This window comes from Ictalurus punctatus, chromosome 12 (assembly GCF_001660625.3).
Source record: "Ictalurus punctatus breed USDA103 chromosome 12, Coco_2.0, whole genome shotgun sequence".
Lineage (NCBI taxonomy): Eukaryota > Metazoa > Chordata > Actinopteri > Siluriformes > Ictaluridae > Ictalurus > Ictalurus punctatus.
In genome coordinates this window covers 22,858,687-22,930,775 of record NC_030427.2, presented here as the reverse complement: position 1 = coordinate 22,930,775, position 72,089 = coordinate 22,858,687, and the positions used below count along the sequence as shown (strand labels likewise).

Here is a 72,089-nt window from a genome sequence, read left to right as displayed (position 1 = left end):
AATGACTGCATTAATAAAAATCTTTCATATGAATTACAGTCAGTGCTTTTGTTACAGCCATGCTCTTATGGTAAATGAATCCACACCTTCTGACAGATCAGATTCAAGAATTCTACAGCTCTGTAATATAAGCCGCATTAAAACCTACAACAGGTCTGTGGAAGATACATTAATTCTCTGTGACCACAGCATTTCTGAATTGGCAAGACAGGATTGCTTTGCTTATTGCACAACCTCTCAGAGCCATCTTAACTGTCTTTGTGTCTGCAAACCTCTTACAAATGCCCATAATCCAGTTTCCCTGAAAGACGCAATTTGGCCCTTCACAGTAACAGCATTAATGGAGATGAATAGGACATCAATGGTGCGCTCAGTGCTCATTCAGTGGAAATTGCTTTGCAGACTCAATTGGGTAAACTTAGATTTGTGTTTTCTTTCTCTTCCCCACTGCAACTCTGCTTTAAAAGGGCTGGGTGACTGGTAAGTAGAAATAGATGCATCATGACTGAAACAAATTCAGCAAACGTTTCCTGTGAAGCCGGTGCGTTTTCAGTGAAATTGCAGCTGTCGGAGCTGAATGAGGCTGGAGGCTGGTTCAGTGGGGCATTCAGCGTCACTACAGGAGAGCTCTCATACGAAGCTGTGATGATGAGACCGTAGTGATTGTCTCTCAATGACAGATATATTTAACTGCGTCTAAGCAAATATACTCAAAAATCAACACTTCTCAATGCTACTTTGAAAGAGTACTAGTGATATTCATTATCTGTTGTGGCTCCGTGATTAAGGCTCCTGGCTAGTGACGGAAAGGTTTTGACATCAAATCCCAAGACTGCCCGAGAGCCTCTTTTGATTTTCTGATCAAGGCCCTTAACCCAGAGCTGCACGGCTGTGTGCTTTCATTAAATTCTGCCTTGCATAAAAGCCACTTGGGATAAAAGCATCTGTCAAATGAATAACTGTAAACTGACCGTGACAGTGAATATCAAATTAGCTTCAAATACACATCTATTTGCATTCTCTCAAACCACTATTTACTACGTTTGCTTGCATTTAACAGCATTTTGCATTAATACAGTTGCTAAAGTACATCATCACACCTCTCGGTTTCATCCCACATGAACAAGGATTTTACAGAAGACAACATGATAAGAAGATAACACAAACTAATTGCTTTTGTGGACATTCCAAAACATTAAATGCAACTGAGTTGGACCATTTCAAGTGGTCTGATAATTGTAAAGTTGGTTGCTTGACCATTTAAAAATTTTTGTTTTATTTTACTTGGTTTAACCATGATGGCCATCTTTGTGTCATGGCACACAACAAATTTTGGTTATACAGTAGCTTTTTACGGAAACCTCGAAATCTTTGCTCAGGATCATCCTAGCTCCTTGGAACAAAAACTGATCTCAAAAACACTCATACCATCATTGATTATTTTCCTATAACAACATGCCACAACATTATGTTTTATTCCTTACCAAAGTGCTATCAAATACTCAATTCTGATTGGTCAGAAGGCATTTGTCCATTTTCTCTAGCAGCATGGCTGGGACAGAGGTTCCAGCTTCAAGGTTTATATAAATGCCTTCCTTCTAAAATGTTGATGTTTCTATAGTAGCTACAGAAACTAGGACTTACTGTATATGATATAAGCTCTTTTAGCATTCACAGTCTACATGCGTCAAATTAACCAAAATTTTTTTAAAAAATAAATAAATAAATAAATAAATAAATAAATAATAATAATAATAATAATAATAATAATAATAATAATAATAATAATAATAATTCTGAATGTGGAATTATACTTAACATGACACTTAATGTACTCTAAGTGTTTGTAGATGTATTTCCATTAAAACTACTTATATGATCAACAACTTCACAATAATTACATAAAATATTTTCCAATACATTTTATTGTAAACATAAGAATTGTATAACAATAGCCAGACCTGCAATGAGTTAAAGTATTAAGTCACACATAAAGAGTGAAGTGGATGAAGCTCAACCTTATAGCCCTTATGTGTGTGACTCATTGAGTAAGAATGCAGAGGGATGGTTGTCTGTACCAGTGTGTGACCAGACCTGAGGTCTTTCTCCCCTACACTCAGACTGTCTCAGGGGGCCAACACAAGGCATGAGGTGCAACCTCAGCTTCTCTGGTCTAACCACAAGCTTCTGTTCTCATGTATCACAGGTGGGAAGACGAGGGGGGTTGGTTGGAAGCAGGCGTTTATCTCTCCCACACCTCACACTCCTATCCACAGAGATAAGCCCTCTCATTGTAATGATTTAAAGCACTATTATTCATCTTCTGCACATTGACACATGTGGGAAGGCTACAGATGCAACTTGGCCAACCCTTTTTTATGTCAGTTCTGTTCACAGCTTAGAAATAGCTGTCTCATATAACCAGGTAACATGTATTGCAAAATGCCCAATAATCATGTCTTATTATGTCAGATGTTACTATGATTGTATGATTTCCGTATAATTAAAATATAATATAATTTACATTCAATATATAATTTGGGTAACATGTTTGTATGTTAAAAGTGACTTTTTCAGTCAAAATCACACTAATAAAAATGGGAAGAAAAAAAAAGGAAAGAGCTTTTCTTCTTCCCATGATCTTCAGGAAATTTATATAATGCAACTTCCTGTTGACACTGACTTCTGAAATATTCCTTATATTTCATAGGGATGAATGAATATTGATGGTATTGATGAATATTGATGAATATCATGGTGTTGAGTGAATATCACGGGACACTAAATGTATTTTTTTTTTTCATGACCTATACTTAACTCATAGAAAATAATGAACATGATATTCACACATTAGTGATTTTTTAAGTGTTTTAATAATTATATCTCAAGGTAAAGTATTGCTTTAACGAGAAATGCGTGTTTTCTAAATGTTGTATCTAGAAAATAGGTTTTATTTTTATTTATTTGTTTGTTGTGAAGGACAGTTTACTGTTTTAAATGTGTCTACCTTTACATACATATTTATAAATGTAAGTGGGACATGGAATCATGATTAATGATAACAGAGAGCAAATAAAAGACAGACGTCATGTGACAGAGAAATTACCTTGTAGTTTCATATTTTAAAAAGTGAGTTATTTTTATGCTTAAACTGCTCCACTCAATTCAAAACACCTTAACTGTATTTTCCCAAATTTTCAAAAACAAATTACATTTTAAACAGAGCCTAAAGGGGTTATATTTATCATTGTGGGACAGCAAACTTGTTGATGCCACCTCAGCTAAAGAGAAAATCCAAAAATGGAGATAATAATCATAACGAAGCCACATATGATGATCACTCTGTTCATACAGCTATTAGAGAGGCTCGTTTGAATCCAAATGCAGGAGGCTGAATGGGCCCGTGAGGAGTGGAGCATGTGCCAGCGCTACACCAGTGCCAAGTGTAGCATGTGATTGGGGGGCCACAGGTGTTCTGTTCACATTCCCATCATTAAGCAGGAGCCGAGCATCAATAGCCAATCAGGGCCCAGCTGTCAAAACACATTACGTGTGTGACTGCCCCACCGGCTCCGCTTTCCATAAAGCGTACAGTAATTACTCAGGTGGACAATAGACACTGCCCATTGCTCAGATAAAAAAAAAAGAGCTCATCTCTACTCTTTGACCTTTGAGTCCATATAAGCCTGTGGTGTGTAAATATATATCCCCCTGCTGTGTTTTCTCAAACTTACAGTCTACCCAACCTATAACCTCTGATTCCAACCTTCTGCTTCTGCTCAAGTGTGTCATATGCAATATATGTACTCATTGTACATGCCTCTGAATTACTGATATGTACTGAATAAATAAAATGTATTATTATTATAATTAAAGTGCCTAATCTTATATTGTCGTTTCACATTTTACCATATTATTGCTCCATCTTTTACTGCATATTGTGCTATGTACTGTATATACTTTTATAGTAGTTACTAGCATTATTGTATATTGTGCTTCTACACAATTTATAACACATCAGTGAATTTTATTTTTCTTTAACCCTAAAAGGTCTATGAATATTTCTACCTCTCTTTGATACATAGGTATAACAGTCAATAACAATTTCAAATAGATACTGTATGTGGTGTTTTATATAATTTATTATTTCAGCATAGATCTTTCAACGCTTAATAACCAGACTTATGATTGGTGTATGGACTGAATAATTAAGCATGTGCTTGTTTGTGGGACTGTGAGTTATAGTACAACTAACATCCAGCTTGATAAACAGCTAAATAAATAAATAAATAATACAAAAAATCTGTGTGTGTTTATAATATGATTATACAGTATTGTGCAAAAGTTTTAAGCACCCTACTTTTTTAGTACAAAATTTGTTATAGATTTTTATTTTATGACTTCTACATGAGCAAGTCAGTATTAAGTCAACATTAAGTCAACATTTTCTAGCACAAAATTAAATGTTACATAAAACTGTTTGTAAGTCAGTAAAGAAAGCAGCATATTACATAAAAGACACTTTCCAGACAAAAAACACAATGAAGGCTGCTGGGTTTTGCTGCAAAAATAAGAAGCGAGTGTAACACTCAAAGTCTCCAGAAGAACCGTGTCTGCTTCTGTAAGATGTTCAATAAAACTTACAACTCATTTGCACTAATTGTACCTGAGACTACTATTTTTAGTTTTAGTTTTTTGACACACCAAATATTGACTTTATTGAATATTGACTACTGTTTACTGCTCTTTACGGTATTTTTAATTAAAAAAAATGTAATGTAGAAAAAAATTTTATTTAATTATTTTTGAAGGCATCTTTCCTCTTCAGCATTTCTCTGCATGGGGCTAAAACTTTTACCCAGTACTGTATATGATATATGAATATTTAATATGCTGGTTTATAATATGAATAAAATTATTTTCTTATTCCTATGAGGATATAAGGATGTTTTTTTTTCCTGTTAGTAAGTAAGTATATGCCAAATAATTCCTAAATTATGAAACAATATGTAAAACATAATCTTTCAGCGTGGATGCCATCACACCCACTTTTAGAATTAACAAAGGTTTTGCTTTTACAGTAGACTTAATTTGAACTTATTGTACAGTTCTTTGGTTTTTAAATCAGCTCTGCGAACAACCTTGACTTGTTTCTTTCATGTTACAGTATAATTCAATATCTGCAAATGCTGGAATTCAAGCTTTGGCAGATAATGGAGCCAAGCACCTACGCGTTCATACTGGAAAAATCATTTGTAGTCTTGTTCCAATTTTACAATAGGACATTTTGACATTTTTCATATGGCTTTATGCTGTACTCCTTCTTACATTGTTGGGGTGTGAACTTGTTAATGGCATCTCAGAATAACAACAGAACAGAGTAATGGAGATAACAGGATCATGTACTATATGATGATCTCTCAGTAAAAAAGCAAGCCAGATATGGGGGTAGATTTGGGAATGGATGACTTTAAGTTAGCATGAATTGTCCTGAACAATATTTTGAGCAATATACAAGCTCATTCTAATCAGTTTAAATCATGTTAAATGGTTACATTGTTTGTGTCTCTTAATAATTAACTCATTTAATTAGCTTGTAGAACAACTCTCGTAAACAACGCCATTTGACATTTGTTTACATAATCATGCTGCAATGTATAGTGCAGAAGCTAAGTCCATTCTATTTATATAAAACAAAGTAAAGTAACATTAGCTAGAATGGACAGTTATACCCAGTTAAGCTTATTATGAGTTAAATAGTGCTACATTATCTCCACTGCCAAAAACATAATGATTTTGTTAACTCTTCCAAAAACCTATTTCCAAAGGCCAAAAGATGGACAATCAGAATGTTTTCACCAATCAGCCGAGGTTTCCAAAAAACTGCTAGCTGAGACAAATAGCTACATAGCTAACACTAGTTACACTGGTAGGCTAGTAAGTTAGTTAACATTAGCAAACATATATTTCCTGTCATTTAATATTAACAGTAGCTTCCCAGCAGTGAATTAATAAATCCTTGGACTGAAAGAAACAAAAAAGGACCAATGTCCCAGGTGAGGTTTTACTCATTTTATTGATTAGTCAAATGTAGCTAACTATTGTATTAACTGTAAAATACTGTTGAAAATAAATAATTAATTAAAAATAATAATTTTTAAAAAACCGTGGAAGGTAATATCTCAATATATCAGTATTTGGTAGTTATTATACACAAAGTTGCAATTGTTAATTTTATTAACATTTTGTGTTAATATTAGCTGAGAAAGTTTCATGCTATTTTATCCCGCTCCCATCTCCACCTAAAGGAATTCTGATCATTTCTGCCCACTCCCACAGAAAGTTTCAACCCCATCTGTTCCCACAGTTATTATTTCCATTTGTTCCTGCCAGCAATTGATTAACTGACAAATTGACAAATTAACAAATTGCTCATTTAAATCACTCTGACCCTGACCAAGATAAATCAGTTTCCAAAGATGTACGAATAAATGCAATAAACACGTCACTCAATGTTGCATGAGCACCCAATGCACTCCCATGTCAATGTGGCCTTTCTTTGTCCTGTGAGGTTCATATCTGACTGTCTGCTCTCACCCACATGATAGTGAAAACCAATCACTCCCCCTGATGCACACCTGTGATACAGATTATTCCCTATATCTTGGTCATAATGTGTAGTAATGCTCGATAGTTTTCATAGGAAGACCTATATACATGCATAATTATACACTTACTGTATATACTGTATATCAAATATATTTAATTAAATGTTGAAATATATTACTTTACTACACTGAGAGGAGGCACGAGGGAGTGGTCTTGTTTTACAGCATTTGTGCGTGTATGTGTAGTTTTTAAAGGGTTGTTTGGGAGTCAAATGCAAATATAAGAGAGGCTGCTTTCTCTGATGGTGGGATGAAACACCTGTACAAACTGTCATGTCACTGATGCAGACTGTTGAATGGACACACACACACACACACACACACACACACACACACACACACACACACACACACACACACACACACACACACACACAGAACAAAAACCCAACAACAACCACACATGCATAAAGACAGAGCAGTACTCATGCAACATTCTACTATTAATGTACGATTATACACAAAACATGAACTCATTGAAAAAAAACTAAACAACTAGAAATGTTAAGGGTTCTTCATTTGTCTCTCTGTGGGAATGCTTAAAGTTTCTATGTATTACCCTGAATAACAACCCCTTACCTATCAGAAATGGTACCAGATGGAACCGATTTATAAAGCTAAGAACCCTCAAGAATACTGCCTTGCATAACTATTCACCCCCATGAACTTTTCTACAATTTGTAGTGCTACAATCTGGAACTGAACTGGATTTGGGATTATATGGTATGGATCTACAAATAATACCCCTATAATATTGAAGTCCAGAGGAAAAATATGGTTTGCAAATAACAGTATTAAAAGTTGTGTCTACATAAGTATTCACCTCCATTCCTGTGCAAAGAAATTAGAAGTCAAATGATAAGTTGAATGGACTTTAGTCTCTTGGTTGCTTCTCTAAGTAATGACCTCTTTACCCAATCACTGACTTTTGTAGGTATGTTGGTTGGCAGGTTTTAGGTATAGTCTGTTTTTTCTTCTTCTCCCCATTTTAATATTGTGGACTTCGGTGTAGATTCATGACATATAATCAAAATTTAATCCATTTCAGTTCCAGGATATAACACTAAAAAATGACGAAAAATTCAAGGGTGGTGAATATGTATGCAAGGGACTGTATCTAAAGCATTTCTTGAAGAACACTTTTCCTTGTAAAGTGTAAAGACTTTTTCTTAGAGTGTATAATTGGTTGTGGAGTTTGATGTCCTGATGTTTGAGCTGATTGACACCTGGTATTTGACATTTCAGCTCAACAAATTACAGAGTTTATATGTTTTAAAAAATCATCAAAAGAATAGTTCTCATTCTAAACGACAAAGAGCAAATGTTGTACTACCCAAGGTCACAGCAATATGACTAAAGCTGAAATGCTAACTGTTTTATCCATTCAAACCTGTGGCCTTCTTTACACAATCTCAATGAAAGGGCCCTCTCATACAGCCAGCCTCTCGGCATTACTACCATGACCCACATCTAGAATGACCACCGAGAAGAAAAGAATGGCAGAAATTGGAGGATGAAAAATGGCCCTTTCATTCTTTGAATGTCCTTGAGAGAATATCTCTCCCTTCTGACCCCTGGTGACCCTCCAGACTCACTGGACTTTGGCAAGGACAGTGGCGTCTATGTGAAAGCAGCGGTTGCTCCCTCTCTGTCGATCGCCCCAAGGGGATGGCTGTGGAGCTCATAGAATCTGAGGAGTGGCAGCAGACGTGTTTACCGCCATCAATTACATCCTCGGGCCTTCGTCATGGGGTAGCAGCCCACTTTCATGATGGAGGTCGTTCTCATGCCCCTCGCCCTTTTTTTTCCTCTGTTTTTCCCCCGGGACCACACAGAGATGTGGCTGTAAATGGGAAAGAGACAGCCACCCCCATTCTCCAGGTGGAATAAGGACCTGTGACTTGAGGGAAACAAATGGAAAGAGACAGGAAGTACGTACAGCTGTGTGTTGTGTTCCCAGAATTTTTTCTATAATTACGTACTCTGTGAGCTTGTTCGGTAGGTGTGAGTGAGACAAAAAGAGCTAGAGAGATATAAAAAGACAGATAGAGGGAGGAGGTGATGGGATGCCAGGCTTACAGTCTTGATACCTTTATCCTCTTGGTCATCCATCTCTGTCCCTCAGCACAGTTGCCAAAATGAAGAAGGTATGATGTGTCAGGTCTGAAAGGTCAAAATGGTAGAAACCCATAGAATGATACGAGACATTCAGTGAACTGCTGCTCTTATTGCATGATCCAGATCAATGACTGCGATCACAAAAAAGCAATTCTGTGATACAGAAGCCCTGAACTGCAAAAATGTCAAAATGCTATGGCATTATTTAGACTCATTATTTCAAGATAGTGTGTCATTATTTTAATTTATTATCTCATTGTTTCAACTTATAATTTCAAGATATTAAGTAGTTATTTCATGTTATCTCATAATTTCAAGATATTAAGTAGTTATGTTGAATTATTCATTCAAGATAGTATGTCATTATTTTGGGCTATGTCATAATTTTTAAAGATAGAATCTGATTATTTCAATATAGCATTTAATTCTCTCAAGTTATCTAATTATTTCAAGATAGTATGTTGTTATTATTTTGAATTACCTCATTATTCAAGCTAGTATGAGTTCATTTCAAGTTATCTCATTACTTCGACAGTAAGTCATTATTTTGAGTTGTCTTGTTATTCAATCTAGTGTAACATTATTTCAAGTTATCTCATCATTTCAAGATAGTATGTCATTACTTTGAGTTATCTCATCTGAGTCAGTCACAAACAGTGAACATTCTCCCTCCAGACCTGCCTGATTCATCCCGATGCTCTACTTCTGCTACGAGCTCCTGCACTTGTGACTCACCTTCTGCTAGATGATCCTGCATGGATACCTTAAAGATCTGCACTTCTCAAAACAGTTTATGCCCAAATCTCAGCCCTGCTTTAGTGGATAGTCTCACCTGGATACTGTAGACTTGTACCTAAGAACTGCTGCTGTAATCATAAATACTGTCCTGTGCTCATCCTATGACTCTTATTTACAATATGCTCAAACTAAGCATCATTTCAACACACTTTTGTTTAAATGAAAGTTTGTTTGTCTTTACTTTTCCACATTTGTACACTGTAATGATTTATAATCCTGTTATCCGGTATGAACATGCTGAGTCTGGTTCCTCTCCAGGTCTCTGTAATGATTTCTGTAACACTTCTTTGTGACAACGTCAATTGCTAAACAAAAAAAAACAAAAAAAAGTAATTGCATTGAATGTAATATGGAAAACTTGGACTAGTCTAGTAAATACAAGAACAAAAGTATAGCTGCATATGGTTTAACCTGTAGCTGTTTAAAAATGTATTTTAAAATGGCTTTTAGATTAATTACAACCAAAAAGCAATCAAAACACTATATTAAGGAGTGAGAACATTAAGCTTCGTTGAGTAGACATGATTGGGGTGAGGTGTAGAGGGGCAATTCTATGCTCACGTGCTTTTTCCCATCAATCACTGCTGTTTCCAGTCTGCATTTTAGTGCATGGCCAGAAAGCTATTAAACACAGAGTGCTTTTTAAGCAGTGCGCAAAGCATTTGAGTCTTAATTTCCATTCAAAGCTGCAAAATATTCCAGTACCACTCATCAGACCATAAAATTGACTGCATAAATAAATTAATTATCTTCTTTCAATTCTAGAGCATGCATATTGCCAAAGAAAATGCCAAACAAAAAATTAAATAATAATAACACCTACATCCATTCAAATAGTATGTGCAATAATTTAGGGATAGTTTAATACAACCTGGCATGTTGTCACAAAATGTTATAGTCAGATAACTGTAAAAAAAAAAAAAAAAATGTAAAACAGTACGTTCCCTGAATGGCTTATCCACTGGCTTATATTTTGTCAGCTACACTTTTCCCCTGGAAACTCCCTGTCTATCCTAATCACCTTTGGGTGGAGTGTAATGCAGGACTGTGTCTTCTCTTCCATAGCATTAAATCCTGTTTTGACAGTACAGGGTTGACCGTAGTGTTCTGGTGAACATCCTCAGATACACATTACAGGGTGAAAAATTCTGAGTCCATTACCATGAGCTACAATAGTTTGGAAATACCATAGCTTCACACAGAAGCATTCTTTATGTTCCTACTTATAGAGAATAATAATGAAGACAATAATAGTATGGAATAACACATATGGAATCATGCAGTGACCAAGAAAAGTGTTGAATCAAAACTATTTCACATTCTTATAACACTTCCACCCTGTGTACGAAGTTTACATGTTCTCCACATATTCGGGTGTTTCCTCCAGGTTCTAAGGTTTTCTCACCCAATCCAAAGACATGCGTTGCAGGCTGATTGGCATTTCCAAATCGTCCGTAGTGTGTGGATGGATTTGTGAATGTATGTTATTGTGCCCTGTGATAGGTTGGCACCTTGTCCAGGTGCTCAGGGTTCCCTGGGATAGGCTCCACTTTTCAAACATCTTCTCAAACATCTTCATTAAGGAGCTTCACCTAGGAAAATTTTCTTAAAGTTCCCAAATACACAGAATTTTTCATTTTTTCTAAAATACATGAAGTTGTGATTTTTTTTAAAGTTACATTAACTTTACAGCTTATAACTTTACAAGTTATAACTTCAACCACCTTTTTTTGTTTTTCACAATATTAAATATACATACTATAAATGGTTAAAATGTATGACATGTTGTTGGTGAATACATTTTTAGAAATTGTCACCAAATTTCTGTGGTATAAGAGAAATAACATCCTTTTGGATGTCTTATTATAGGAAAATAATCAACTTCAGGATGTTGTTCCCATGTAACTAATAACAAGCTATATTTTAGTTTATTTTGTTTTGAGTAAAAACCACAAAAAATACATTTTGATTCAGAAATAATCGTACACATGAACATTTGCATATATATATATATATATATATATATATATATATATATATATATATATATATATATATATATATATATATACATATATATATATATATATATATATATATATATATATATATATATATATATATATATATATATATATAATAAATGTTTGACTGACTTTGTTTTTTAAAATGTCTCACTCAAGATCTAGAACAGAAAAAGGATTTATTACAGAGTGACGGCAACTTATACTAATGATTTAACATGTTTATTTAACACTGTGTATTAGGAGCAAATGTGTGACTATTTGAAGCAAATTAAATTTATAATTTTATATGAGGATTTCTAAAACAGCTAAAAAAAAATCTAATATAGTTTAGATAATATATTCTTCATTAGTAATAAGCATAGATTTAATAAAATGATGTATTATGTACTAAAATTATAAATTAGATAAATATGTCTGGAAATTGCCTGTTAGAGAGAGCAGAGTGTGTGTGTGTGTGTGTGTGTGTGTGTGTGTGTGTGTGTGTGTGTGTGTGTGTGTGTGTGTGTGTGTGGTTCCTGGTCTGGACAGGAACTGGCGCTGTGCCATTATCTGTCAGCCAGCAGGCCCAGGTGCACCTAGCCCAGGTGTGTGACTATGAATAACACAATGAGCTGTACACACACACACACACACACACACACACACACACACACACACACACACACACACACACACACACACAGAGAGAGAGAGAGAGAGACAGAGAGAGAGAATGAGAACAAATGCAAATGCACAGGGCCTGGTGTTATGGCTCACCTGTTGTACACCTGCAATATTCAGTGCAGCACAAAAGCTCGTTGCACAGCCACTTATCACATTTTAAGGCGCAGAGCTCTTTGTTCATTCTCCGACCCTGTTTACATCCTGATTTGCATTCAAGGACGATTTCTTATTAATCATGTCTCTCTGTGTCCTTTGCATTGCGCATTCTGTGTCTGTTTCACCTTCAGCCAATAAAACACACACACACACACACACACACACACACACACACACACACAGACACACACACACACACACACACACACACGATTGGATTAGGGAGGCAATCATAGTGTATAGAGTGAAATCCTTTAAGTCAGCCATTACAACACACCTCACAGAATGCAGAGGTGCTCTAATCCACACACACACACACACACACACACACACACACACACACACACACACACACACACACACATGTACACACACACGTACACACACACACACACACACACACACACACACACACCAATCTCGCTAATACATTCAGAGCATATTCAAACGAGCTACTAGCAGCACGCACGCATTTTGATTCTTGCTATGAGCCAGGCCTTAATATTCTATATCAATCCTCACGGCTGCCTCACATGTTAATGAGAACAAATCCAATATTACATTGTATATTTCATTCTCTTCTCCTTCATCCGTTTACCCTCAAGTTCTATTCGCTACTCTGCAATGGATGCCTCATTAACCCAGGGAAGTATCATTATTTCAATCACTTTAAAATATCTAATCAATCTCTTTCTCTTAGCTGTTCAATGCTGTTTCAAGAAAATAATCCAAAAGTGTAAAAGAGTCTCATTCCTTGTATACGAAAACAATTTACTTATAACTTTTACATTTATTAATGAATTGTGCTTTTCAGATATGTATTTATAGTTAGATTTTATGTTGAGGACTGTTCACTTACAGTTTGTTAAATCAGCTATGAACAGTCATTCTCACACCAGCCTCTATTCTTTTTTCCATTCTCTTGACGTTAATAAGACAAAAGCTTGTCATTTTAAATCCACTGTCCTGGAGACTCTCCCGTTACAATGCACTGACGTTGGAGACTCCTTCCATAAATTTTAAACAAGTGTCTCCTTACACAAAATTTAACCACATCAATGATTATATTTTGCTCTTTGTTAAATAACAACACATTTTATTTATCAATTCATCATTATCCTTAGATTATATATGAAGTTTTCACAATACAAGTCCCTGTTACTATAGAAATGTATTAGAACAATGACATTAATATAAACCTATCATTTGAATTACATGCAACAATAATGTAAGAGCTGTACTTTTTATTTAAAAAAAAATTCAGCAGCACCTTCTGATCAATCAGATTAAAGAATTCAACAGCACTGTGGTATAAATATAAAATATTTATAGGAATAAACCCAAGAATCTTGGGGGTGGTAAGTGCGCGCACGCCTGTGTGTGTGTGTGTGTGTGTGTGTGTGTGTGTGTGTGTGTGTGTGTGTGTGTGTGTGTGTGTGTGTGTGTGTGTGTGTGTGTGTGTGTGTGTCTAAGTGTAAATGAGACATGGGGGTCATATGACAGGGACTAAAATTAACTATTTCCTTTTGTAACCCATTTTAAACATGAGTTTTCATTATTCTTTTAATTAATTAAAGACCTCGAGGAACTCTGTTTATATTTTTCTGGTCTTTTTATAGCATCATTTCAGTGCTACATGATTGTATATCACCTATGAAGCATGGAGTTTGCAGATATGTGAAATTAAAGACATATTTATGTACAGGTGTGGATTGTTGTTGTTGATCTGACACCATTTTTTATATAACTGCTAAAGGTGTATATTATGCTTGGGTGCTTTGCTATGCAAATTCTGCTAGGGCAGCCAGACAGATTGGTGTGTGTCACTCATGATAAAATTCTATACATGCAGGAGGAAAGAAGAAAACAGAGAAATAAGCCAGAAAATACACTTTTACTGAGATGCATACATGATAGAAAGATAAGCAGGATGAGAAATAGAGAGAGGGGGAGAGAGATGAAGGGATGGATGAATGGTGTCTCTCGTCAGCCACTGCAGCAGGTACATTTTCTCAAAGAGTGTAAACATATACAATAAAGTCAAACAGTTTGATTTCAGCAAACTAATGCAAAAAAAAAAAAAAAAAAAAACACCTTGCATTAATAATGTATTATGTAAGGAATAAAACACAACTGAGCATGCTATTCTAGGAAAATCATCAATAAATCAATGTTACCACACTGAAGCTGATTATTTACCAATAACAGCACATCCCATAGTGTTTTATTACTTTTATACCACAGAAATTTGCCAATGCTAACCATGTTTCATTTATTAAAGAACAATATACATTTTATCTGTCCACAAACATCTGCAAATAAGTTATTATTTACATTATAACCATCAGAAACGATTGTTCCTTCACTAGCATCTCGTTTTTTCCTCTCTCCTGAAGTTAATATGACCAAAAATTGCAGCTTGTCACGTGACTGAGAAACTGAAAAGTACTCCGTCCTGAAGATGATGCTCACCTCTGATTGTCTGACACTGGTGACTTCATCCGAAAACGTTAAATAAACATCTCCTGACAGAAAACTTATCAACATTTACACACATTTCGTTCATGTGGAACATCCACTATACAAGTCCCTTTGTAAAATAGAATAGAACAGAAGCTTTTATTTGTCACACATACATTACAGTACATGCTGGGGTATGCGAAGAAAATAATTTCACTGTGCTGTAATGTACAAGTGACCAATAAAGCCTCATTATCATTATATTTTTGGATAACAGTTCTTTGGAAAACAGTGGCAGCTTAATGGTGAGGGGGCTTAAACCCCCTTCTGATCAGCAACCCAGAGCATTAACTACAAAAACATCAGTGCAACTAACCATGGTTAGAGCTGCCATGAAGTATTTTGCAGTGCCTTAACCATATATGTGTTCCTAGCCTCTTCTGTCCTTGTCAGGAGGAAGTAATAAGCTCTCTCTAGAACACAGTGAAAACATGGCAAGCTGGGTGCTTTGTAAGGCGTGGTACGTGCCTAGCTTGGTAGGAGAAACCATTTTGGGCTGCCTTAATCAAGCAGCAAAGTTGTTTCTATAGAAATAATAACACATGTACAGTGTTTATAATAGTGTGTAGTGTGCGATTTGAGTTATAGCTGAAGTCATGGAAATCTGAACTGAATCCAAGGTCTAAGTCTAAGCTCAAAGGTTAATATATATGAGTCAGATCATGCATTGGTTGTTTTAGCAGCACTGTATTCCCTGAGCCAATCATATACTGGGCGTGTGCACAGCGTAATTAATGTTCTAGGAGTTGAAATTTTGCCATCCATGCAAGCATAGCTGTCATATAAAAAATGTAATAAATGGAACAATATAAATTATTCAAAATTACTTAAATAAAACCTCCCAGATCCACGACTGCTGCTTACACATTATGATTTTCAGGAGTGCAGCAAGTTTAAGTTAAAAGTTTGTTTATAAAAGATATAATAAGAAAAAAATAAGAAGAAAAATAATCCAGTAACTTGAAACCTTTTTGTTTGTTGAAACGAATAAATTTATTTTTGTTTAGGATAGGATGCTTTAAACACATAACTGGCAATTATCTATTAATTTGATGATTTTTACCAACATTTAATGTAGTTGATTATTTATAGTTTTCAAGGGTAATCATGATTAACAACTATGGTATCAGTAACACGTATGAGTTTTGTGTTTGTAGCATGTGCACACACACACACACACACACACACACACACACACACACACACACACACACACACACACACACACACACACACACACACACACAAGCGGTCGCTCAGGTTAATTTGATCCCTTGTTCAGAAGTCACATTCATTTACGTTCTACTGTCATCCAGTTATGGTGATGGCAAAAACATATCACATGGTGATCAAAAACACCAGCTACTCAAACAGAAAGTTTGTTCAATCAAGTTGCAGGTACATATTTGCTCAAACTTTCACTCTCTTATTAGACAGATTTTCCACTTCACAACTTTGAGGTCATAACAGTACAGAAATCAATGCCACCCCACTCCACATCTCCGATCATCAATTGGTATCCTTTACCATTACCCTCCCTATCCTGCCTAAAACCAGTTATCAATACTTCTTCCCATCAAACCTCCATTCTATCTCTCCTTCCTCCATAGTTTCCTGCACCCTATCATTCCTTCCAGACCCGACTCATTTTTGTCCTTACCATTGCTGTTAGCTACAGACACTTTCCTCTCCTCATTTTCCTCATCCATGGACCTCCTCTGGCCTATCCTCTGAACCTAGGAAGCTTTCTTACCCTGTTCCTTGGCTGTCGGATGTGTTATGCAACAATCAGAGAAAACTAAGAACAGCAGAGAGAAAGTGAAAGAAATCACAACTCTACACAGATCTTGCCTCTTACCACGCTCTCCTGTTCAAATTCTCATCTGAAGTGACTTCTGCTAAGACTGCCTTCTACAAGAAAAAACTGGAAACTTCTGCAAAAGACTGTTGCAAGCTCCACATCTTTTCTTCACTACTCAACCCTCCAGCTCCTCCACCAGATACTCCTCCAGTATCAGTTCTCTCTTTTCATTCTAAAATCCTTGAACGCACTGTCTACAATCAACTGTCTCTCTACCTTTCACAGAATAACCTCCAAGATCATAAACAGTCTGGCTTCAAAGCCTCACATTCCACAGAGACTGCCCTTTTGGCTGTCACTGAGAAGCTACATCCTGCTAGATCAGCCAAACTACTGATCAGAAGGTCGGGGGTTCAAGCCCCAGAACCGCTATGCTGCCACCGTTGGGCCCTTGAGCAAGGGCCTTAACCCTCCCTGCTCCAGGGGTGCCATATAATAGGTGACCCTGTGCTCTGACCCCAACTTCTTAACAAGCTGGGATACGCAAAGAATTTCACTGTGCTGTAATGTATATGTAACAAATAAAGGCTTATTTTTCTTTCAGCAGTGTTTGACAGAGTCAACCACAAAATTCTGTTATCCACCGTCATGAGTCTCGGAATTCATGGTGCTGCATGTCAGTGCTTTGCTTCCTACCTGGAGGTCGCTCATACCAGGTGATGTGGAGGGGATCCACATCTGCTCCCTGCAGACTCCTCACTGGTGTCCTGGATTGGTTTATCTTCTCACAAGGCTCAGTTCCTGGTCCTCTTCTATTCTCCCTCTACACTTGATCTCTTGGTGAGGTCAAATCCTCACATGGGTTCTCATACCACTACTATGTGGATGACACTCAACTCTCCTTCCCCCCCCCAGATTCTCTTGTTCCTGCTCACATCTCATCAGCAAAACTGAACTGCTGTTTATCCCAGTTGATTCATCACCATGTCAGGATCTTGTGATCTCCCTGGACAACTCTCTGATCCTGTCTTCGGTTACTGCACGCAACTTTGGGGTAACCATGGACAATCAACCTTCCTTTTCCACACACTGCTAATCTGACATACTCATGTTAATTTCTCCTTTACAACATCAGATGGATTAATCCATTTCTATCCAAACAGTCCATTCAGGTGCTGGTTCAGTTTTTTGTCATTTTGAGCTTGGATTACTGCAACTCACTCCTGGCAGGTCTGCCTCTGCGTGCCATTTGACCTCTGCAACTGAACCCGAATACAGTTTATCAACTTGTTTTCAACCTTCCTAAGTTCTCCTACACCACCCCATTGTTACACCCCCTCCACTGGCTTACTGTAGCTACCCACATCAGATTTAAAACTCTGATGCTTGCCTACAAATAAAAAATGGACCACCACCCACTTACCTCAAGTCACTTATAACACCACACACTGCACCACATTCCCTGTGAAACTCTAGCACTGCTAGACTGGTGCCACCATCTCTCAGGGTACAAGGAAGACATGCATCAAGACTCTTCTCTGTTCTGACACCGAGGTGGTGGATTGAACTTCCCCTAAATGTCCGAACAGCTGAGTCACTGTCGGGCTTCAAACAACATTCAAAGACCTACGTCTTCCTGAAGTACTTAAATTAGCACTTTTCATTTAAAAAAAAAAAAAATTTATTGTTGGCTGTGTTTTTCATACTATATGTACTCCCAACAGAGTTATAAGACTGATGGTAATCTTAGTCCATGACCTGACCTAGTGAACCAGTATCAGGATGTATTTATTGATAGAGACTTCAAAGCACTTCTGTAAGTCGCTCTGGATAAGGGCATCTGCCAAATGCCATAAATGTAAATGTAAATAGAGGATCTTACTATTTGAGCCAGTACCTGGGGTTTCTCATTAGGGGACAATTAACACTGTGTGTAGGAAGCGTACAGGTCACCGTTTAATGTAAATATCTTGTTATAGTTGGGTGAAAACAGGATAATTTATATATACAGTATGTGGGGGTCTGGGAAAATCCATCACTGTCACTGTGACTGAATTCTGGAAAATGGGAAAAATGGTTTTGACAAAAAAGTGAGTCTATAATATACTTAGACAACTTGAACTGATGAAAACAAAACATTAATTTAACAAAATGACAAGGAAATGTTTAGGCTTTGCTTGGCATCTGCCATAAGTAACCATACTTCATAAGGAGCCAGTTTAGCAGTTTGGAAAAACATCACCTGGTGTGATGAATCTTGATTTCTGCTGAAACCTGCAGATGGTTGGGACAGAATTTTGGCATCATCAGAATGAATCCATGGACACAACCTGCCATGTGTCAACCATTCAAGCTGGTGGTTGTGGCATAAATGTCTGGGGAATTTTTTATTGGCACACATTTCACCAGTTAATACAAATTGAGAACTGTTTAAATGCCACATCTTATTCTATTGGTGCTGACCACATGCATCTGTTTATGACCACAATTTTCCCGTCCTATAATGGCTACTTCAAGCATGATAATTTGCCCGAGGCATTGCAAGCAAAAAGTCACCTCAAACTGGGTCCATGAACAGCACAGTAAGGTGAGTGTACTTCACTGACCTCCACAGTCACTGGATTTGAATCTAACAGAGCTCCTTTGAGATGTGGTAGAATGAATAGATTTGTGTTGCTGTCAAATCTGCAGCAAATATGCCATGCAATCACAAAGCTCAAAAGAATATTTCTAACACCTTGTGGCATTCATGCCATGAATAAGCGAGGATGTTCTGAGAGCAAAATGAGGTCCTACCCAGTATTAGCATGGTTTTCCCAATAAAGTGGTCAGTGAGTGTATATTTTCAAATTAATGTGAGAATTTCTCAAACATCTGGTTATTTTAGCTTTTGCTAAATGATTAAATAAAACCTTACTTACTGTGGATTACATGTGATTATTGTGAAGTCTGAATGCTGTGTGTAGTTCTTCCACTGCAAATAACTCCCATTTGCACCATTTCTATGCCATGATTATGATTCATTACAAGACAAACGCAGGATTTTTTATTTTTATTTTTTTTGTGGGAGGCATACTCCTGTACATGTTTGTGGGAAGGAGGTAGCCCCAACCAGCTGTAATTACTCTGCTTGACATACTTCACATGACTAATGCGACAATCACAGGCCACCAGAACCAGTCCATTTGTCATCCTGGAAATATGTTGTCGCAGAACACGTCTCTTAGCAGTGCAGCTAGGGTCAAGTTAAACAGCGGCTTAGTAGTGCCTGATTAATTCCAATGTAAAGACACAGGGATAAAATCTAATAGATCATTTCTAATTAGCCAGGTTCTACAGCTGCCAAAATCACAGAGGATTCTGTATTAATTGATGTCCGTGGTACAGACAATGTGTGGTTACTGAAAGAAGAGCTGGAGGGAATCTGATTGAGGACAATCAACTGATTATGTAACTAATAGAAAAAAATGGAAATAATGTTTTTACATACTAATTTGTGTGTAAATATATATATATATATATATATATATATATATATATATATATATATATATATATAATAAAAATATATATATATATATATATATATACCTTTTCGTATATATATATATACAAATATTTTGACAGCTGGTATCTGATTAAAATCTGAATTATTAGACTAATTAATATGTAGGCTTATGTAAGTTTCTCTGCGACACATACTTGTAACTACATATACAACAACTTGGTCAAAGCCTGACATTCACTGTGCAAGGAAATCCCACTTGGTGTACGTCTACATATATCCGGCTAGATCTGAAAACCGCGTTTTCATTTTAAAACACTCTCCATCTACCCGGCCATTTTCAAATGTTTTACAAACATTGGTCATCCACACTGAAACATCTGAAAATGCTCACATTTCCCTATACTGCGTATGTGTAAAAAAGTAACAAGCTTTGGTCTGTTACATATATATATGTTAGTGGCCTTGCTCAAGGGCCCAACAGTGGCCCTTATATATATATATATATATATATATATATATATATATATATATATATATATATATATATATATACATACACACACACATATTAATAATTAAATAATAATTAAATAATAATAAATAATCACCGAACATGAAATGTGGCATATGTCCAGCTTGGCCAACTTATTTGCCATTTAAAACACTCAACAAGTCAATAACACATTAATATTCATGGTTCAACTCAAGTCCATTGTGAACATAAAGCTCCAGTGACACTGTAACAATGGCATCACATTCATAAATGCATGGGCTTGACTATAGAAGTGATTATGAATGGCGTGCCGTTTTCCTCCACTAAGTCGGGCTCCTGCCGCTGCTCTCTATTTGCCACCTGTTGCTCCTAATGAGTGTGTGAATTTGAATCATGCCCAGCTGCAGCGCGGGGTTAGTGAACTAACACGGCCCCACTGGCTTGAATTGACATCGGTGGCACTGGGCACAGGCAGGGCACGCTCCTGCGCTATAGATGCCAGCGGCATTAACACCCTTCCAGCACGAACAGGCCCTCAACCAGCCAACACGGGCAAAGGTGGCACCCCGGGAGAACTAACAACGTGAGTTGCCATGGTAGCAGCTGAGGCTCTCTCTCTCTCACATACACACACACACATACACACAGACAGACACACATACACGCAAACAAATTAGTTATAAAGCTAAGACTTGATACACAGAGGGCTCCATAACGCAAGTTGCACTAATAAGATCTGGTTTTTCGTAATCAGTTATAAAAACAAACAGAAAAATTATTCAGTTCATAATCTGAATATCCGTGGCAATATCATAATCTGAATTTCAGTGGGTGTCTGGGAAAACCATTCAGGTGTTGCTGCATCCGAATTTTACCAAACAGCCAAAAATGATTTAAAAAATCAGGTTGTGTTTATGCCAATTGCTTATTACATGCTTATTACATGATTTAACAGCTCTAATTGAATACTTTATTAACCAATAAATATATTTTCCCACAATCATGTAGAAATGTTTGTATTTACTGTACTTTCTAACTTTGCCGAGGCTTTCTCAGAGACCATATTAGATATATAAGAGTCAGTTTTACAAACAGCTGTAAAAACAGGTGTTTTAACTGCTAGATTGTGAGCTACAATATGCGTACTTTTGTCACACAGTGAATGTCATGCTTTGATCAGGTTGCTGGATATGTGCCCTAAGCCTTATAGATTCAGTTTGTAAACGGTATAAATACCAGCTGTCAAATTCACCGCAACACACACATGCTGTCAGTGATGCTGTGGAGACGGCTGCGGACAACATTGTAATGTTTAAATGCTAATCAAGAATATTTGAAATTTAGCCAACAAACTAAATGATTATTTCATCACTGATGTTAGAGCGAACCTGAGTCAAGAGCAACGCTGAGGCTCCTGTTTGTCAAATGACTGACGTGACTGACATTTACCTCAGGAAATAAGACTACTCTGACTGATGTGAATGATTTGTGTGATTAAAGTGTTTACTCGTTTTCCATCCTAAGTTGTCATATTAGCCATTTTTATATTTTTTGTGACATTAAATTAAATACAAATTAAATAAAAATCTAGCAGTTGCTAAATATACAGTTCACACACTGCTTTGACTTAATTAGGATGGTTCTCTAGACACTGTTGTCACTACCTCTTTTGGTAATTAACACACTTTTCTGACAGGTTGTTTATTTTCTATAAAAATGTGACACAACAAACAGTGAATTGTTGTATTCATACCTTGAAATCTACAGTGTGCTGAGTAATTAAGAGTGAGTTAAGAGTCACAGTTTCTTGCTGTTTGCTAGTAATCATCACAAACAAGATAACTATGAACTGCCATTATATATTATAGTACAACCCCAATTCCGGAGAAGTTAGGACAGTATGGAAAATGCTAATAAAAACAAAGAGGAGTGATTTGTAAATGGACTTTGGCTTGTATTTAAACAAAAAATGTATAAAGATAAGGTATTTGATATTTTACCTAATCAACTGTATAGTTTTTTGAAGATAAATTTTATTTTGAAATTGATGCATGCAACACCTTCCAAAAAAGTTGGGACAGGGGCAATTTAGGATTAATAGTGATGTGACAAGTTGAAATAAGAAGGTGATGTAAAACAGGTGAGGTAATCATCTAATCATAGTATATAAGGAGCCTCCTAAAAAAGGCTTACTCCTTCAAGAGCAAGGATGGGTCGAGACTCGCCAGTCTTCCCACAGATGCATCAGCGGATAATCCAACACTTTGAGAACAACATTGCCAAAAGACAAATCGGTAGGACTTTTGGCATTTCACCATCTACAGTGTACAATATAATTAAAACATTCAAGGAACCAGTAAAATCTCGGTGCGTAAAGGGCAAGGCTGAAAACCACTTCTGAATGCGGGTAATCGCTGATCCCTCAGACATCACCGTCTTAAAAACCGTCATGAGTCTGTAATGGATATCCTGACATGGGCTTGGGAATACTTTGGTAAACCTTTGTCATTCAACACCATTCGCCGCTGCATCCACAGATGCAAGGTAAGGTTTTACTATACAAAACAGAAGCCATTCATCAACACTGTCCAGAAGCACCGCCAACTTCTCTGGGCTTGGTCTCATCTAATTTCAAATAGTTTTTGGACAAAACAGCCATTGTGTTCTCCAGGCCAAAGAGGAAAAGGACCATCCAAGTTGTTCTCAGCATCAGGTCCAAAAGCCAGCATCTGTCATGGTATGGAGGTGTGTCAGTGCCCATGGCATGGGTAACTTGCACATCTGTGAAGGGACCATTAATGCAGAAAGATATGTACACATTTTGGAGCAACATATGCTGCCATCCAGAGCAGGACAACACCAAACCACATTCTGCCCTGATTACAAGTGCTGGTTGCATAAGCAGAGAGTGTGGGTGCGAGCATGATCTGCCTGCAGTCCTGACCTGTCTCTGATTGAGAATGTCTTATGCATTATGAAGTGCAAAATAAGGCAACGAAGACCCCGTACAGTTGCACAGCTGAAGAAATGCATAATGGATGAATGGGGGAAAATTCCGCTTGCTAAACTTAACTAAATTAAGTCTTCAGTGCCCAAACACAAAATAAGTGTAATTAATAGAAAGGGTGATGTTAAACAATGGTAAATAGTCGACTGTCCCAACCTTTTTGGAGTGTGCTGCAATCATCAGATTTGAAATTTGAGTCTATACTTTCAAAAATATTAAATTAAATTCACAAAGTAAAACATAAAATAATGTTTTCAATATACTACAAGGTGAAATAAATTTTCAAATTAATCTTTGATTTTTTTTATTTATTTTTTTTGCATTTTCCATACTGTCCCAACTTTTTCAGAATTAGGGCAAACGCATATATGTATGGTTTCTTTGTTAAAAATGTTGATGTGATATAAAAAATACACAATGTGGGATATTGTTATTAGCTATGACTTAGCACTCTGTTAACTAGCGAGCTAAGTGAGCAGTGTTATTGCTAGGCAGCAGGAGTATTTGTTGCTAAAAACTTGTTGCTAAACAATTAATGCCTGGAGAGCTAAGGGAACTATTTTGGTTTTTATTGTTTGTTTGTTTTTTTCTTTTTTATTATTTACAAGCTTTCATTGAGTTGACACTTTAAAGCTGGGACTAATATAAATGAGTAGTTGATGGTCAAGAGTCTTGCTCAATATTACTCAGTAGTAGCTGGGATTTGACCTAAGATTGATACTGGCAATCCGATGTGTTTAATTTCTGAGCCACCACTGTTTATATGCTCAAAGATTTGTGCACTGTACAATGTAAACAAGGTTATTTACAGCAATACAAGTGTCTTATTTAACATGCAGTCCTAATTCATAATACAATACTGACCCTATGCTAGAAGGAGACTAGTCACTAGTGTCACTTGTAATTTGTTTCTTGTGGTTGTGTAGAGACTGATGAGTTGTTGCTTGTGGGTGTGCACTGTCCAGCATTTTTATATTTATGTTTTATTTTGTTCTGATGAAAAATGGTAGTAGACAAAATGTATAGCCCACTAAACTGTTTATACACATCCCTTTTTCTAAAAAACAAAATGTATTTAAGCTTGTTTTACATGCTCCTTGCTTGGCTATGTACTAGCTTCATTGGCCAATTACTAAGTGTAGCTTATCAAGCTAAGTGTAGTAGCTAAGCACACACACCAGACACGATGGTCTCTGCTGCTTCCTCTTCTTCATAATGTCTCTATACACATTTAATGAGAATTAGATGAAACCATGGTTATACATTTTCCTTCCATTTTTGGTAGTAATTGGTAGGAACTAAAGTCAGGAACTGGACAAACATTGGACTGCACACAGCAAACATTTGGTCTGAAGAAACATTTGAGGCAACTGTTTGGATTTGTCACTTTACCGTTAACCTAATGAATTTGCTTAGAATTGACAAAATCTAACATTCATAAGCAAAAGTTGCTGGTTGCTCCATGCAGTACACGTATAGTACACAGAAAATGAACAGTTGCCTGTTGCTTCATCGCCTGCTCGTGTGAATGTAAGCTGAGAAAGCTAGCTTTTATCACACAAATTAACCACTTCAGAAGAAGCAAGGAGGAAGAAAGAGCATTACCGTACATCCATAAACAATTCATGTTTTATTAGAGTCCATCAAAATCCTTCAAAACCAATGGAGTACAAAAATGTTTCTTTGAATTGAACATCAACTGATGAAAACAGCGATCCTTCCTAGCAAAATGTGCTTAACACTAATCCTGAGTAAAAGAAGTTTCACACAGGCAATAACAACATAAACCAACTTTCAGAATTTGGACTAAAACAAGTCAGTTCTGAATGTATACATGAGTTCCAATATTTAAAAAATCCAAATTCATCTGGAATGTCAAGCTTTATATTTCACGCATGCATACAAGTGAACCATGCAGGTTCTTAAGCAATAGAGGGCTCACTAAGATCTTCAAGACATGTCCTTTATTGCTAGCGATTTATAGACACTGATTATTTAAGGTTCTAATAAGGTGGTCAATTCCTCTACACACATGAACAGTATTCTTCATACACACTCATGGCTTTATGTCTTTAATATCCTGAGCTGTGGAGAAAAAAAAAACAAAAACAAAAAAACACTATAAGATTTCCATAAATCCTGGAAGATATAAAAACAAAGAAAGCACTGGAATAGAAAAGAATAGTGTTAAGCAAGGAAAGATGTAATCGTGGTTCACTCCTTGGACTCTTAAAAGCCATGTATAGTGCCTGGATTTTGATTAAATACCCTCATTTAATAATTTTTTCCCATAGGAAAATATTGCTCTTCAAAGACAAAACCTAGGGTTCCATCACTGGGTTCTTAACAGACACAAGAAGGGTTCTGTTGGAGTAGAACACTTTCTGATTGTAACACAGCCTCCATCCTCGCTGATTCCTTTGTGATCTGTTGGGTTCTTTAGTCCAGGTCCGTGTCCAGATTCAGCTCGGTGCTCAGATTGAGGTAGAAGAAGGCGTAAACCCCCAGCAGGAATACCAGCACGGCCATGATCACCAAGATGGTGTCCTAAAAACAGGTACAATTCAAAATCCATACCAAACCTGAACATTCTTTTAAAGCAGATGAATACAAGCACTTCAGTCATAACTAAATTACTATGATAAACCACTGATATGACATAAACCACTCAGATTTGAACTGCAGCCAGTCACAGGTTCTCATACATACATTCTAGACCACAGTAAGTGCACTTAATGTGCTTTAAAATGTGCAGGTGTGTGTCATATGCCAAAAATAAATGCTTCTGTGCAAAGAGCTCTATCAACTTCCAGAACTCAAAACACCCTAGCAATGACAGTGTGCTACCTTTATGTGAATGAAACAATCTCCAGACCAGGTTTGCAAAGCTTTTCAAACAAAAAAACTATTTCGATGAGGCAAAGTGCAGGAAAATTCAACCTGCAATGCTCTCATCACTGAAACCTGTGTATACTTTACTGTTTATATAGGCAGCTCTAAAAGCACATACGACATGCATATAGAAATGTTGACATACTGCAGTTTTCAAGACTACCACTACCATAAAAATATTATTTGATCATTTATAAAATCTCCATATGGTCTGTTAATTGTAGTATTTCTCAAGTAAGGAATAAAACATGGCAAATTTATTATTTTCCAATTACAGCCTGTCCTGAAGTGTTTTATTCCTCTTATGCCACAGCCATTTATCAATGCAAATATTATTTAATTTATTAAAGAGCAACACATTATACGTTTTATCCATTAATAGTTATATTTAATGTTGTGGAAAATCCAAGAGCAAACAATATCATATGACAAACATATACGTAGCATCAAAATAAACAAATAAAATTAAATAAAGTGAGGGATAAATGTGCATTTGGACCATTTTGTTTTTCTTATCTGATATACTCCCAGGGTATATATCCACTTAAAATTTACACACACACAATGTCTTTTGACTTTGTACTTACACTGATCAGTGATAACATTAAAACCACTGAGAGGTGATGTGAATAACATCGATCATCTCGTTATAATGGCACCTGTTAAGGGGTAGGATATATTAGGTAGCAAGTGTACAGTCAGTTCTCGAAGTTGATGTGTTGATGAAAATTCTGAGCGACTTTGAGAAGGGCCAAACTGTGATGGCTAGACGACTGGGTCAGAACATCTCAAAAGCGGCAGGTCTCGTGGGGTGTTCCCAGTATGCAGCGGTTAGTACCTACCAAAAGTGGTCCGAGGTGACAGGATCACGGGTGCCCAAGGCTCTCACTAATGTGCGTGGGGAGCGAAGGCTAGACCATCTGGTCTAATCCAACAGAAGAGCTACTGTAGCACAAATTGCTGAAAAAGATCATCCTGGCTATGATAGAAAGGTTTACAAATGTAATCACAGGTATCAACACACAGTACATGGCCGCAGACCTGTCAGAGTACCTATGCTGACCCCTCTCACCCACCAAAAGCACCTACATTGGGCACGTGAGCATCAGAACTGGACCATGGAAGAAGATGGTCTGATGAATTTTTTTTTTACATCATGTGGACGGCCAGGTGCGTTTGACTCGATTATAGTATATATACACTATACACTATATACTATATACTATAAATATACTATATAATACAGGAATTACACGACATAGATGTCCAATACTTATTTACTATCAATTTTTTTGTAAACATCTATTTTATGCTTATACTTATAAGTACTTTATAAGTCAAAAGACAGTACATGTGTAAATTTGTTATATGAAAAAGTTTTATGAAGATATAAGTACTGGAAGCAAATTAAATAACATAAACAATCATGCAAATAGAAAAATAAATACATAAATCATTTTCTTATTTATTAAAAATAAATATTTTTTTAAGGTAAACTCAGGCTTCTGTGGCTCAATTGCGAAAATAAGCAGAGGGAAAAAAAAAGCCTTTTCTAATAAGCCGAGGAAAAAGGCCTTTTCTAATTGAGGGTAGAAAAAAAGCTGAGAGAATTGGCTAATCTCACAGAAAAGGCTACTATAATTAGGACTTTTCCTGGGTTTAATGGCAAAGTTAAACTAATGATAGCTGCAAGACTGGTGTTCAAACATGAATGAGATTTTTTTTTTTTTAAGAAAAGAAAAAAAAAAGTTAGTCATTACAATTCTCATCAACCACGGTTTCATTAAGTGCAATCGTGTAGTAAAGCAAATTAGCAAAGCCGGTGTTCTTCATCTTGACAACTTATTATCAAACTTGTAATCAAATTTGGGTACTTCAGGAGACTATCTCTGTGCACAATGTGTGCAAATTGCTCAGATACACACCACAATGGAAAGAAAATTGCACTAATATATTGGACAGTGTATGTAGATTTTTAAGTGGAGAAATTCTCTGGCTTGCTTTTGAACCTCTGGGCTTCTAGCTTTGTCGTGAGTGGCACACGGTTCAATTTATGGTCAAATCTGAAATTTGATTTGGGACAATGCTTAATCAGCGACATTGTGCTAGATCACAAACAGCAATCCCAGCTCTCCTTCAACTCTTCGACTAAGAGACCGAGAAAAGTATAAGGAAAGGAAGAAACAAAGTATATCACGCATACACTCGTACAAAGGCACATTATAAAAAGTCGCTATAATGGCCATGACTATCTGTGTACAAACTGCAGCGGCCATCCTAAGCACGCTCATCCTCATTAGCACTTACTAGCTCCTGCATTTCTATCTCATCCACCCAGGCTCCAGACAGCTTTAGTCAACCATAATTGGAAAACTTTTACATTTCATGCCCTTTAGTTTCATTTATTGGACCCATGTTGATTTAGCTGTCAAGTAAACTGCTTTGTGCACAGACATAATTGCTATTGCATGGAGTGTTTGGATTGTTTTGCATTTGTCTCTTATGAGATGTTTCAGCAATATTTTCGCCACCTCAGGCAAGTGTAGTTTAGTCATACTTAGAATAAAGTAGTATGTTATTTTATACATTTGAAATCTAGCCTGTGTCTCAAATGCTAGGATTAATGTCTAGTTAGTGTTTGTACTGGAAAAGCATCCATTAAAAAAAAAAAAAAAAAAAAAAAAAATACTATAATACACAAGACATTTGGTTGTTATTTTCGAGTGTTCATACATTGCAGTAATAAGTCCTTCCAGGATTTTGTAGATTTTGAGATAGCAAAAATTAATCAATGCAATATAAAATAAAAAAAATTATATATATAATATATATATTTAATAAATATAAATATATAATTATAATTAATAATTAAAATTAATAAATATGACATGATGAAATGTTGATTAATATAATATATAATAAATATCAATTAAATTCATGCAAAATCAAGCAAACTTGGCAATACAGAGATTTTCTGCAGATTTGGGTGAAGACACATCATGTGAAGTCATCACAACGTGCATTCAGCCAAAGCCCGAATCAATTCACATGCGTTAAACATAATTACAGCTAAAAGGTCTCATTTACCAACAAACATCACTGTGAAAGACCGTGCAAAACAATTTCGCCAATTCAATTAGTTCTCTGCAAAAAAAAAAAAAAAAAAAAAAAGCACAAAAAAAGATATTTTTTTGGCTGCAAAAAAGGAACCTGTGTGAAATCCTGTATGGACTGAGTAATGGTGTTTTTTTCCCCCAGTTTTGCATGCCAAATGAGGTTAAATTTGAAATAAATGCAGGCAGGAACTGACGCTTGAAAATAAAATAATTGTAATTTGCATTAAACTAACATAGGCAAGACACAATTTTACCTCAAAAGAAATTTTAGTGTTTAATATTCCCCAAGAATATAAAACGCGTATTAAAAGACAAATATGTATGTCTATTTTACAGATGGATAATGTGTGCATATTTTGTTGTTAGTTGTCAACAATCAGAACCCTTGTTCGAGAATGAAAAATAACCCCTGCCTAGGCCTGTTGTAGTGTTTGAAATAATCCAGTCGTAGTGAATAATGCTGGGGATTGAGACGCTTAAGCTGCGTGAGCTGAAGCCGAACAGTGAATGAATGGCGGTAAACTGAAGCGCTTTACTAGCGGGTTAATGAACTCACCCAAACACATCCTATACACATATGAGATTAATCAGACATTTACACAACAGCAACATGATATTACAACTCGATTCTGCACAGAACAACACGTACGCACACGTGAACTTGAACGTAAGTAAGGCGCTAGGTAGAATGGTCACGCTGTGAATACGCTTCTTCTATAACAACGCACTAAAACACGTACAATGAATAACTAAAGCAGAAAGAATTCACAACACTGTATTACAGTAGTGTACATATTGTAACGGTATTATTTCAGGAGATCATGTTTTCACAACAAGGCCAGTTCGCACATGTTTTTGCTGATACATGTTTAAGTTAATATATAAAATGTGTGAATATTTCGTTTAATTTGAGATTTTTCTCATCAACTAAGATGCCTTTGACGCATATTCCATGCCATTTGAGTCAGAATGAAACTGACTAAAATTAATAAATATGACATGATGAAATGCTGATTAAATGTAAAGAATATTTGTCAAAAAAAATTCTTTTAAGAAAAAAAAATTTTTTTTGACATTCCAATTCGAAAGTCTGAATAGTCTTAAGAATTTAAAGTTTGTTGCTCTTTGAAAGGTGTACTTGCATTATTCATCCATCCATCCATCCATCCATCCATCCATCCATCCATCCATCCATCCACAATCACTCACACATTCACACACCCTTCATACACTACGGACACTTTGGACACGCCAATCAGCCTACCATGCATGTCTTTGGACTGGGGGAGGAAACCGGAGTACCTGGAGGAAACCCCCGCAGCACGGGGAGAACATGCAAACTCCGCACACACAGGGCCAGGGTGCGAATCGAACCCCCGACCCTGGAGGTGTGAGGCGAACGTGCTAACCACTTGCATTATTATGCTATTATATTATCATTATATATCAGTGGCATAAAATGGTCTTAAAATGACAATAATTTCGTTTATTGCCATTATTTCTTGGACAATATATCATCCAGCAAAAGTCATTATCGTGACAGGCCTACCCCTGCCTTTTTTCTATACACAGTTACACACTATTTCTTTTTTATTTTACATTACTATTATTCAGCTACAATGTCTAAAGCAGGTAGGTTTAGGCTGCCAACACCGCTGGCCAACAGCAACACATGTTATGGGCTTGGATTTCACGTTAACTGGCTGCATAGATGTTCATCAGGCCCAGGTGTGTTGTATACATTCTCCACTGATGGTCTCTGGCCAGTGTGTTGGTGTACATGTGCAGCGTAACAGTGGGGTTCAGCACTCAAAGTACAGAGGTGTGAACAAGCCTCATAAACACGGCTCAGATAAGGGCTGCGACACCAGCGGAGATGTTACGCAGAGTTATACGGTATGAGGTGCTGACTAACTGCTGCTACTCCGATCCTGTAAACTGAGGTGCATAATGAGGTAATGGCAAGAGGTTACATCATCCGACAAGTACTCCTGTGAATTATCATGTGTGGACTGTGGTGTTCACATACTAAGTGAAAGACAAACCAGAATGAAAATTCAGTTCACTATTTAACAAGGGCCAACTGTTTAGATTTTAAAACTGCAAATTCTAAAGTTTATTTTAAAATACCTAATCATTGAAACAATGTTAACAATACCATAAAAGCAAGTGTGTGATAGCAAGTGTCACTGTGTGTGTAAGAGTCAAAAAAACAGATGGATGCGAGGTCACGGTGACTAAAGTCACATTTCTGTTTCATATTAAGTTATTTTTGACATTTTATTTCACTCTCTTACACTTTGTAAAAAATGACTTTAAATTATTTCATAAACTGCTAATCTCCTGGGATTTTCACAGATAGCAGTCGTTAGAGTTTACACAGGATAGTGTGGAAACAAACAGCATCCAGTGCGCACAGAATGATGAGAGAGGTGAAAGGAGAATGACCAGACTGGTTCGAGCTGATAGGAAGGCTATGGTAACTCAAATAGCTACTCTTTACAGTCGGGGTGAGCAGAAAAGCATCTTGACATGTCAAACTTTGAGCATCTCTGTAATTGAAATATTCAATATTCAAAATGATGCCTTTGGGTTCATTAGAGAAATTAGAGAGGTTCATTTTGGAAATGTTGTAGTTTTGTAATTTTGCTCCTCTTTTGGCTAAAATTAAAAGTGTACGATCAAAACACATAAAAAAAAAACCCTGTTAAAATATGCAAAGGAATGTAAAATGGAAAGGGGTTAAACGTCACGTGGCTGTTTAGTGGCTGTTTAGTATTCAGTGCCAGCGGGCAGTGTATTCGAATGGCATCTTTTCAAGCCACTGAGTCTATGGTGAGGATGCAGCCAGCTCGTTTCCTTGGGGCCAGGCTGTGCCATCCACTACGTCTGTCATTTGGGGGTTGGGCCATGACCATGCCAACTGGCCTTGTGCCTGATGCTACCTGTGCCAGCATGCCAACTGGTCAGTGCATGGTGCACAGCAGCTCACAAAAGCTGCCAACCTGCTCCAACCACAGCTACGAGCTGAGCAGAACACAGGAGGATGTGAGGAAAGAGACAGAGAGAGAAAGAGAGAGAGTGAGAGGGAGCTCTACAAATGTCAGTCATCATTAAAGTACCACCTCTTGAGTAAGCAATGGTCTGGCACTCCGAGCCACGTGCCAAGCATTTACCACCACAGTGAACAAGCAATGCAAATTAAAGCAAAGAATTCTGAATCAACTCCCTGAAAGAGTGAAGACAAGGCAGGTATACTGCCTAGCAGAACAAAAAAAATAAAAAAAACAGACAGAACTGAGGAGTCCATTATTCACCACTCAGACAAATTCCAACTCGAACTGCAGAACACGTTCCTCAAACGTCCCTTTCACACAAGATAAACAAGTGCTGACATTCACAAAGGATGCAAACAAACTGAAAAAATGACAGGAACAATGGGATGCAATCTCATGTTCACCTTCGTCTGCATAAAGAAGCTTATTTCTACATTTATTTATTAGGCAGACTCTCAGACAATTCCCTTCCAAAAACAGAGTACAGCTAGGGCTCTCTGGAGATCCTGAGGATCATAACTTTCCATTCATAAGCACACAGACATCATTGCTAACCCCACCCCCACCCTACTACAACCTGACAAGAACGTCCAGACTGGTCTGAGCTGACAGGAAGTCTACAGTAACTCAAATAAACACTCTTTACAACCGTGGTGAGCAGAAAAGCATCTCAGAATGCATAATATGTCAAAGCTTGAGATGGATGCGTTGCAGAAGATCACATTGGGTTCCACTCCAGTCAGCCAAGAACAGGAATCTGAGGCTACATGGTCACCGTGTAACTAAGTAAAACATGCATGATCATCCTGTATCTACCTAAATTCTTTCTGCCTCCACTCCATAGGAGAGGTGCTGCCAGGCCTTTTCATTCTTCAGAGTGTATGTGTTAAAGTGAAAGTTCTTTAAAAAAGTGAGAAGAAAGTTCAGAGATCAGCATGATGTTTGTGTGCGTTAAAGAAGTATCATTGAGGATAACAAAGAAAGTCTCACCCTGATGCCTGGAGCGCTCCTCTTTGCCTCGGCCTTCAGTCGTGTGGCTCGCAGAGCCGGCTTGTTTTTTTTATAATCTTGCTTTCCTGGAAGAGAACACACAACACACACACACACACACACACACACACACACACACACACACACACACACACACACACGTTATTTCTGTTACCTTGCTGTCAAATCAAGCCATTTAAAACATATTTTCAAGCGCTATTTTAAATAATATAGCAGTAATTATTTACTGAGATGATCTTCCACTTTGTACAAGGCTTTGTAAATTCTTTATTAACACTTAAATAAAACAACATACATTTGCATTAATGCTTCATTAGGAATCATTAGACTAATGGATTTTGTTAATGCATAGTCAGGCGCACCAAGTGCACTTCTGCAAGTGCACTTCTTATTAATAAATGCATTAAGAAATCTGTTTTATTCCAGTGAGGTGGGTATGTGTTGTTTTTTTTTTTCCCCTGGAATATATTAAAGACTTACATTATTCACTAGAAGCTCATAATATTAACAACTAATCTATAAATGTACTGACAGTTTCTGTTGCATGCACGGAGCGCTGATTGCCCACACAAGCTGCAGGTTTATGCAAGACTGTTTTGTGCAGTGAACCCATATGGCACATACACCACCTGGCAGAGTGTGTCTGTATGTGTGTGTGTGTGCGTGCGTGTGTACGTTCTGTGTCAGCTTAGAAACAACAAGATGAAGGAAGAATAAATAAAAACAGAAAAGTAAACAGCTGGGAGAGGAGGGACAGTGAGTTTGTGTGTGTGTGTGTGTGTGTGTGTGTGTAAGTTAGGACTAAATGTGCTGAAGCTGATACACGCTGGGGCCGGTTTAAATGCAACTCCCCTTTCATTAAGACTTGGAGGAGGAGGAAGAGGAGGATACAGAGTAAGCAGGTGACCTTAAAGCATCTAACGCAGCTAGTTGAAGGACTGTGGGCTCCTATGGGCTCCCGTTCTCTGTATAATTACAGTATTTGTTCTTTGTAGTGCAAACTTACTTACTTACTTACTTAGCCAGTATATTAGTTCGTTATTAAGATTTGTGGTTTGGGTAGTCACATACAACAAATTTTTTGAGATAGCATGCAGCGTCGTCGTTGTCATCCTCATCCTCCTCCTCCTCCTCAGCTGGACACTCGAGCTGTCGTTCCAAATGTCACTAGCCAATGAGAGTAAATCGCTGTTAACTCCCACCCACACCTGGGATTTGTGCCAGAATGGCGACCGTAAACTTGCAGAGTGTAAACGAAAACTTTGCAAGCATACATGAAAATTCTGGCAGCGCATTCTTAAACCATGATTAGCGGAAACAAAGCTTAAAAAACTGCTAACAAGGAATGTTGTTTATTTGAAGACCACTCGGGTCACTGTTTTAGGTTTCAAAGTGTTTTTCCTCTTTCTCAGTGTATATTTTTGTTCACGTTCAATACTTTCGGCACAAACTTCATTCCATACTATGCACTGCCAAGTGTCATATCGTGTTTGTGTTCATTTTTGCTGTTCCTAACAACTATTTGGGTATGACATACCAAACTTCTTTTACAAGCATTAGTATAGTATAATACAGTAAATGTGTTTGCCCTTGCAAACACAAATAGATGGCTGACAATCTGGAATCAGGGATCTGCTGCACATAACAGTAGATGAATTTGATTTCCTCACAGATTCTTATCTCACTGCTCTTCCTACTAGTCGCAAAGGGGATCACGCTACACGTTTCATTGCCGAGAATATCAAATATGCCAACACGAGTCCTACAAGTTTCTGGAGCCGTATTGGACACCATTCACCACTTTTACAAAAGATATTACCTCAGTTGGTGTGTTGTTAATGGTGGTAGAGAACACTGTTGCAAGGGTTGCACGATGACAAGACCTCCTTCACAAGCTTACAAGTTTCAGTACTGGGCATGGGGGATTAAGGTTCCCACCAAAGGCTTTTTCACATACAGGGTCTCTACAATGATCCCTTTGCTCAGCAATTATATCACATTTTTCGTAGTAGCTAGCCGAACATCATTTCCGCAAGACGTATGCTGAGGCTTGATCACATCACTCCAAATTCTACCATAGGTGTTTAATATGCTTGGGATCTGTTGACTGTGAAGGCCATAGTATACATTTTTACTCCTTTTCAACCTCATCAAACCATTCAGAGCACAGAAACTCAATTTGTTACCCATCTGTATATTGTTATGAGGGAAATATTGGGATCTCTTGCGATATTTTTCCATCGTAATTTTCAGCAAGAGAAAACAAAATCACTCTGTCTGTTGATCAAGGTAACCTAATCCAATGGGTGCAAGCCAAACACACACGGTGAGGAAGAATCTGGAACTCATTTGTCAAAACAGTCCGGCGCTGCCTAATAACAGCTAAATATGATAATCATGACTATTTTGCTCAATGCTGAAAACATAATTATTCAGTCAATTTAGCATTTTTTTTAAATCACACTTTGTTATTTTAAATCAGCAGAAAAGTCGTATAATATATGACGTGCATGTTTATGTACGAATCTTGGAATGAAAATTGACCAAACGGAGCAAATGTCTATTTTAATCAGTTTCTCATTTTATCGCGTTTTAAAGCAACCCCAGCAAATTTGCTGAAAACATAGTGTTGAGTAAAACTTGTTCAGCATCATGGAGCCATAATGTGTTAAATATTTAATTGAACTATTTCATTTTCCACACTACCCGTATGTCATTCAATTACCGTGTGACATGTAATTCATTGACTCCAAGCCTGGAGTTTCATTTAGGTGCTTTCTCACTATGAGTAAGTAAATATATTGTGTAAATTGCCTGCGATGGACTGTCAGATTATTGTAAACATATGTTCCCACTGTATGTGATTAGAAAAGTTTATTAGTTTAACGAAATAAGCTTATAGTTGAGTTAAAATGAGCATCTATGAAAATGGTGCTGTTTATACTGCTTCAGTGAGCTTTTAATTTCTTTTCAGCACTCCATCACCTCGCATTTAAACACATGCAGAGCGAAAAAAAGACGTGAGGGAGACAAAACAGGCTGTGTTACAGAACAGCAAAAGACTTTCCACAATTAAGTTTCACAACCCCAATTCCAAAAAAGTTGGGACACTGTGTAAAACATAAAGAAAAACAGAATGCAATGATTTGCAAATCTCATAAACCCATTTGTTTTATATATACATACACACACACACACACACACACACACACACACACACACATATACATATATATATATATATATATATATATATATATATATATACATACATACACACACACACACACACACACACACACACACACATACGTATATATATATATATATATATATATATATATATATATATATATATATATATATATATATATCAAATGTTTAGGACAGGGCAACAAAAGGCTGGAAAAGTAAGTGTTACTACAAAGAAACATCTGGAGGAACATTTTTGCAACTAATTATGTTAATTGGCAACAGGTCAGTAACATGACTGGGTTTAAAGAGTATCTTAGAGAGTCTTTCAGAAGTAAAGATGGGATGGAATCTGGATGGAAACATATGTTGTTATAAAACGTGTATATACCTTTCAGCATTGCTGGTGCCTTTCCAGATGTGCAAGCTGCCCATTCCATAGGCACTAATGCACCCCCATGCCATCAGATGCAGGCTTTTGAACTGAGCGCTGATAAAAAGCCGGATGGTCCCTCTCCTCTTTAGTCCTCTTTAGTTTAGAGGATGCGGCTCCATGGTTTCCAAAAAGAATTTCAGATTTCGATTTGTCTGACCACAGAACAGTTTTCCACTTTGCCTCAGTCCATTTTAAATGAGCTTTGGCCCAGAGAAGATGGTGGCATTTCTGGATCATGTTCACATATGTCTTCTTCTTTGCATGATAGAGCTTTAAGCAGTATTTGTGGATGGCACAGCGAACTGTGTTCACAGACAGTGAGTTCTGGAGGTGTTTCTGAGCCCATGCAGTGATTTCCATTACAGAATCATGCCTGTTTTTAATGCAGTGCCGTCTGAGTGCCCGAAGATCACGGGCATGCAGTATTGATTTTCACCCTTGCCCCTTGCACACAGAGATTTCTAAAGATTCTCAGAATCTTTTGATGATTTTATGTACTGTAAATGATGAGATATTCATAGTCTTCATGATTTTACATTTAGAAACATTATTCTGAAATTGTTCCACAAATTGTAGATGCAGTTTTTCAGAAATTGACCTCTGCCTCTCCCAGATACTCTATTTAAACCCAATCATGTTATTGACCTTTTGCCAATTAACCTCCAGCTGTTTCTTTTTAGTAAGTATTACGTTTCCAGCCTTTTGTTGCCTCCGTCCCAACTTTTTTGAGACGTGCTGCGGCTATCAATTGAAAACTACCTTATTTTTTTCTTAAAATGCTACAACTCCTCAATTTAAACATTTTATATGTTTTCTATGTTCAATTGTGAATAACAGATGGGTTTATGAGATTTGCAAATCATTGCATTTTGTTTTTATTTACATTTTACACAGCGTCGCAACTTGGAATTGGGTTAGTATCAACGGAGCAAAAACAACAGGCCCACATGATTACACCGCATCATTCTTTTTTTCCCCAAATTATGTCGAAAGTGCTAGCTGGAAAATGATGCAGCTTTTGTTTGGTGTTGACAGACCACGGATAAACGACGATATGTACTAAGTTAAATTTGCTATAAAAATTATCTCATGCAGGTTTTAGTTGTCAAACTGACAAAGGATAGTTAGTGCATTTATTGTAATATAAATTAAAATAAAAAATGTGGGGTTGTACAATGGTTAGTGGTTAGCACGTTTGTCTCACCCCTACGGGGTTGGGGGTTACGGATCCCACCACCGCTCTGTGTGCACAGAGTTTGCATGTTCTTCCCGTGCTTCAGGGGTTTCCCCCGGGTACTCTGGTTTCCTCCCTCAGTCCAAAGACATGCGCTGTAGGCTGTTTGGCATTTCTAAATTATCCATAGTGTGTCAATGGGTGTGTGAATGTATGCGATCATGCCCTGCAATGGGTTGGCACCCCACCCAGGGTGTCCCCTGCCTTGTGCTCTGACCTTCCTGTGATATTTTCCAGGCTCCCCTGCAACCCTGTGTAGGATGGATGGATGGATGTAAGTAAATTGGTTGGTTTTTGTCATATATGTTTGTCCTTTGTGGTTAAAGAAAAATCTATAATTTATAATCTATAATAATTTTCAGATTTTCTTGGTGGAGAAATTATTAGAAATTATCAGGTCATATTGGCAGAGTTGTGCTAAAAACGAAAAGATACCAGACACTTGGATTGTAAACATTTTTAAAGATTTTATACATACCAAAATCAAAAGCATACAAACACAGCTAATATACTGTATGTAACCATTTTCTCTGTTATTCAGGTTTCAAAGTTCAGATAAAACCAGTTGGATGGAAACTCCAAGCAATGAGTTTCTAAAGCTGAGGTCAGAGAAATACAGCTTCCTTACCACACTTTGGCAGAAGCCTGCTGGCAGAAAACATTTATCCTTCGATTATGGTTAAATCTGTCAGCCAAAATGAAGAAATAAAAGATAGCATCATGTGTTGCTCTAACATATCCTGTATTACTCCCAATGCAGCATTTCATGTGTGACATTTGAAATACTGCGCATTGGCAAACTGAACATATCCATCTATCCAGTCACTCATTCCACAGATCCATAAAAAAGCAATTACTCCATGTTCAGAGCACTTAGCCTACACCTTCGGTGATACGCGCTCATACACAAGTACTGCAGCAATTCACTCCTGCATCTGCACTGATTCTATTCCGTGTGGAAAGCAAACCTTGTTTTGTTCGAAAGCAGCAGGGAGAGATTAGGTGTGTCTTATTTTTGCAGAAAACTCCTGTTGTGGGGCAAAATGCACACAGCAAACAGAATCGACCATCTGTTCCAAATGAATAGTTAATTGTGACCAAATCAAAGTAATTGCTCTGAGAAATGTGGATAAATTGTGTATACAGTGAGAGGCCTTGCTGGCGCACACTGACTTGGTCCTTTATGCACTGATAGATAACAAGCACAAATGCATGTTAATGCATGTTACACGATGTGTTCTAATGCTTAACAATTTACCATTCTCACCAGTTGCTCTTGGGATAATCCTCATCACCTCATCATCTTAAACTGGTAGGAAATTAAAGCATTTTTTAAAAAAGATTATTATATGTCACACTGTACAAGATGATCCCAGTAAAATCTTAGCCCAATTAAGTAAGAGTGTGCTCCGATTAATCTCAGATAATATACGATGAAGACCATTACAACGACAGATCTGTGATTAAAGAAAATATGCCATCAATCAGGGTGATCCAGGCTCACTACCATATCCGTAGCTGTCCCATGCGTTTTGCGTAATCCTATGCCATCCTGCTATTGATGGCTTTTAGATGAGCAACATAGCAGCGCTTACTCTGAGATTTTCTTAAAAAATTTTGGACACTGCCAGATCTCAACTCACAACCAAAGAATTCTTTTACAATGTGCGAACATCGTACACTGTAACGTCAACTTTAAGCTGTCCCTCCACGATTCCGCGATTGCAGAAATTTACGCAAAACCAAGCAAACTCCACAATATTTGGAGAAGCTTGTAAATTTTCACGATTACCGCAGATTTGGGCCAATATGTGTCATGTGACGTCATCACAACGCACAATCGTTCAAAGCCATCTTCGACTCACCTGCATCGAACGTGAGAACAGCTAAAATGTCCCATTTACCAACAAACATCACTGCGAAAGAGCATGCAAAACAATTAAGTGCAATTTCGCCAGTTTAGGTAGTTTTCCACAAAAATTTTGAAGAAAGCCGCAACAAAATCAAGCATTGCTGGTCGCAACAACCGCAAAAGAACTCCTGTGCGGATTCTTTAAGAGTCATTCCAAAACGACTACAGATTTCAGAAAGAGAAGGCATTACGATCTGATCTAATTTCCTTTTTTGAAATAAAGGCAAAAATGGCAGCACATGCCAATAATTTCTCACATGCAAATGATTTGGTACATTCATCTATATATCTATACACGTGAAATGACGTATCACTTTTATTGCTAGCACTGTAGCTAATTCCCATGACAAGTAGTTCCCACTAGTGAAGGACACGAGTTGCTAACTAATCAAATACCACTCAAATGATTACTTGAAATTGAATCAATTTTCACTTAAAATGTAAATCCACAATTTGTACTTTTGCTACTCTACCTGGCTAATAGAGTGTAAATATTTTTAGCGAAGGGCCAATACGGAGAAAATTGCATACAACATTAAAATCTAACAAAAATACATTTCACGCTATGAGTCCCTATTCATGTCTATGACACGAGTCTCAAATAGTGTTCTATTAAGCAAATGGTGCACAGTGTAACTTCATACAAGTACAACATCATGATGCGCTTCCACAGCCTCCATAAAATACAGCTTTGTTGCGTTGACTCAGATTCAGCAGTGTTGCATCAAGTGTTGCAGTCTACATGCAACTTCCTGTAACAAAGTTGTGTGTGTTGATTTAATAAGTAAAAGAATAATGCTATTTAATACCCATCCAAACACTGCATATGATTAAAAACAAATCAAGATGCTATTTGCATTCATATACAGTACATGTTCTAAAAAATATTAAAATGTACATATACGACCCCAATTCCGAAAAAGTTGGGACAGTATGGAAAATTGTAATAAAAACAAAGAGGAATGATTTGTAAATGAACTTTGACTTGTATTTGAACAAAAACATATAAAGACAAGGTATTTGATGTTTTACCTAGTCAAATGCATAGTTTATTAAAGATAAATGTTTATTAATAGTGATGTGACAAGTTGAAATAAGAAGGCGATGTGAAACAAGGTGAGGCAATCATCTAATAATGGTATATAAGGAGCCTCCAAAAAGGCCTAGAGCAAGGATGGGTTGAGGCTCGCCAATCTGCCAACAGATGCGTCAGCGAATAATCCAACACTTTGAGAACAACTTTCCCCAAAGACAAATCGGTAGGACTTTGGGCATTTCACCATCTACAGTGCGCAGTATAATTAAAACATTCAAGGAATCCGGTCAAATCTTGGTGCGTAAAGGGCAAGTCCGAAAACCACTCATGATGTCCGATCCCTCAGACTTCACTGTCTTAAAAATCGTCATGGGTCTGTAATGATATCCTGACATGGGCTCGGGAATACTTTGGTAAACCTTTGTCAGCGACACCATTCACCGCTGCATCCACAGATGCAAGTTAAGGGCCGCCAACTTCTCTGGGCTCGGTCTCATCTGATTTCAAATAGTTTTTGAACAAAACAGCCATCGTGTTCTCCGGGCCAAAAAAGAAAAGGACCATCCAAGCTGTTATCAGCATCAGGTCCAAAAGCCAGCATCTGTCATGGTATGGGGGTGTGTCAGTGCACATGACATGGGTAACTTGCACATCTGTGGGGGCACCATTAATGCAGAAAAATATGTACACATTTTGGAGCAACATGTGCTGCCATCCAGAGCAGGACTACGCCAAACCACATTCTGCCGGGATTACAAGCACATGGTTGCGTAATCAGAGAGTGCAGGTGCTAGCATGGCCTGCCTGCAGTCCTGATCTGTCTCCGATTCAGAATGTGTGGCGGATTGTGAAGCACAAAATAAAGGCAATGAAGACCCCATACAGTTGCACAGCTGAAGGAATGCATAATGGATGAATGGGGGAAAATTCCACTTGCTAAACTTAACCAACTGGTGTCTTCAGTTCCCAAACTCTTAATAAGTGTTATTAAAAGAAAAGGTGATGTTACACAGTGGTGAAATGTCAACTGTCCCAACTTTTTTGGAGTGTGTTGCAGTCATCAGATTTGAAATGAGTCTATATTTTCAAAAATAAATACAATTTCACAAAGTAAAACATCAAATAAAGTTTTAATAATGTGTTTTCAATAGAGTACAGGGTGAACTGAATTTTCAAATGACACTTTGTTGTTTTTTTGTTTGTTTTGCATTTTCCATACTGTCCCAACTTTTTCATAATTGGGGTTGTATTATGTGCATTCTTGATTCAATTCCTATTCATAAATCTGTATTGGTGCAAACAAAAAGTGTTCCACTAGTGAGAATTTGGTAAGACAGTATTTACTTAAAGAGTTCAACCATCATGGAATCAGTGATAGAAACTTGTACTTAATTGAGATCTGCAATATTATCAGATTTTAAGCTATTTATAAAGGGCATTGTTTCAGTTCACTTGAAAAAAAAAATCTAAATGTGACTACCCTGGTTAAATAATGGGAAGGTAATTATGTTGCATATATAAGGGCTGTTTGGTGAAAGAAAGATAGAAAGAAAGATAGAAAGATAGATAGATAGATAGATAGGTAGATAGATAGATAGATAGATAGATAGATAGATAGATAGATAAAAACTTTACTACATACAACTGATTGTACCAAACTAACAAAAAGTAATAGCTACTGCCCAACACTGATCAAAGCTATGTATAATTTATAAGAATATATGTTTGTGTGCTAATTAGATTTATAGGAAACTGCTCTAATTCATTTGATTTGTCTGCAGTTCCAACCTCAGTTTAATTAAACACATTACTTTTATAAATATTAGTTCATTGAACCAACTACGCTGACTAGTTCCTAACATTAGCACCACTGACTGGTCATACTTCGATCCTCCAAGAGGAACAAACCTCATTCATTTTTTTTCAGTAACCGATTTATCATGATCAGAGGTGTGGTGGATCCAGGCATGAGGCAGGAATATACACTGTATGGGATACCAGTCCATTTCAGGGCTGCATGTACATGAATATTGACACTCATTCACACTTAGGGACAATTTATAGTAAGTTTTGGGAGTTAGGAGGAAAATGGAGGTCCCGAAAGACAACCCACACAGACACTGGGAGAAACCAACACAGACAGTAAGCCAAGCTCTGGATCAAACCAGAAAGACAAAAAGTAGTGCTAATATAAGAGAGAGATGAAAGTGAAATATAGTATCGCTAAAAAAAATTGCTAAGTGAGCACGTTTTCTGTTGAGACCACCAGTGACAAAATGCTAATATCAACAGTAGGCATGTGGCCCAGGCCAACCTGGGGAAGTGGTAGCTCAGTGCCTCTCCTGCGCCCCTGAGCAAGGCCCTTAACCCTCAACTATTCAGTTGTATAAAAGAGATAATTGTAAGTTGCTCTGGAACTTGGCATCTGCCAAATGACATAAGTGTAAATGTAAATGTAAATGTAACCCGCTCGTGGTCTGTCAAACTAGGTGTTGCAGAGTTGCCATTCTGAAAGCAATCAATAAAATCCTTGCATGGTGGCATAGTGAATTTTGCTGTTTTCAGTGCCTCAGTGTGGCACCTTTCAGGGAGTCTGTCAACAGCAAATGCAAGTTTCAAAGGCTAATGCAGTCTCACTCATAATATGGATTTAATACAGAATGTTTTGTGAACATAAGTGCCTTGTTTTTTGTTTGTTTATTTATTTTGAGTTTGGGCTATACAAATACTATTCAAATCACGCCCTGAAAATTTGAATAGTCCGAAACGCTAATTCCTAATTACTGTTCAATAAACTTCCCAGCTGTTAATATGCTGATCTGAAATACCAACTGGAAATTTTGTCTTTTTATTCGTAGTGTAAATTTTATAGTATCACTTTCAGCTCGATTACCACACAGGTGCTTAGATTGGATTCGACCTCACTCGAATAAACACATCTACCAGAATAATAAATATAAATTCATATGTAATGACTTACTGAATTGATTCCATGAAGACCAGAAGACCCATCTAACACTTCAAAGAGTACAAGATGCTTCCTATGCTATGCAATTATTGGCATTTTCCAATTATCAGTCAATTCTTGAAGACAGAAACACTTTTACATGTTCACGCATAGCAGAACGGGTTTGCAATTTGTTTGAACAATCACAGCCTCAACCAGAGTGGAGGACAGGAACAAAAAAACAAGCAATCATGGAATCAGAAAAGCGTCAGGTTTTGAGGGGGAAAAAGGGCAGGTGCAGGAATCAGGAAGCTGTCATGGTGCAAGCACACACACTGCTCTGAGAAAGAAAAAGAAAAAAAAAGCAGTGAGAGCTTTTGTGACAAGGCTATAGGCAATGCTGTTTGGAATTAAAGTTAAAGGCAGTGTGATGCCTGATTGGAGAGGACAGTCTCGAATCCTAGCTAGAGGGCCAGGAACAGTGACGGCTTGGTGAGAGGCCTCTGTTTTAGAGTTAGAGAGAGAGGCAAAGTACTGCCATCATTCATCAGCAGGAAGCAGTGCTACAGGCTGACTCCCACCACATGAGAGCCATTTGGCCCTTGTCTCTCACATCACATCACAACGACAGAGGAGATTTTAAAAAATACCACACACATACACAAACACACAAGCCAAGCTGCCTTAAGTAAACATACAAGAACACAAAGAAAGAACATGACAAAGGCCAAGAAAGCAGAGAGAAACCCTAAGAACTGCACTCAAGTACACGAGTACAGAATTGAAGAGTGAAAGCTGGTTGCAAATCCAGAAAAAGCAGTGAGTTATTGCATTGCTGCTGTTGGAAATCAGTGTGGCTCTGTTAGAAATAACAGAGACTTTCTATCATTGAGCATGATAATTACACAAATTCTATGATACTGTCCTCTATGGAGTTTGAGAATCATTCTATCTCACCACAGAGCACAAGGGGTCCACTGAAGCAACATTCAATCTGTAAAATCGCCTTGTTGCCACGTTGCAATTGTCCACAAGTGAGCTTCATCTTAGTGTTGACAGTTGGTAGTCACATCCAAATGATGCTTGAGAGCTCTTTACACAGGGCTGGTCTGGCCACATACCCATGCAAGAGCACATAGATGGATATTAAAATGCCAATATCTTTGACAGGAATGAGGGGTCAGGCCACAGCTTGATACAAAGTTCATTACCAAAGTAAACACTGCTTGATGACCAATAATGCATGTAATTCTTCAACTGGTCTGCATCTTCGGTTGGTTCAGTTGGCAAGTTGCACAAACAAAAGTCGAGATTTACTGGATCATTGTTGTGTAACCTATGAGAAAAGTTCTGGAGTGCTCCCAGTGGTCAGTTGTCAACCAAATGTCCCACTGTGGACATGTTAGTCCCAGGGGCCAGACCCATATTGTCAGGATGCGTGGACTGCTGTGCCACAGTGACCTCTTCATCTGGGACTACTGATTGTAGTCACCACTGGGCCATCAACACACCAGTTGCATAGTCTGCTTAATAATCTGATCCGCGCTGTGTCAACAACAGCTGTTGTACTGACACCGTCATATTTGCCTAATGCTTTTATCCAAAGTGACTTACAAATGAGATCAACTGAGCAGTTGAGGGTTAAGTGTTTTGCTCAGGAACCCAACAGTGTCAGCTTGGTGGTTCTGGAATTTAAACTAACAACCTTATGACCTGTAGCCCAAAGCCTCATTACTCTGCCAACATGCCCAACACCAAGATTTTGTTCCAATGCATCTTGACAATGCATGCTAAATTCCAAGGGTATTAACAAGGGTACCTACATGATCTTACACTGACACAAAGCCCAATGACACTTGGTCCAATTGTAATATATCACCAGATCTACCAACCTTTAAATCAATCATTTTGAGTAGGAGTGCCGCAACTTAATTTCGCAATACATTAGTATGTGTTATCACTCAAAAACATGCCAAAAGAGCAGTCTTTTTCTCCCAATCAAATGAGAGATGAGCCATTAATCCATGACTGACTGTTTGGAACTCTCTGATATTAATCAGCCCTATTCCTTTCCCCAATCTCATATACTCTTGACTGGACTTGTGAGGCGACCTCACGTTCTGCCAAGATAAATGGAGATCAGTAAAAGTTAAAAACCGATCAATATATCTTCGAGTTGGCTGACATTACACATGTATATAGTTAGCGTGCTTTGGGCAGCAGCAGATCAACCATGAAAATGTCGGTCATGTGGACATCAGACAACAGAGTTGAAAAAGGATTTTACTGAAAATGTGCTGTTGCATTTTTATTCACTGTTTACTGCATTATACTGTACTGCAGAATCACCTTAAAAACCTCCCTCAAGCTAAATTTTTGCGATTGCGATTTTTTTTTATTAAAGATCCTATTATTATTAGCCTCGGTACATGTACACACAATAGACACATTTATTTTGCACAAACTTTTCAATTCAATGAACGTTGAACCAGGCTGAATACCCAAGAAGTACTAGATGTTTGATACACCACATTGCAGTCAATATGTATCAAATATTTTTATTTTACTGTGTCACATCATAATGCATTCTGGAACCATCATCTAACAACTTCAGTTGATTAGTTTGAAGACAGTGATTGCGATAGAGGACATGGAAAGGGGAAGCTGACACGGGTGTGTTCACTAGTGGAATATAGTCTAGCGGCTCATGACAAAAACGTATCATGGTCATGTGATTTAGGAAACATATAGCATATGATGCTACAGCTGTAATGTCCAAACTTAACTGTGAGCACATGCCTGGTTCATCAGCATTGACTTAGCAAAGAACTACAAGTCATACAAGACAAAGACAAAATCCAAGATCCAACAAAGGCAAAAACACACACACATGTATACACAATCACAGAAACTCTCACTACATTATGAGAAGTAATAACAACAGCATTGAAGGATGACGTATCAACACTGAAACACTCAACATCACAAAAGCTCACTGGCTAGAAAAAAAAAAAAAAAAAAACTAAACCTGACAGGATATAAATTACCTTCTCATTACGATTTCAAATTGCGCTGCGTATTCTTTCTTTTGTGTTTCTTTGTGCCATTTCAGGTGACACTTTTTTTTTTTCCGTTAAACAGAGATTAGTTGAAATTGGTCGATGGAGGCTCTTTTCAAAGCAAACTCAGACAGGAGGAGGGATTCTTATTGTCCATTACCTGCTGTTATGTTTTTGAACAGACGAGATGAAAGAAAAAAAATGAAACAAAATCGAATATGGCTGAGATGCAGAGGTTTCAGCAGGGGTTCAGCTTGTTATGTTTCTTCCAAGACATGAAGCACAGGTGTGATGAAATGGGGTGCGCCATGCACAACAAACTAAATAACCCTACTAAGGGGTTAAAAATGAGCTCACATAAAATAAAGCATGTGGTTAATGGCAGAGATGACAGACTGTGTTACTATGTACACAATATCAAGGCTATGTCAACACACAGCAAAGATGCTGCGCCCGGTGAAACAACATCATGAAGTTAAACCTTACAAATTTGCATTTTCACAATTAGAACTTTAGAACAAAGCCTGGATTTATAATTCATAACTCTTCATCATAAAAGTCTGCCTGTCCCTTTCTCAGTGTAATTGTCTTATTCACTAACAATGCGTATGATAATCCACTGACTTTATAACTGCCTCCAACCTTTTCTCTATCCTCTGAAAAGCATTTTGTTTTTTTTTTAATTTGTTCATAAGAGACTCATTGTTCAGTTCCTTCATATATTTGTACCTACAATGCCATCACATCTCATTACAATTTCTCAGCAGTAGAAATGAATTAGGAAAAGCTGGAAGTACCTGTTGAATATTTGATAAAGGTTACAAACTCACCGATCTGCTTACGGTACTGATCCACTGGTAACTTTGCACTGCTCGCATCCTTCTTCACCATTTTGTTCGCTGTGAAAAAAAAAAAGAAGAAGAAGAAAAAAAGAAAAAAAAGAAATATATGAGGTGACATCAGGAGAACTGTAGAACCGCACTCCACATTTCAAAGTCTTTCAAACATCCAATCAATGTTTAGGTATTTTAACCAGATGTAAGTGCATTTACTCGACCCAATTCAGATATAAGCAAAAGAAAGCATATTAAAACGTCTCACGATTACATGAAAAGAAAATCAATGACGAGAAAGCAACGCAAAATGAAAAAAAAAAAACTCTCTTTGGACTAAACTGTAAGTGAATATCCTTGAATTTCACAAGTGCATTCATGTGTTTTAAACGCAGTCACTCGTACATTTTTACACACCCACATTATTATCAACATTATCTTCTTTGTTTACATCATTGTCTTTAATCTTTAATGTAATTTGCAATCTCACTTTATAGCCTAAATGTTCTATATTTTTATTGTATTGTAATAGCAATTGAAGAACCTTCATCAAGGACCCAATGACAGATTTCCTGCAATCCTGGGAAATGAACTCACAAAGTTCTGCTCATTAGCACATAATCACTTCTGCTGAATTTCCAATAGCCCTAATGTTTGGTATAAAGAACCGAATCTTTAATTCCAGGTAGTCTGCTTTAGAGAGCCTTCTTGAAAGCTATAATGAAAGACTCATGGATATTTTAAGCATTCAGTTTATACCACACATCTCTCTGATTTATTCCCATAGCAACCGAGGAGAGGACAAAATAGCCTTCCATGCTAATTTACCTTGGTGTGGTTGGATTTGTAATTAGGGTATAGATGGGTTAAGCACTTACGAACCACAGCGCTGTTTAATTCTCGAATCTTATTGGTCCGAATGTCTTTTGATTACATTTCTGTAACAGAACGGCTCTGACAATAGTGTCGTCTGCGAGTGCATTCTAATATGCTATCATTTGGAAAGTAACAGCTCATTTACAGGGACTTGTATGGCAGATGATATTAATTGAAGAGAAGTAATAAACACATTTTAGAAACGTTATTTAAGAAAGAAAAACTTATCATTGCTGATGTGATGAAGCATTGTGTGGGGAGTTTATGTAACATTTATGGAAGGAGTCTCCAGTGTCAGCATTTTGTAACAGTCAGAAGAGAGGATGCTGCACTTCACAGATCCTCAGTATCATGACAAGCTGCATTAAAAAAAAAAAAAAAAAAAAAAATCTTATTAATGTTATCAATAATACTTGGGAAATAACAAAAAATATAATACTTTATAAAACCATAAAAAAAAAAAGCTCTCACCACTATTATGTAAACACCATCAAGAAGATTCATCTTTGTGAAAGATGGCATTTTGGGAAATTGAGGGAAAATGCTAATGCAATTTTTTTTTGTTCAATGTTTGTTAAACCCAACCCTCACATAACCACCAAGCCTTTACTATCATTCCTCCATGTATGCTTGGAGATCCAGGGATTACCCATCATGCAATGCAAGCATGTGTCAGCTATATTACTGAGAAATTACTGTGAGCTGTGACATTTAAATCACTGTGTAATGTAATAATGTGTTATATTTGTGCCTCGTTGTCAGTCTTTACCTGAGCGTGTTGACTTATTTAGAGCATCGACTCAATAACTATGAATTTACCTCCACATACACAGGATAGAAATGCTTTAAGTACAAAATAATGTTTTAACTACTAAACAGTGTAAAGTTTTTCTTTACTAACAGCAACCATTTTTGTGACACAACATACAGTATATGTACACTGTCTCAACTTACATGTAAGGGATAAAACATGACATGATATGCTGTTATAGGAAACTAATCAATACCAGAGTGGTGTGATGTGGCCTGATGCAAATCAGAGTTACTGTTCACCCCAAAGTTGATTATTTTCCAATAACAGCAATTCTGAAGTGTTTTAATTCCAGAGCAATTACAATGTGTAACGAACAACACATTGTACTACTGTAAGTATCCATCTACAGTAATATTTAATGATGTGGAGTGTCTCAAGACAAGTCAGTTAGGGTTAGGGTTATTATAGCAGCTTTTTTCCCTATGCAAGTTAATATATATTTTTTCTTTAAATGCAGCTTGTCATGTTTCAAAGGGACCCGAAAAATGCAAAGTCCACTGTTCTGAAGACTCTCCTATGGTGGAAAATCTACTGACTGTTACATAGCTCTGACCCCTGAGACTCCTTCCGTAAATGTTAGGCTAAATTACAGAAAGCTTTGCTATACACTATTCTTTGTTAAATAACAATATGATTTTTATTAGCCTCAGACATTAGCGTTTCATTTTACAAACTGTTACTGGGAATCCAACCCACACACACACACACACACACACACACACACACACACACACACACACACACACAGATTAATGAGGTACAGAGATGAGAAACAGGAATGAACAATATTCAAGAGGAGGTCAGCTGGAGCAAGAATAAGGTAAAAAACAATCCAAGCGTAATCCAAACTCAAAGTGATGTCATTACAGTGTGTCGGCATGCCACATAAGCGGAAATGGCATGAATGACTTTCCTGATGATAATGGAGGAAAAAGGCAATTATAACGTTTACACAACAAAATGCAAAGCCACAGGGCTTTAAAATCTTTTAAAACAAGTGACCGTGACTACTGCAGGAAGTAAACAAGGGGTTGTGAATTTCCCTACACCTTCAGGCACTTTTTCCTTTGAAGACTCAGCTAGTGGTCAGGAAGTGAAGAGGGTCACAGGTCATGAATATTAGATAATAGCTTCCCGAATCACCATGCATGACTGCACAAAACTAAATAGTCTAATAGAGTTCAGCCTTAAGCATGGCCCATTTGTTAATAATGCTGCTAATAATATTTTTCGTTTGCACATTCAAAACCTTTGTGAAATGCAGAGGAGAAGCTGTGAACAATCCATAAATAAGACTGAAGGTAGCCACAGGCTACTCCTGCTCTGGGGACTTCAATTAAACGCAGGATCTCTTTAATGCTGCCTCGCCACGAAGATTTTCAAGTGACCACAATTAAAGGTTAAAATTATCACCTCAGGCAGCTTCTGAAATAAACATAATGAGCAGCTACAAGTGAACGAAAGAAAGCAAACGTTCTACTGAAAGCAGGGAAGGTGAGGTGAGGCGATCTTTCTTTACTGAGACCTTCTGTGTATACAGGGAAAAATAGCACTGGAGGAAATTAAATTATGCTTGATCACAAAACATGACCCATTGACTAGTTAATTTATACATGAGAGTCAACATTACGCTACTAATTTTACAGATTGTTGTAAATTAATTGATCAATGAATACCTGACTCCTGACTGACTGCCTGAATGAATGAATGGTCTGTTTATTGGGGCCACATTGTCCTACTGAATTGACAGATTATTATAAATGAAATTGATAAATGAATCAATGAATGGCTGAATGAATGAATGAATGAATGAATGAATGTAGTAGGAAAGGAAAGATTTGTTTATGAATTTATGCCGTAGTGAGGCAAGGTGAATTTCGGATACATCTGACATAATTTATCCTTCACTTGACTGAATGAATGAATGAATGAATGGAGAGTATAAGTATGGTATGATACGAGAATAGTTTAGGGGAACCCCTACTGATTTAAAATGATTGAAATTGAATGTATACATGAATGGGTGAGAGGCTGAATGAATGAATGTGTGTTATATGTGTTATATATATATATATATATATATATATATATATATATATATATGTGTGTGTGTGTGTGTGTGTGTGTGTGTGTGTGTGTGTGTGTGTGTGTGTCTAAATATATTGAAACACACACACACAGCTTTCGTTTTTTCCCTACTACGCAGAGCGCCACGTACACAACAATACTCTACAAGCCGTTACACTGAGGCTACATCTACATCCCAAATGGATCCCTACTCCCTATTCATGTGCACTACATAAGGTGTGATATGATATAATGTCTGCTGTAGCCTATGTAGTACATAATTTGCCCAACAATCCCATTTGTGATTCAGCCTGTTCTTTCTGGACTTTGGTCAGGGTTGCCACTAGTTTCCTGTAGGAGGGTCTAATAAAACGACAGGCATCAAATCTGTCCAATCACAGCGTCGCCGTCACAAAACTGACCAATGAAATGACGCCAAAGAGACACAAAAAACGAAAACAATTGCTACGCATTCTGTAGAGCGCTGCAAGTGTACGGTCGAAACACAAGAAAATAATTGACTAATTGAGCGTATACCTTCTATACACGCGTCATTTCATATAAGTATGAGAAATGTAGGAGTTTGTTTAAGGATTTTGGTCTTACCAGATAGAGAAATCTTTTCTACTGTACATCCAGTTCCTCATTCAGTCTACGCAACCCCAGGGGGAATGCCGCTGCAGCCTATCAGCGTCGTTTCCCCGCCCACTTAGTTCTTCAAGCTGCAGTACTCCCATTAAATTAAATAAGCCACTAAAACAAAATAATAATAGTAAAAGAGTTACGTGTAAACCAAACAGAAAATAATTTTATGGAATCTCATAAGCAGGAATATAAACATGATCAATTATTCATTCATGCATGCCCACTGGATGATGTACTGTAATTATGAAGCCATGAGGGAAGATCATATTAGCATACCTGAAGCTACATTAATGGCTTTCAGTCACAACCCAATTGTGCCAGAAAGACAAAGAGAGCAACACTTTATTCCTGTCTCTTTCTTTTACCTGCTTCATCATTTAGCAGTCATTTACATATAACTTTTTTCCCCACAGTTTTTGTCTGCATAATTGCACGCAGGCTTATTGCCTTATTATGCCTGAAGCAAACATGGCTTGCAAAGTGGCTGCCATCATTTGGCACTTTCTACATTAAAAAAAAAACATATTTTTCTTCTTTCCAGTGGGCAGCTAATTTTCAAACAGTGCAGCAGCAACTAATAATCGTTTTATTATATGCCTGTAGCAGTGCCGCTTATCCTATAGATGTGAGGACGTAGATCCTCATGTGTATGTGAAAAGCTTTGATGTCCTCTGAAATTTGCCTGAAGCAATCTAAGTCTGAATGGCTGGTGCTGCCTCATAGCTCCAGGGTCCCTGGTGCCTACAGTATGTGCAGTCTCTGTACATGTTCTCCAACTGTGCACTAGGGTTTCCTCTGGGTTCTCCTGTTTCCTCCCACCTCCCAATAACATGCCAATCAGTGAATTGTCTATGCTAAATTGCAGCTATATGTGAATGTGTGTGCCTGGTGCCCTGCCTCTGCCTCACAATCAGCGTTCCTGATCTGGCTCTGGATCCATCAAGAATCAGTATAAAATGGTTAGTGAAGAAGATGAATGAATGAACAAATGAATGGTAAGATAAGCACAGGACAGCAGCAAATGAAATTTCCCTAAAAACAATTAACAGCAACTGTGTTTTGTTATATAGTATACAAAGTTCATTTATAGCTAAAGGGTTTATTTCCAACATGTTTTATTTTTTATTTATTTTTTTTAATGCACAAAAGTGTATAAAAAATTATGTACATGTACAAGGTCTCTGGGTGACCTCTTTCACATGTTCAGATAAATCAGGGCACATGTATAAAATTATGACTTGCAACGCAATCTTATCATTTATTTTGTATAATTAATTTTCTCTCATTTGCATGCAGCATCCAAATGCACTGTCAAACTGATAAATGCAGAGAGCTTAAGGCTCAATACATTCATTTGATGGAGAGAAAAATCATTCAGCAGTGCTTTTACACGTTAATGCAGTATTTGAATACACTATACCAAGGCAATGAAAGATAATTCAAAACAAAATATCTCCCACAAGGCCATAATTACTAAATGAAAAACTGAACTTGTCAAGGAATCCATTATTTACGTCAAGTGACAAATGAATTCTCATCAGCACTTATGATGTTGCACCATCGTGCCACATTAGTGAGAAAAAAATGTAAACATCTCTTACAAAGAGCATGCTTTCAACTGAGTTTAGTAAATATTCGCAATGGATACAAATTGTTAAGAAGAAAGAACATGTAGGAGAGGAAATATAATGACATTTATTCAGTAAGTAATGCTGACATTTTGGTTCTTGACCTATTCACCGTCAGGCTTTTTGATTGAATGTGCAATATACAGCAGAAAGTACACCAGATCCCTACATGCCTTCAAGGGAGATGAACACAACCTATATACATATATTGTAAGTTCTATGTACAGCAAAAATGAAAAAAGAAGGCCTTGTCATTTCAACACTTTTAGAGGGAACTGTATATAAACATTACCTAATCTTTCCCAAGCTTTTTCCTGATCTCCAAAAAAAAAAACAAAAAAAAAAACAAGTACAAAAACGTATTTTTGCTTTACAACTGAACCTTACCTACATGAGATGCACTGCTGGGTTTTAATTGCTACTCCTTTTCTATTTCAAGTTAAAATAGGCACATCACAGTTACCCTTTGGCTTGTACAATTTCATGCCACCTACAGTGAATCTGCAGCTCAGACTCAGAAATAACCGGAACCCGCATTTTGCTTTTCTTAAAATGCATTTTTTTTCCTATTGAAATGTTCAACAGACACAATGGAAAGCAGCATCTATTTTCTATATCCTGTATCCAGTATTCAGTGACGGCATTTATACTCATTCACTCATTTTATCTTGGTCAAGGTCAGGGTAATATGGGTATTAAGTTTAACACAAAGGTTACACACACTGTTCCCTCTAAGCTGTGTGGTCAAGCACTTCTGATGATGCTCCCCTGCAGAAAAAAATAAAACTGGAAAACTGTGTTCGCCCATTGAAGTAACAGATTATTGCAGTGCAGTTCAGGCCAGTCATGGTTGTTCTTTGAGTCATGCCGTTTCCTGCTGCTCACTGGATTTTTTGTTTGTTTGTTTGTTTGTTTGCGTCTGAAGATCCCAGGAGACCAGCAGATTCTGAAATACTCAAAACAGCCCATCTGGCACCAACAACCATGCCGCATTCTGAATCACAGCGATCACATTTCCGCCTCCCATTCTGATGTTTGATGTGAATATTAACTGAAGCTCTTCACTTGTAGCTGACTGATTTAATGCATTGTGCCACTGCCGGATAATTTGTTTATTGGATAATAGCATGAAGGAGCTGGTGTACAGGTGTCCCTATTTTGCTATCTGGTGAATGTGTGTATAAAATAAATAGACCAAATTATATGCTACTTTGTTTCCTGTTTAAATTGGGAAGTGCCAGTATGGCAAAAATGCATCGCTGTGGACTTTAATATCCTGATATTTCCATTGATGTGTTTTTATAGGTCTCTCATCTGTGTGGGGAATTCAGTGCTCCTACACACTAATGCGAGTTTCGCTCTTATTACCAGCCCAAAGTTATTGGTTTGGGGACTGATGTACTAACACGTTCAACTGTTTAATATTCTTATCTTTCCTCCATGGCATGCCTTAAGCCTGTAGTGAATTTCTCTGCTCTATCGTTGCGCTACAGGAGGTCCCACACTGACAAAACCATGTAAGCAGCGATAGCTGTAAAATGAATTTGGGCCTGTGAGATGCCTGGATTTATAAACTACCTTTCCGCTGATAAACGCTTATCTGAGCATAAAATTTGTCCATTTCACTTATTATCAGCTCACTTTGGTTGAAATGCATGGCTCTGAGAGCAACTGTAGCATAAACCAGTCACATAGTTAATTCATTGCATATGAGGCCCACATTTGGTCTGTTATCATTCTGGCATTTTAAAACTCTACGTTCTAACTAAATCAATTTTTTCTCTTGTGGTCCAGCAGTGGTAGAATGAACTGTTTACTTTGCAGTTTCCCTCACAGCCTTCAGGAAATGTTTGAGTAAAGACTCAGCTCTTCTGACAGTACACGAACATTGGTGTTGATGGTGTGTGTGTGTGTGTGTGTGTGTGTGTGTGTGTGTGTGTGTGTGTGTGTGTGTGTGTGTGTGTGTTCGTGTGTGTGGGTGTGTAAATGCTAGTTTTGTGTGGCTGTGCTTTTGAGGTAATAAACGGCCCATCTTCCCTGAGGTTATGGCTATTACCCTATTATTGTTATTATTGTCTGTTACTTGTCTGACTTATTTTTGTGGAGTGTTTTGCACACTAGCACTTAGTCCAGCCATCAGTCACAACTTCAATCAGTCCTGTGGTACTTTCTCAGTGGCGGCTCCATAACAACTCCATTACCTCACTTGTAAGTTGGATTGGCTAAAACTATTTGAGATTTTATTAAAGTAAATCATGCAAAATAAAATAATAATTGGTAACACTTTACATTAAGTGATAACTAACATTAGACCACAGCACTGTTGAATGCTTGAATCATATTGGTCAGAAGGTATTGATTAATTTCCTGAAAATAAAATAAAATAAAATAAAAAGCAAGGCCCTCACAATAGATCCAGCTGTCATTAACCCACTCATTCTAATAAATTAAGCTTTTCATAAGGAGTTGTTTAAAGGGACATTAAAGGGAAGGTGTCTCCAATCACCAGCGCTTTCTAATAAAGTGAAGCTGTTTCTGTTGTGTTCCACCATGGGAAAATCTTCAGAACTATTTATTTATTTATTTATTTATTTATTTATTTATGTGTGGTTTTTCAGTTACAGGACAAGCTGTTTTTCTGACCTATTAACTTCAATAAGACAGAAAATATGCTACAATAATGAAAGTGATAACAGGAACTAACTTGCTTTGTGGACATTCCATTAAATTCCATTCCATTAAATGTAGCTAAAAATGGTTCATTAATAATAATAATAATAAAAATTAAATTGTAATAGTTGTAAAATTACTGTGGCATAAGGAACTCCGCTTCACATCAGGCTCCATCACCCAAACTTGTCATTGATTATTTCCTATACAAGCAAATTCTGACATGTTTTCTTTCTTTACTTAAGCAACGAATGAATAAATGAATAGTAATCTTTGATTTTAAGGGGCTGCTATATCAAGTAAACATGTATTGATTAAGTATTACTTAAGGCTTGATTTACCATTTTGTACAAATATGTCTAAATTATGCTTTAATAATATTTGATTCAATGTATATGTATGCATTTTTGATTAAACAATCCTCCTAAAACCTACCATACATACGTTTACCACATTCTAATGATTTTATTCAAACATGATTAGGTTGCTGATTCATTACATCAGGCATGTAAGATAGTCAGAATTTAATTGACTGAATCATGGTCTCAAAGACTCCACTGACATGCAGGATAGGGAAATTTGATTAAATTATGTTGGTCAAAAACACATGTCAGGCATGATCTGCCTGCTAGTAGCAGTACATGTCTCTAAACTATGCTAGTATATTAGAGTTGTACAATATGCTCCTCTATTTTCTGTAAAGCAAGTTAAGGAAGTGTGATGGTTCTGCTATGGCTGTGTAAGCCTGTTTCTCAGAGTGTATTTATCCAGGTGCAGCTGCTGGTGTTCTATCAAGCCCACTGTTTATGCTGGCAAAACCAACTATAATGCAGCAGGATCTTCAGCAAGTCAACACGGATAGTCGTGATGTACACCAGCATAGTGATACTATTAAGAAGGATATTGAATAGATGCTGCGCTTGCAAAGAGCCTGAGTTGTTCATGCTTGTAAAGAGTTATCTTCAAGCTAATAATTTTGATTTTGAAACATTAAACATCACCTACTGTATGTCCACTGATAGACAGGGTCAAGATACTGCAACAACACAGTAGTGTGTCAGACCAAAGAATGTCCTTGACACACTAATGTTTGAATTTTTCCAATGTTGTTGAAGTCTATAAACAGTAGTAACACAAATTAGCACCAATCCTAGGAATCATATCCAGATGCTGTGGTGTGAGTTTTCCACTACCACACATAACTTCATAAAAATAGAACTCATAAAATACAAGTCTATGTCATGTTTCAGTGGTATTTTGTAAGAGGCTTTACAAAGAGTCGTCTACTTAGCTTAATAGTTCTGACACGCAAATCACTCCCAATCTGTTTTTGTGCCATTTATATCACTTTTATATCAACTGCATGTTCTGCCAACTGTTCGGTTGGCATAGGCAAGTGGGTGAGCATCAGCAGCTGCGTTGCATATGCTCCATCTATAGAAACAAACATGGTCACCCACGCATGAGCTGCGATTGACAGGTATGATTCATCTCGCGCTACCAGAGAGCACAAGAATAATAAGCACAGATAGATCATTTCCTATTGAGGAGCAAAGCATGAAGGCTAGCGGGGGATAGAGGCAAGATCATTGGCCTCCCACAGCAACGCATGTGACTCCCCACACACGCCAACGCGACGGGGTAAGATTAAAGCCGCATGATCCCATCACTCCTTTAATTCAAAAAAGTTCTGCGCTGTCTGGCTCGGCCTGAGATGAATCAACACACCAGGCTCATCAGTGCTCTGGGTTTACCGTCGAGAATATTCAACAGAGTCAGTGGGGAGGATTAGTCTAGTGTCAAGAGCATTGTGAATGCCTAAATAGTAGTTCATTTCTTAAATCCAAGGACAGTGGCGTCTCATTTCTGCTGACAGCACAATGGGGAGAGCCATTTCAGCCATGATGAGGAGTAATGGCTTGAAACAATATTCCCTCGGGGCCTCAAATTGAAATCCGCAACTGTGAGATTGTTTCATCGCTGTTCAATTTGAGATGTCAAAACGACTTTGCCAGGGTCGACCCACTGCAATTCTGCAGACAGTTCAGAAAGAGAAGCGCTGTTCTTTTGCAGAGATAGAAGCATGCTTCATTTGCACAAACAGCTTCCCAGAGATGACTGGGAGACAGTTCTGTTACAGATTATATACTACAGCCATCACTGCTCTTGAGCTCCAACCGTGGTGTTGAGTTCTGTCCGTCCTTCAGCTAATTTGTACTTTCTTCTGGTCATGTGCATTATTCATTAACTATAACCTGAAACACTACAGTAAATAGGAACGATATGTAGTCATGAGAGTGAGAAACGTTAACTAACTAGTTTAAGCAAGTGCATCAGATCACAGTGCTTTCTGGATATGTTTTTCTCCTTAGGTCTACAACCATTGCTCACCATTTAGACAAAGGCATATTCTATTCATCCATTTCTGGTCGTGGGGAGCCTGGAGCCCATCCCAGGGAACTCGGGGACACCTTGGATGGAGTGCCAACCCATCACAGGGCACAGTCACACACACATTCACACACCCATTCACACACTACTGACAATTTGGAAATGGCAATCAGCCTACAGCACATGTCTTTGGACTGGGGGAGGAAACCAGAGTACACGGAGGAAACCCCCAAAACACAGGGAGAACATGCAAACACAGTGTGGAGGTGGGAATCTAACCCCCAACCCCAGATGTGCGAGGCAAACATGCTAACCACATATTTATTATTATTATTATTATTATTATTATTAGACTTCTCTATTATTATATTAGACTATTAGATTAGATCTGCCATTTAAACATACAGTACTGCAAAGAAAACACCTGTTAGGTCTACTCCTACTCAAGCCACAAACTCCATTCCCCAGCCTGTACTGCGGCCTACAAACATGGCCACCATGGACTACAATTACCAGAACACACACACATTGACACATTCACTCTCGCCTTCATTTTAATCGTGCACACCTGCATCCGATTCTCAGCACTATCACAACCTCAGTTTAAAAGGACTTTCAGTTGCAAAGTACAGTATATGCTCCATTCGTGTTTGTGACGATACCAAACCTGTTTATTTATCTGCTCGTGTTTGTTACTGACTCTTTTTGCCCAGTGTTGTCCTGCCTTTGATATCCTGTTTGGTGATCGCCCGCCCTTTTGCCTATTTCTTGATTCTGATTTTTGCCTACATTTTGGATTTGTCTGCCTGGATCTTAATAAACATTTCTACCTGCATTTGCATCTGTCTGCCTGTTCCCTCACGTGACAACACCATATTTATTTTGTATTTATATGTCTTCTGCATTAACATGTTAGTGCAGAAGTGCAAAATTTCCAAATATTCATTTTCCAAAAACAGTAAATGTTACAGAGAAGTGTTTTGTACTTTGTTTAAAAAAAAAAAAAGCAATATATTAGGTAATATGTTAAGAACATAAAAATATTGCTGGTATTACCTGTAGAAACAAAAGCATGTGAGAGAAGCAAGATCTGCAGAAGTACTATAGCAGGTTCTCCACTATATTTGGGGGAAAATGTTCCATTTTCCAAATGCCATAATTTGTTTAATTGTATAATTGACTGAATACTCCACTTAATCAGAGTGAATCTACTGTAAATATTTAGAAAGTTTTTTTTGTGTGAAATTAAATGTTAAATGCATTCTTACTATTACTGTTCAAACTGACTGGAGGAAGCCTGAGACATACTGTGAGTTGAGACTCCAGCAGGCAAGCAGATGAAGTTGACTTTAAGCTCTGGATTATGCAACACACGTTACATCTTGCAATAAATTACAAAAGAGCACATTTGAAATATGGAAGTCCACCCAAATGAACAGGACCACTGCGCACGCACACAAACACACACAAGCTGTCAATTGTATCATAAAATCCTGAGCAGTGGACGGTTTCATCAGAAACCTTATAATCTGTGAACACATCCGGATGCAATGTCACTACATAGTTATGAAGTCTGTCATCACCTGCAGTCTTGAAGAAATTGTAAATCTACACACACACACACACACCTGCATGTTAGAACGAAGGAAGCAGAGTAGAACTCGGAGGAATAACTACTGCAGGGATATCTCTCTCTCTCTCTCTCTCTCCACACTTTCTCTCTGTTTCACTCATGGCACAGAAATAAATACACAAATATCCCAATACATTGTCCCTTAAAGTCACATTTATCATCACATGTGAATAATCACCTGGTTTCTTCACATGTTGTTTCACACATTTCAAAATATAGTGGATTTCCACATGTGATTATATAAAGTCTTCAGTTTTCCATGTTAATTTTTCCACATGTTCGATATGTGGCTTTCATTTTTAGATGTTTTTTTTTTTTTCATTTTTCAACGATGTGATCACATTGTTCGCATGATGTCACACGTCTGCTTGTGCAATTCACAGGTGCAATCTCATGTGCAATTTTAGTTTTGTTCTGCAAGGCTCTGGCAATGTACTCGGTTGATCTATTTCAAACACTACATGTGAAACGTTCCGCATTATGTTTACTCACAAGTGAGCATTAATTTGTCAGTTCCAAGTTAATGTTGTTAGTAGATTGCTTATTGTAAACATATTTGTAAGCAAATGAAACAATATTAATGTGCTGCAAATTACTATTCGCATGAATTGACATAATCAAATTGCTTACCACTCAAAATGGACCCATACTGTCCTTAATTTCTGTTCTGTAAAAGCCTAGAACAATAATTTATTTGTTTACTTTATTCAACAATCATTGTCTAAAAAAAAAGCAGTCAATTATATTTTAACGGCACTTAATGCACATAGTCAGTCAAGAATGCAGCATCCATAATGGGCGTACTATACATATTAAGACAGTTTAAACAGATGACAGTTTGTCTACACGCAGACCTCCATTAACAAACCTTGGCTCCGGCGCCATGCTGAAGAAAGCCATGGACACTTCCTGTGGTGGAAAGATTGGCCAAAGTCCAATTAAATGCACTGGAAATGCAACCTGTAGAGAGAGACAGAATGGAGCAGTAGGTTCAGGAGACCTTGTCACATTTGCATTATGTTGCCATGGTTGTTGTTTTTATATATTTAGTTGTTTTTTTTTTTCGTTTTTTTTTTAGCTTTTAGAAACAGAGGCACTGAGCTAGATGCAAAGCTTATAAGGACTATCCATTGATCTGTTCCTTTATTACTGGCAACATGAAATGAGCTGTAATTATTAAATGGATAAATTTACAAAGCGTAAATATATTTAGATTCATTATAATAACTTCTAATCCAGAGATCACTGCCAAGAAATATTTATATTTAAGCAACTATCTAAAACTTACCGATGAACTAAGGTGAAAAATAGTGCCTACTACAAGTTGAAAAACTTTACATGCAGTAATTTAGCCAATATCAGACCATTAAGAGACAGCAAGTAAATATTGTTACTAGTTAATTCTCAGAGTAGTACACTGTACAGTATAGGGTGATAGTGATATTGTGCAGTTTTAGTCATACCATGTGTATTAGGAACATATAATGTCATAACAGAATGACAGAAAAGAAAAATGGTGTGTGAACAGCACATTCAGATATATCTCAATTTCTTGCAAGTCTTAATAAAAAAAAAAGCAAAAACAATTCACTTTTTTATTTTTAAATAATGTATTAGTACAACTCTACCTATGATGGTGCCATGTTCATGGAACTCTGTTGCAGTAGCTAAGTTACTATGTGTTGTTTTTCATTATCTAGCATTTTACACTCACTTTGAAAGACACCTGCTTTTTCATGCAATTATCTAATCAGCCAGTCATGTGGCAGCAGCCAAGCAATGCATAAAATCATGCAGATACAGGTCAAGACCTTCAGTTATTGTTCACATCAAACATCCAAATGTGGCATGGTTGGTGATATTTCAGAAACTCATGATCTCTTAGGATTTTCACACAAAACAGTCTATAGAGTTTATACAAAATGGTGTAAAAAAACAAAAACAAAAAACATGTGGGCAGAAATGCCCTGTTGATAAGAGAGGTTGTTGGAGAATGGTCAGAGTTGGCAGGAAGCCTGTGGTAACTTAAATAACCACTCTTTACAACCATGTTGAGCAGAAAAGCAGCAGACCACATCATGCTCCATTCTGTTCAGTCAAGAACGAGACTCTGAAGCTACACTGGGCACAGGGTCACTTAAATTAGACAGTTGAAGATTGGAAAAACATTGAATGGTCTTTTCTAGTCTTTTAAAAACTATGAAATGCCATTTGATGCTTTTTTTTTTTTCCAGATGGAGCGCCTTGTTGAAGACAGCATTGAAAAAGAATTTGCTCATAAATTAACATCAGGGTCATAAACAGCAGAAGATGTCATGGGCTTGATAGCACACAGAGAAAAACCTGCACACTCCTGGTTACAAAGATTACGGTCTTTGACTTACAGTCATCCTCTACACAGCCACACATGATGTATAATTCTGTTATTACTTTTTGAAATTCTAAAAACAAACAAGAAATCTTTTTTAGTTGTTGCCAAGGTTCACTCGTTTCTGAATAGTTTCGTTATTATTCCAGCATCAGAGATAGCACGATCCAGGCTCGGGGAATAATTAAGCTGACATTTACAAGTGCACACGTACTATCATTAATTAATATAGAGATTTGAAGAGAAGGACACATACACATCCACTGCATTCATTAAATCTTTTGACAACTGAGAGTTATTATAACATATAAACATCCAAAACTATTCAGGTGTTTTATTCCCACTTTGAAATAAATAAAATGTAGGTTAATTTTTCTACCTTAATACCTTTCCATTTTGGTCCCAAATTCAAAACACAGAACTCTGATTTTGGTTTATTTCAGCATGATATAAGATGTATGATAGGATTTGTTATTAAAGAAAACAGTGGCCAGCATGCACAGCCTCTTTGATAAAAATCCATTCGTCCACAAAACATGGATGACATCAAGCATAAAAGTGTCCTTGACATCAGAGATGGCAAATTGGCCCTGAGCTGAAAGGATTGGTTCAATCATCCTCCGACCGTATAATTAGTAATTAGGCTGGGATTAAAGTCAACTCATGAAGGAAGAGTGTGGCCAATTTAAATCAGCATATGAAATTTGATTAAATTAATGGGAAAAATTGAAATATTAATGTTCAGATTTGCAGCCAGGTCCCAGGTCACAGGCATCAGTCATGAGCTGTTTGAACTTTTCTTAATTATAGGCTCGAAGGGATTCAAGAGGAAAGGCACATTGATCCCTTGACATTTCATGTGACTTTCTTTATTTCTTTCTGTCTTTCTGTCTGTCCATCTCTTTCTCTTTGTCTGTCTGTCTCTCTTGCCCTGTCTCTCACTCTGGCAAAAACTAAATCCTAATCATTTTCATTGGCATGAATTTAATGCTTAACAAATCCGACACCCCACGCCTGATTACCAAGTTACCATAAAAGTATGGTATATTATAGTAATATCAATTGAACATCATTAAATATATTTGCAGTACCTTTCAACAAATGAAACGAATCGAATGGAACCTTGTAAAGTTTAATATGACTGTGATGCAAACAGAAAACCACAGAATTAACACAAATATATTGAGTGGATATTTAGGAGATACCACTGACTTTACATGTAGTATTTATTTGGTTTACATTTTTTAATTAAATTTTAAGTTAATTCATTAATTTGCCCATTTTTAGTAACTGCTTTATCTTTGTCAGTGTTTCGGTGGATCCAGAGCCTATGTACAGTCTAAATGGCAGGGAATCATATTCATACACAGAGGGCCAATTTAGTGTAGCCAATCCAACTACTGACATGTTTTTGGGCAGTGGGAGCAAACCAGAGCACCAAGACGAAACTCATACAAGGACAACATGCAAAACCCCACACAAACAGTAATCTGACCTCAGGATCAAACTGGGAGCTCTAGAGCTGTAAGACAGCTACCTGCACTAACTTCTGCACCACAGTGCCACCCAATTTTGACTTAAAGATACAGTAGATACTACAGTTTGATTACATATGGCTGACAAAAATGGACAAAAGGCAATATTATTATTTAAAAACATTATTGAAAAAGGAAATATTCTATAACTTTTGTTGCTGAATGACACACATGTAGTTTGAAGATTACAATACCAATGATCCTTCACTCATTACTTTGTCACATGATCATTGCCACAAAATCTCCAAATTACTTTTTGGATTCATCTCTTCAGAATCACCCACACTCTCATGAATAACCCGAATAAACAAACAGATTTAATGATGTCTCACTCCAGTGTTGTGTCTGTGACAATTCTTATCCTTTGTTCTCTGCTTTTTTGTCTGTTTGTTTTGATTTTGCTCGCTCATCATTATCTCATTAGCCATGTCCAGTTTATGTCTGTTTGCCAATTCCCTGACCCGTTTATCTCATGCTTTTTTTCAGGTTATGAATCCTTGCAGATTTTCGGGGGGCTTTGTGTGGCTGCTTCTTCAGCTGTACCTTTTGTAAGTCACTCTGGGTAAGAGCATCTGACAAATTTTTATAAACATCTTAGACATTTGAATGACACCTACAAGTAAAGTCTTACTCACCTGTGCAAACTAAAGGTGTCACACTTTATTAAGAGAATAATTAAAAAAATTCTAGACAAGATTGGAAGTCTGAAAAATGACCTTGAGCTCAACATACAAGTTGGTACATCACAAACAAATGGTAGTATATTCAAACTTAGAGATATAAACATATTTCATTCATTCTAAGGAGAATACAGAAAGAGCCACTGAATATGAGAGACATGAGTTCTGCCACATATTCAGGTTGGAAAGCTAAAATCTGATTTTCACCTTGAGTTTAAAAAAAATACATCCCAATACATCATAGATACAAATACAAATATAATTATGTATACAGTATAATTACAAACATAAGCCTATTTCATCTGTCTAATCTTTCTAAAGAACCATAGAATAAGAGAGGAAGGAGAGCCACATATTCAGCTTGATCTGAAATTCAATTTTTACCTTGAGCTCCAAATTAAAAAGTTGGAATGGCAAAACAAGTACACTAAAAATAACTCCAGTGTACTTCAGCTTCCTGGAAGCATGTCCTGTGCTTTTGTTACGACTGTCTTTTGTAAAGGAGCTTTACGATCAACAGTCATTACGGCTTGCCAAAGATGCATATTAAGAGAGGGATAGCTTGAGGCATTGCTAGTTATGAGGTTCTGACATTTGACTGGTCAAGTACATTTTGATTTTTAATACTTTCAACACATGTTCTACTTCTTTCTTGTATATCTGTTTCTAGAGAGATTTTAAAAATATATATATATATTATTATTTTAAACATGCAAGTTTTACTCCTAGGACTAACCTCTACTCTTCACTAAGAGTTTCTCTGACAACTTTTATAACACATTTCTCCCTCAATTTTAGATTTATAAAACTATTTTTAACAGTAGAATTTTAGAATTAAAAGTCTAAAATGAGCTCAGTGAGACCACTTTATTTTTACGAAAGCTATAGCAATTCTCTAAAGCTTTAGAAGTCTAAAATGAGCCCAATGAGAGCATTCTATCCTAAGACCATTTTTGAGACAATGTCTTCTACATATTGAGATTGTACTTCTAAAGGCTGAAATTTTAACCTTGGTCCTTAACAGTGAGCCTGAATCTAGCACATTCACATAAATGACCAGAGGCTATTTAGCTGAGACTGATACAGAATGTGTATAAAGGAACGAGGCACTGAGACTCTTTGATTCAATCAGTAGGGAACCTTGCAAATGTACAATCAACCTTTCAATGACTATTTCACTCTTATATCAAGGTTCTGTCAAACACTGACTCAGGGCTCAAGTTGAAAGTTTCAGTTCCTGTCAAATGTGCAATTGGATTAATTCTTAACTTTATGACTATCATTAACATATGCAGCCTGAATTGAATTAATATGTGGCTTTGATATGTGGAAGTCTTCAAAGCCTAAGTGACAACCATAAATTTTCAAAATTGCTGAGAGAGATACTGGGATATTAAAATAACAGTTTTATTTCATTAAGGCAATGAAATAAAACCTTGACTGTACCTTACCTTTTTACCATAAAGAATTCAGAGAACAAGAAGTGTGAAACATTATGCAGTACTCCACTTTGAACTTCGAAGCTTATTTTTCCATACTTGTTAATATTTTATTAATCATGAAGTTTAATTTTGGACCTAAAATACAGTAACTTCTCAGAAATCGTAATAGTGTTCTAACGGCTAAAATTCAGCATTCTTATGCTGGTATACAGTCAGAGGTGAGTAGTAATGTGCTACAGTTACTTCATTACATTTACTTGAGAAACTTTTTGTAAAAAAAAAAAAAAAAAAAATTACTTTTAAGAGTGGGTTTAACTGGCCATACGTTTATTCTTACTTAAGTTCTTTTTTTAATTAAGAAATGTACTTTTAATCACTACATTCTCTCTCTACACACACTTTCTCTTCTTTACTGTTCCATAGTCTGTTATTTTGTTCTCTGTTGTCTTGTTTAAATGCAGATGCTGACAAGTTTGTGTAAAGGCAGTCAACTGTTGGGAAAATGTTTGTTTTTTGGGGTGTGTGTGAGATTTTGTGTTGAGAATGACAGGTTCTGTGTTATTTCTCCCATCACAGGACTGGGATATGCTGCTTCATGTTGAACCTCGGTTTTATATTGTATAAACAGAACAGACAAACTTTCAAGGAGTTGTTCTCTTCTCACACAGAACAACCTCCTGGACACCAAGCAGTCTGGCTTCAAGAGCAATCACTCCACGGATACTGCTCTGTTTTCCGTCTCTGAAGCCTTATGACTAGCAAGAGCAACCTCTAGATCATCTGTCCTCATCCTAATCGACCTCTCTGCTGCTTTTGACACTGTGAACCATCAGATCCGCCTGTCAACTCTCTCCAGACTGGGCATCACCGGAACGGTTCTGAGCTGGGTGGAATCCTATCTCTCAGACAGATCCTTCAAGGTATCCTGGAGGGGAGGTATTTCTGAAACTCAGCAACTCGCAACTGGCGTTCCACAGGGGTCAGTTCTGGGTCCACTGCTCTTTTCTATCTACACTATATCTCTAGGGCAGGTGATTGAGTCTCATGGCTTCTCATATCATTGCTATGCTGATGACGCCCATCTCTATTTATCCTTCCAGCCTGACGATCCATCTGTCTCTGCATGTATCTCTGCTTGCTTGTTGGACATCTCGGTCTGGATGAGGGAACACCACCTTAAGCTCAACCTGGCAAAATCTGAGCTTCTCGTCATCCCAGCCTGTCCCTCAATCAACCACAACCTCACTGTACAGCTCGGCTCCACCACACTCAAGCCAACCAGGATGGCCAGGAACCTTGGGGTGATTCTCGATGACAGCTTGACCTTTACAGACCACATCTCAACAACTGCACGGTCCTGTAGGTTCATTCTGTTCAACATCAAGAAAATCAGACCCTACCTCACCGAACAGGCTACACAGATACTAGTCCAGGCTCTTGTTATCTCAAAACTGGACTACTGCAACTCACTACTCTCGGGCCTCCCGGCCAGCTCCGACAAACCCCTTCAAATGATTCACAATGCAGCAACACGCCTGGTCTTCAACCAGCCCAAGAGAACCCATGTCACACCCCTCTTCATCTCCCTCCACTGGCTACCTGTAGCCGCCCGCATCAAATTCAAGGCCTTGATGCTCACCTACAAGACCTTGTCTGGAACAGCACCCTCCTACCTCAGCTCTCTCCTGAAGGTTTACGTTCCCTCACGCAATCTGCGATCAATCAATGACCGATGCTTAGTAGTGCATACTCAGCGCAGCTCAAGGTCCCTTTCAAGAACCTTCAGGCTAACTGTTCCTCAGTGGTGGAATGAACTTCCAACCTCAATCCGCACCACAGAATCTCTCACCATCTTTAAAAAACAGCTAAAGACCCACCTCTTCCGTGAACACCTAACCAACCCATAAAAAAAAAAAATAATAATTACTCTGGCACTTACAACTCTACTCTACTCATAATCTTGTATGGCAGCACTACTTGATATATCTGCTTGATATATCTCTTTGCTTGTATTTTCTCATTTGTAAGTCGCTTTGGATAAAAGCATCTACTAAATGAATAAATGTAAATGTAGGTGAGACTTACAGTTCTCTATGTAGTCTGAGATTCAGGATTTTCCCTTCATTTTAAATCTGAAGTAACTAGTAACTTGCTACTTAAATAGTCTTCCCATTGGATACTTTATTACTCTCACTCAATTAATTATTAACATTATTACTTTAACTATTACTTGAGTAATTATGTTTATCAAGTAGTTTTACTTGTAGTTGAGTAAATTTTTTGGCTACTCTACCCATCTCTGTATACAGTCAGGGATAGATTATATGCACAGCATCCTGATTTGTTGGAATATTAACAATTTAAAGAGATTAATTTTTTTTTTGGATTTTGTATGTTGGAAATAATAATAAGGCCACCATGTGTTAACTATTCTTGCATATGTGTGTGTACTAGAGATGCACCGATACTAAATTTCTCGGACACTACCGATAAGCAATTATTCAGAGTGATATCGGCCAATACCGATAGTTCTGCCTTTTAGACCTTCTTTTAAATTAATAATTATTAATTCAACAATTCTGAAAGAAATGCAGTGTTGGGGAGGGAGTAGACTCGATTTTGCTTCTGCTCACTTCCGGTGTACAAATTTAAGATGTGCAGAGCTTACAAACTGCAGTTTTGTCATCATTCCACACAAGAGACATCTTCTTTACACACAGCACGAAATCGATGTGTTTTCCCGCCCTCTTTTGATTGACAGGATATAATTGGCCTGATCATCGGATGTTTTTAAACTTTATCGGCCGATACATCGATGCATCTCTAGTGTGTACATATGTGTGCAAGTAATATTGCCAGATCTTTTCATAGGAATGTAACTAACGCATGCTCAAAAAAATTTTTTGCGTTTACATCAAAAGACTGAAGAAGCATCATAAAAGAGTTTAAAATGAAGAACAAAGTACACAAGAACAATGGTGATCAGCAATTGGTTGTTGAGAAACACTGACTATGTTTACATGAACAGCAGTGATCTAATTATTGACCTTAATCTGAGTAAGACAATGTTGTGGATAAGGTGTTTTCATGAGTCGTTTGTAGAATATTCCTTTCATGTTCCTGTTTTACATGTAATAGAACATAGTTAGATTAACAGCACACGTCATTACGTCACTGCGCCACGCCGTCCGAAGTTCCCTCCAGAATTTCACGTATCAACATACAGTTCGTCTTCGTTATGGTCCCGTATACAGTTTTGTGTGTTTCATTTTTAATTTTACAAAAGCTTCAATGCGGTTAATTATTTGTCATGTTGTACGTGCAAATAGACGACTGCTTGGAGCCGTGGGCAGCGTCCCAAACCGCGTACTTACCGTCTATATAGTAGCTGAAATACATGTATTTCACCTACTATAGGCCTATAGTAGGTAAGAACGCGGTTTCAGACACAGCCAAGCTCTCATTTTTGCCCTAAAACAGTTGAGTACTGCCGTTTGTGTACGTGTCCTGTCCAAAAATGTCTGTAATACATGTTGATAATGTGACTAAAACAGGAATACTCTACATGTCAAATCGATTTGTGTTTACTTCGAGTATGACCTTAAGGTAATTAAAAACTGCTGTTTACATGGTAGTTTCTCAATCAGAGTATTGTCTTAATCGGGTTAATATTGGATTATTGTTGTCCATGAAAACGTACTGAACGCTGATCACTGATTGGTCAGTGGGAAACAAGGGTGATCAGTGATTAGTCAGTGAGAAACAGTGTTGATCAGTGATTGGTCAGTGGGAAATAGTGTTGATAAGTGATTGGTCATTGGGAACAATGGTGATCAGAGAGTGGTTATTGGGAAACAGTGGTGATCAGTGATTGGTCATAGGGGATCAGTGATTGGTCATTGGGAAACAGTGGTGACCACTGATTGGTCATTATCTAGCCATATCAAGTGCAGGACAGTCTCTAACACCTGCCCAAAAAGTTGCTAGATTTGTTGCTAGGTCTTTTCTGCTAAAGGGGTCTAAAAGGTCACCAAGCTGCCAATACTTCATGTATGGTTGCCACAGTTTGGTGCTGTTAATGGAATTGGTAAATGTACTGCATGTGTGAAACATCATAAACGAAAGCTGCCTAATCACACCGATTACAGTATAGGTGGAAAAGATTTCTTCCACAAATTTATGCTAATTTGTAAAAGTTCACATGATCCATTTCATCCAAAAATGAATCGTAAAGTTTAGTAGCTTGATTAGCACTTGTGGCTCTTCTTGTTACGATTTATACATAGGAAATCCAACAAATTCACTCTCACTCTTCAGAGTCCCTAAGAGTTTGACATGTGATTGGGTTGATATTTCAGCTAGAGAGTCTCAGTACACGTGTTTGAGTAGTCTGAGTAGGGAGTGTATGTCTGCTCTCTGGCTCTGAACAGCTACAGAGTCTGCATTTTGATGGTTTCTTTCCCCTGTACTTTTTAGTTTATCCATAGGGTGTATCAGACTAACAATTTACTCAGTCCAAAAACAACAGGTTCACAGCATTCCTGCAAAGTTTCACACTGTGTCTGCAATGGGTTCATTACATTCCAGGTCTGAAGTGTTCTTAAAAGTTACTTGTGACAACTTGGAGTGTAAGGTTAAAACAACACATTTCAGCTCACTTAAAATAAAACAAAAAACCATGTACACACACTGTAGAGTCCATATATCTGTCCTTTACCAAGATATGGCTATTGGTTTCACCATTTTCAGTAGAAAATGTAAAATTTGTCTCAAGTGTTAATTAGGATTTTATTATGATGCCACAGCACTGTTGAATTCTTAATTCTGACTGGTCAGAAGGTGTTGATTAATTTTCTA

At 37.3% G+C, this 72,089-nt stretch overlaps 1 protein-coding gene and 1 non-coding gene across 2 annotated transcripts; both read right to left on the bottom strand.

Moving 5' to 3' along the window:
• Positions 1-15,259: 15,259 nt before the first annotated feature.
• Positions 15,260-15,372, bottom strand: LOC124628789 (U6atac minor spliceosomal RNA). The gene has a single exon (XR_006983471.1). It is a non-coding gene; the product is annotated as a U6atac minor spliceosomal RNA (small nuclear RNA).
• Positions 15,373-25,370: 9,998 nt separating this feature from the next.
• triqk (triple QxxK/R motif containing) lies at positions 25,371-52,942 on the bottom strand. The gene is made up of 4 exons (XM_017482460.3): positions 52,847-52,942; positions 48,481-48,549; positions 33,814-33,899; positions 25,371-26,306 (listed from the first exon to the last, which is right to left on the bottom strand). Exons 2-4 carry the CDS (start codon positions 48,539-48,541, stop codon positions 26,199-26,201), a joined length of 255 nt encoding a protein of 84 aa, XP_017337949.1. The 5' UTR covers positions 48,542-48,549; positions 52,847-52,942; the 3' UTR covers positions 25,371-26,198.
• Between the last annotated feature and the right edge of the window lie 19,147 nt (positions 52,943-72,089).

Coding starts and splice junctions, on each gene's coding strand:
- triqk (XM_017482460.3), bottom strand. CDS start 48,541: ATGGTGAAGAAGGATGCGAGCAGTGCAAAGTTACCAGTGGATCAGTAC. Junction 33,900..48,480: donor TCAGTACCGTAAGCAGATCG/GTGAGTTTGTAA, acceptor GTTCTCTTCCAG/GAAAGCAAGATTATAAAAAA. Junction 26,307..33,813: donor GGAGCGCTCCAGGCATCAGG/GTGAGACTTTCT, acceptor ACCTGTTTTTAG/GACACCATCTTGGTGATCAT.